The sequence below is a fragment of the Oryctolagus cuniculus genome, chromosome 4, assembly GCF_051225735.1.
Source record: "Oryctolagus cuniculus isolate XC-2025 breed Fujian yellow rabbit chromosome 4, ASM5122573v1, whole genome shotgun sequence".
Taxonomy (NCBI): domain Eukaryota; kingdom Metazoa; phylum Chordata; class Mammalia; order Lagomorpha; family Leporidae; genus Oryctolagus; species Oryctolagus cuniculus.
In genome coordinates, this window is record NC_142870.1 from 44,261,384 (window position 1) to 44,333,472 (window position 72,089).

The following is a 72,089-nucleotide window of genomic DNA, read 5'->3' on the forward strand; positions in this document are numbered from 1 at the left end:
ATATCTTTTCATATATGCATATATTTCATACAGTACATGGAAAGGTTTAATTAAAACCTAACTTCATTTTGGTGAAAATTTTGATGCTTACACATATGGGTCTTTGAAATGTCATGAAAAACAAATTTATTTTTCAATTCAATTTTTCATGAATTTTTGAAAAGTACTCTCATAAATTCACTTCATTTTGTAATTGTATAGAAACTTGGAAATTCTGATGCAGAGGTATATCTATTTAACCATTTTATTATTCTTTCTATTATGATCATATGAAGTAAGAGGAAAAAATGAAGGTGGAAGAGTAGAGGAAACAAAATTAACAAGAATAACCACGGACCTAGAATTTACTGGACACTGTTCCAAAATCATTATCAGCAATATCAAACTTAAATCTATATCTATGCACCATCATTCCTAATCTAGAGATGAGAACACTACGCTCTAGAGAATTTTTTTTTTTTTTTTTTAACTTACATAAAATCCTGCATCTATTAATTGAGGGAGATGGAATGTCTACCCAGGTGTTTCTGTCTCACATTTGGAAATCTTGTATCATCAACTGACTGTACAATATTACACTACACCTCCACAAGACAATATTGATAAGGATTTGGATTGAAAATTAATGACATCCACTGAATTCTGTCATTCCAAATTCAGGCACTGTACCCCTAATCCTCAGTTTAACTGTATCTGCAGAAACAATAAAGCTTAGAGGAGTTAATGAAGATCAAATGAGGTGGAGTCATAATCTGATAGAATTGTTTCTTTTTAACAAGAGATAAGAATTGTTCCATATTTATTTAAAAAAAAAGCAGGGTAGATCCAAAAGTACGATCATAAAGGATGGAGAGGCCTGGACACAGACCCACGGGTAACTAGCAAAGCCTTAGGGAAAGTTAGAGAGCCTCACTGTTATGTTGTTTTAAATGCCATGCTTAGTTTTCCATTCATGTAGCTTGTTTTGACCCATCTACTTACAAACATGGCACATCTACTAGCTTGCCTTGTAAGGCCTTAGTTAAGGGACCCCGTTTATGCACAGGCTGGTGAGCAGTGCTTGTAACTTAGAAATGTTTCATCTTCCCACTGTCTTACTCTCGATCTTGGCTGACTATTTTTACTGTTGTGTGTGAGACAGTTTCACCCCTCATACACACCAATAATGACCAATAAATATACTGCCTCCACTTCTACCTGAAGCTAAATAAATGACGATAAGCTAGAGACAAAACATTGTGAATGCGGCATTGTTGCAATTATCACCCATTAAATGCTCATTAGCTAAAGGTCACTAAATTTATGTATTAAAGCAACTATATAGAAAATATTGCAAATACACAGTGAGAAGGCTGAAGCTGTTCTTTTCTGTCCAGGAAGTTCCTGCACTCCAGGCTTCATTGTATGCTGTCTTTTCAACTTCAAACTTTACTGCTGTTATTACTGCTTCTCCTCCTTTTGATCTTCCTTTTGTTCCCCAGCGCCAGAGCTTCCAGTGCCTTCTCACTCGGCTGCCATTTCAAAGAGTTTCAATGATGCATGCTGAAGCGAAGGTGCTGCCTGCCTAATGTTTGTTCCTGTTTCTCTGTCCTTTGGAGCCTGGAGCTCCATCATTTTGGAAACCTCTTCTTTTAGCTTGTTGTACTCATCATTAGAAAATTGGTCCTTAAATTCTTCCATCTTGATTTCCATGTCATGGCTGATCCCTTCAGCCACATTAACCACTTCAACTCGTTCCTTCTTTCACTGGTCTTTTCTGTATTTTTAAGATTTTCTCATGTCATTGTTGGTAGAGGAAGAGAACTTTCCCTGTATATCTCTCCATAGAGGTGCACATAGAGAGTAATATCTACATGCACACTTATAGTGGCGCGAACATGCGAGGATACAGAGAGGGTATGCCTGTCTATATAACAAGAACACAGCCCTTGTAAGAACTTGACCTGGGCCCATGTCGTGGAGTAGCAGGTTAATACAACTCCTGTGATGCCAGCAACCCACATGGGTGCTAGTTTGTATTCTGGCTGCCCCACTTCTGATCAGGCTCTGTACTAATGAATGAGGAAAAGCAATGGAAGATGGACCAAGTATCTGGGATTCTGCCACTCACATTGGCGACCTGGATGAGTCTCCTGGCTCCTGACTTCAGCCTGGCCTTGCGCTGACTGTTGTGGTCATCTAGAGAGTGAACCAGCAGATAGATGATTCTCTCTCTCTCCCCCTCTTTTTGTAACTCTGACTTTCAAACAAACAAATCTTGAAAAAAATTCCTTAAAAAAAAGAACTTGACATGTTGGCACTCCAGCCTACAGAACTGAGAGAAAAGAAGTTTCTGTTATTTAGATCCCCTAGTCTAGCATTTTTTTATGGCAGCTGATACAGACTAAACAGAACCAAATTCTGCTCATCCTTTTACTATTTGTGAAGGAGAGATAGAAAAAAATGGTTGAAATCAATCTAGCTATCCAGGATTTTCCTGAAGGTTTTACTTCCACACCAGAATTATAAATTTTCCATCTCTGGAAATGCGCCCCTTTCACTTGTGATTCCTCAGCTCCCTTGTGAGAAACATAACTTTGCAAACCCAAGCAAGGGAATCCTTACGTGTTCAGAATGCTTTTTGTCAAAGAACATAAATAGGATAAATACATAGCTTTAAAAACCATCAGTTCATAAAAACATATTTCTAAGGCACACTTAATGCAGTAAATTTAATTTTGGAAACAGATTTTAGTTAGAATATGATAGTTTTTCATGTTAATGGCTTCAGATATGGAGAAAGCACTTAATCACCACTGCCTCTTCCCTTATTGCCCACTTTAACTACTTTGCAGAATTCCCATTGATTAAAAACATGAAAAAGGCATCAAAGATGACATGAATGGGTAGGAAACGTTATATATGAATCTTTAACTTTGAGCCAAAAAGAATTACATATAAATGCACAATCAAAAATATAAATCATGATTAATTTTACTATCATAGAGAAATACACCTCTTTTTTTTTTTCCCTGAAAGGCAGAGAGACAGAGACAGACTACCAATAGAACTCCCCTCTGCTGGTTCACTTCCCAAATACCCACAGCAGCCTGGGATGGCCAGGCAGAAGGTAGAAACTAGGTAACTTGATACTGGGGCTCCCACATGGGACAAAATTTTGAACAAAATTTTTAAGAACACTTTCATAATAATAATCATCTGAGGGCAGTGTAAAAATAAATATTCTTTGGCCAACACTGTGGTGGTGCAATAGGTTAAGCTTCCACTTGCTCGGCTAGAACCACATATGAGCACTGGTTCAAGTCCTGGCTACTCAGATTCTAGCCCAGCTCTCTGCTACTGAGCCTGGAAGGGTGGAGGATGGCTTAAATACTTGGGCCCCTGCCAACCATGTGGGAGATCGGGATGGATTATGGGCTCCTGATTTTGGCTTTGGCCAGCCCTGGCCATTGTGGTCATTTGGAGAGTGAACCAGTGGATGGAAAATAAGATTCATATTCTCAATCTCTCTCTCTCTCTCTCTCTCTCTCTCTCTCTCTCTCCTCTCCCTCTACTCCCCATCTCTCATCTCTGTAACTTTGCCTTTCAAATGAATAAATAAGGATCCTTGAGCTCCAAGGATGAGAATGCTTTCCCCTTTTTAAAACACTTGATGTGTAAGAGAATTCCAAACATATTGAAAATATGAAGCTTAATGGCATGTGTTTAGCCTAGTGCTCTAGACATCTGTGCCCTCTTCCTAGGTTTGATATGGGCCTCTGGCTTCAAGCTACAGCTTCCTGCTAGTGAAGATCTTGGGAATCTGTAGATGACTCAAGAGATTAGGTCCCTGCCCACACGGGGAGTCCTTGACTGTGTTCCTGATGCCTGGATTGGGTCTCCACCCAGCCTACCCATCATGGGCATTTGAGGACTGAGCCAGCAGATAGGAGCATTCTCCCCCCCCCCCATTTTTTTCTTTTTGCCTCTCAAATAAGATACTTCTCTATCTGTGTGTCTCTCTACCTCTCTCTTTCTCTTTCATCTGTCTCTATGGAGGTTACTATAACAACTCACATACACTCAGCTTCAACAATTACCAGCTCATAATGAAACAAGATAGCATTTAATATTCCAGCCTCTCTATTTCCCTATATTATTTCTGGAGCAAATACCAAACATCATTGTCAATACATCCATACATGTTTCAGAATGAATCTCATAAGCAAGATTCCTCTTTTAACATGATCACAATAATAGTATCACACCTAAAAACCTGCCAATAATTACTAAATGTTATTAAAAAGAAAGTAAGTGTTCCAATTTTTTGTTGTTTCATAAACAGTTTTTTTTTTCATTTTTTTGAATCACAGTCTATTTAAAGTTAATTTATTTGTATTTCTTTTAGGTCTTCTAAACTAGGGGTTGTCACTTAAGCTCCCTTTTTCTCATTAAAACATGGTTGTTGAGGATAAATATGTATTCTTATTGAAGCAGATGGGTACCTCAGAGCAGAGGGACTGAGCTCAGAGTACATGGGCACCTACTTTCACTGTACCCAGCGATGTACTCAGCTTCACAATGATCTCACTGTAAACCAGACAAGGCAGTTGACCTTTCTATTATTTGTTGCTCCATGTGTAGAGCAGTGATAATACCTGTTGTCTTTTTCGCAAGGATGCTGTGAAGATTAATGAGCTAATATCGATAAAGCACTCTGAACTTGTGAGATGAAACGCTCGCTTGAAAAGCTTATAAGAACCTTACAGCCCTTGTAATACTCTTCTGTAGGAGACTGCTCAGTTACCTCCAGCAAATGCGCTTTGTCTTATGGGAATTGTGTGCTAATGATGAATTAATGATAAGGACAAGACACTTTCTCTCAAATTAATCCATTGAATTAAAAGAGCATACATATAATGCCCTATCAATACTGTTAAACACAGAAAGAAATAGTTCATATATAGGTTTAACTGTTCCTCTATGTGATTAAATAGAGTTGGTCTTAATTTTTTCTTTGAAATTTAGAAATTCAGCATTCTAAAATTATCTTCCATCAAAAATAATAAAACTAGCTTTAATTCCATTAAAACTTTTAAAAGCAGTTTGCTTTAGAAAACCATTATTGCAAGCAGCATTTAAGTTGGTATAATCACTTTTTACACAATTACCAATTTTTAAAATGTGATAAATGGTGCATAGATCTTTTGTCACCCTATAAGTTCAATTTTGCAATATAAAGGTCAATTCGTTAAACATTAGAAAGACATTGGGACTGAATGTAAAATAAAATGGTTATAAACCTTCTGAAGTAATTAAAATATGTATAGTTTTGAACCTGTCATTTTAACTTACTTTGTTACAATTCAGTTCTTTTCTGGTTCTGAAATTCTATGAGAAAAGTGTTTCTATTAAAAGGAACTCTTTATTATATTTTTACCTGCCCCTGCATTTTTGTTAAACAAACTAACATTAAGACTCCAAAATAATGAGAAATGTGGAGAACAATTTAAAATCAAAATCTCTTTTATCCTGCTATACTTTTGCCTTCTTCTATAGAATTATCCAGCATATAGTGGTTATTTTTGAAATCATAGATTTGGAGGACACACCTGATTAATACCATCTATTTTATAAATGCCAATTATAACAAGAATAGAAGGATATATGGTATTTGAAATTAACTCTCAAATTATAGGAAAACATTTTATTTCGAATTATATAAAAATGTTACTTTAAAGTTGTGGCTTACCTAATAGAATTCATACAGATAAAAATCATACTATGAACTTGGCACTGCATGCATATCTCATAGTTATCCAAATAAGATTTTTCTCTCTCTCTCTCTTTTTTTATTTTGATAGGCAAAGTGGACAGTGAGAGAGACAGAGACAGAGAGAAAGGTCTTCCTTTTCCGTTGGTTCACCCCCCAATGACCGCTGCGGCAGGAGCACTGTGGCCGGCGCACCATGCTGATCCATAGCCAGGAGCCATGTGTTTCCTCCCGGTCTCCCATGCAGGTGCAGGGCCCAAGGACTTGGGCCATCCTGCACTGCACTCCCGGGCCACAGCAGAGAGCTGGACTGGAAGAGGAGCAACTGGGATAGAATCCAGTGCCCCGACCAGGACTAGAACCCAGGGTGCTAGTGCTGCAGGCGGAGGTTTAGCCTATTGAGCCGCGGTGCCGGCCCCAAATAGGATTTTAAAAGATCATATGAATTTTACACAATCTTCTATTTTGAAATATCTGACATCCTTCATATGGACCATCCAATTGTTGCATATTCTCATCTAAATGATGTCTCATGGATATTTACATGTCTAGTTTCCTGTTAAAGGGATAACACACAGAGAGATGATATAAAATAATGTTCAAATAGAATCAGTTGATGCCAGAATGGAGGAGAATTTTATTGTGTGCATATAAAAATACCATTTATGTTTGTAGTTTCAATTTGAAGGGGCAATATGGGTAGCCAACTGGGAAAGAAGGACAATTTGGAACTATGAGTGAGAAATGGAGAGCTACATTAGTTAATAGAGAAAATGGGAACAATTCTAATTAATTAAGTCAGTCAATAATAGATCTGTTTAAGAAATTTCTGGTTTGGTCTTGTCACCAGGAAAGCTTCAATACGTTCATAATGGAGAGTGTCATTTCTTGAATTATGAACCCTTAATTTTATATGCAAGCACTTATGTGAAGGGCTTGATATTAGTCAAAACTAGTAATTTTGTATGGTATCTTTTATCTTGAGATTAAATAACAAAGCAGAAAATTTTACTCCCATTTTGCTAAGGAGAAAACCAAAGTTTGTTTGTTTGTTTGTTTGTTTGTTTGTTTTGACAGGCAGAGTGGACAGGGAGAGAGAGAGAGACAGAGAAAAAGGTCTTCCTTTTTGCCGTTGGTTCACCCTCCAATGGCCTCCGCGGCTGGCGCACCTGTGGCGAGCGCATCGCGCTGATCCGAAGCCAGGAGCCAGGTGCTTCTCCTGGTCTCCCATGCAGGTGCAGGGCCCAGGGACTTGGGCCATCCTCCACTGCACTCCCGGACCACAGCAGAGAGCTGGCCTGGAAGAGGGGCAACCGGGACAGAATCTGGCGCCCCGACCGGGACTAGAACCTGGGGTGACGGCACCACAAGGTGGAGGATTAGCCTAGTGAGCCGCGGCGCCGGCCACCAAAGTTTCTTAAGCCATACATTAAGGGACATCTGCCAGACTATTCTATACATCCAGAGCAATGATTTGGCTGAGCATTCTAACTGTATGCTTTTTTTTTTATTTTTATCTGTAGAATCAAGCTACCTGCTTTTCATCCTTATCACATCACTGGTAAGCAGCAAGTTTTCAAGTCTACAGTACCCCAGGATGTTGTAAAAGGTTGGCAATGAACCCAGAATCAAAACAAATTTGGAGACAACTACTTGAGCTCCTAACTTTTTAGTAGTTCATAAACTCTTTGATCTTGAAGGGTATGTTGTGCATTTTGTTATACAAATATAGCACCTGATTTGTATTGTTTAATAAAAATAAATATGCTTATTATTGAGTGTCTTTGGCCACCATTGTTTGCCAGATGCTAGTACACCTTAAGCTTATTCTTAAGCAGAATGCTACGGCCATTTTCAGTTTCATGTAACACCTCAGAAATGAGTCACTTATTTGTCACTTGCTAGGGGTGTTTCTAGGAGTTCTAACCAATTCCAATTCCAACTCTATTTCTCCTATTCCTTATGGATTTCTTTTTCTTTTCTTTTTTTTTTTTTTTGACAGGCAGAGTGGACAGTGAGAGAGAGAGACAGAGAGAAAGGTCTTCCTTTGCCATTGGTTCACCCTCCAATGGCCGCGGCCAGCGCGCTGTGGCGGGCGCACCGCGCTGGTCCGATGGCAGGAGCCAGGAGCTTATCCTGGTCTCCCATGGGGTGCAGGGCCCAAGCACTTGGGCCATCCTCCACTGCACTCCCGGGCCACAGCAGAGAGCTGGCCTGGAAGAGGGGCAACCGGGACAGAATCTTGCGCCCTGACCGGGACTAGAACCCTGTGTGCCGGCACTGCAAGGCGGAGGATTAGCCTAGTAAGCCGCGGCACTGGCCTATTTCTCCTATTCCTGAAAGCTTATTGATTGATAATGAGATAGACTTTTTATCCATATGCTAAGACTATTTTCACTTGCTAGTTTTCATATTTATTTTTATGTCAGTAATAAATTATTTGTGACTGGCCTCATAGCAGTTGGTAATCCTTCAGCCAAGACCAGTGGTTGAGCACAAGGAAACTGGGAGTTTAAGTTCAATTTCAAGGGAAATGAATTAGCTTCAATAATATTCTGACTTGATCGACATATCCATATGACACAACATTTGGTGCTACTTCACAGTCTTTCTGCAAGTCCTGTTAGAACTTGGAGCTCTATCTTGAAATATTTTTCCTTTCTCCAAATGAATGAGTCTCTGTTACTTATGTCCACAACAGCTGAGCTAACTTCTACAGTAGCTGCTTTCTGCATTATCTCCCTCTCTGTCCCAGGATTGTATATAGCAAGGCCACTGTAACATTTTGAGTCACTCTTTTGTTGGGCTTCACAGATATAGATACAGAGAGCTTCATCTCAAAAATGTATAACTTCATTCTCTAGAAGAGGCAGCCACTTTGAGGGTCTTAACCAATAGCTTTACCTCCCTTCCACATCTTTTACTCTTTTTCTCTCCTCCCCTTGATTGTACTATATAAGATATGATGTGTCACATAAGATTTCATTTTCTACCCTATCTTGGCCTGTTGTTGCTCACATTTTAGGAAAAAGCAACACAAAGTGTAGACTTGACAATCAAAAGATTATTGTGGTGAGCATTGTACATGATTTTTAGGCTGTAGTATAATTGTATATTTCCTAATGTATGCTTTTAACAACATGAAGTTTTAAAAGATAGACAAATATTTTTAGTGTATTTTTTCTTTTTGTGATAGGAAACAAAGAACAAGTACTGTTTTTGCAAAATCACATTCCAGACCACTAATTAAAGATTTATTTATTGTACAAATACACCACCTGCCCTTGAATACTTTATGGGGATGTTTTACATTTTCCAATCCATTATTTTACACACTCATTAATAACACAGAACATGTTCTGTTTGCATTCGGCTGTTTCATAAGTATAAAATATCCAGTTTCTACAGTGTTGTGTCTGTCAACATAGCCACAATATAATTATCAGTACTAACTTCTGCCAAGTATCACAAATATGTGTACATGTGTGTATGCGTGTATATATACATGCATAGATGTCTCTGCATTATGAAGAGGTATGAATTTTTATTTTTTTCATTTATAGTAATAATGTCTATTACTTAATCGTTAAAAGGTTTAAAAATGCTGCTAAATTTTGAAAATCTATTGCCTTCTCTACATGATGCTATGATGAATGTTTATGATGACTTTTTCACAAATCTTAGTTTTATTGATAACTGAAACATAAAATTCCTTTTTAATAACTGCAAAGCGTGACATGTTCTTTATAGTTTAAGATGGTTTTTAACTTAAAAAGTGGCTCTATCATTTCACTGGTAAATATATTTCTTTAAATTATTCCTTGAGCTTTTATTTTAGATAGGTACTTATAAATTAAAAATGGAGAATTACAAATCCAAATGTGTTACTGAATATAAAGTATAGACCATATTAAAATTGGCATAATTCTGTTTCTATTTAAAAATCTGTAATGTTTGAACACAGCAACTCAGAGAGATCCACTCCCCCAATCACTCTTAATTGGTTTTCTGTAAAGAGATGTTTTTAAAAAGAAATTTTTAAAAATAATCACATGTTGAAATCCCAGCTCCCTATAGAAGGCGGCCAGAAAGTTGCAAGAAAACTGTTGGTTTAAGAAAACTTGGTTTAACAAGGTTATGTTGTGACTCTCATTTTCAAGGATTTTCCGAGACTGTAGAGACTTTGGCTCAGAGCAATTTTGACTTTTTATTTACAAGGACTAGGTGATACTCCCAAGTCTGATGTGAAAAACTTCGTTGGTCTGGCCCTTATCAGTGTGATGTGCTCACCTCCTGGCCCTACCACAAAGCTTCCATGAATGAGACTTCTGTTTCATTGTGTCTCCTAGTGTGGCTGATAGTCAACTACTTCTAAGTCTGTGAAGAGATATTTGACATTAGTTCTAGACAGTTTCTGCTGTCAATATTAGTTGGGACATATTAGATGTGCTAAAGTGTCTGATTATATGCCTTTTAAAAATGTTTCCACATTTCCAAATCAGATTTAGATATTATATTAGAACTTTGATAGTAGTTTAATTTTCATAAAAATATCACTAAAATATATTTTTAAAGTTGTATTTGTCTTACATATTTCTCTCTGTTTTAATTTATCTCAAACTACTATATTATTCCCACACCTACCATTTACTCCCCTATACTCCACAGACTTTAGAAAAAGAGTATTGTTCTAATAGCAATTCAAAGAAAAATACATTTCTTTCTTTTTTTAAGGAGTTATTTGTTGATTTGAAAGTCAGAGTTACAGAGGAGGAGCGGCAGAGGCAGAGAGAGAGAGAGAAAGATCTTGCATCTGCTGGTCTACTCCCCAATGGCATGGGTTGGGCCTGGCCAGAGCCAGGAGCCAGGAGCTTCATCTGAGTCTCCCATATGGGTGCAGTGGCCCAAATATTTGGGGCATCTTCTGCTGATTTCCCCGACACAAGAGCAAGGAGCTGGACTGGTGGTAGAGCAGCCAGTATTGAAAATGGAACCTGTATGGGATGCTGGTTCTGCATGCTGTGGCTTTATGTGCTATGCCACAATGCCAGTCTCAAAACACATTTTTATAATTCCTTCAAGTTTTTTCTTCCTTTAAATATAGAACAAAGTATAATGTGTTACCAATTTAATTAAAGTTTTAAAGCAAAGTATGTGTGTGTGTGTGTGTGTGTGTGTGTGTAAGACTTGCTTGGAAAAAAATTCATAAGTCTCTCCTTGTTCATTGGAATCTGCAAATAAAAATTTCACGTTATTCTCTATAGAATATGACATATATACAAAAGGTTTGTAGATTATTTGTGTGTGTGTTTACCAATGGCTTTGTCTCTCTCTCTCACATTCACACACACACACACACACAAGCAGCCACATCATAATTAAATTACTTAAAATCAATGAAATCATGCAAAAATGATTATAATGATCAATGGAAAAATCATGATGGTATTGTGACCTTCAAAAAGTTGTTGAGTTATTAAAAACTTTGGCATTTGTACATGTGTAATGAAATAAAGAAGAAAACTAATAGCAAGGTAGTATGTTTAATTTAATACACTAGAGAATTAATGTGTTCATTTAAAAAAAATTTACTCAAAGTGAGACACACAGCAGACCCATAGAATGGCAGATGTCCTAAACAGCACTCTGGCCTCAGAATCAGCCCTTAAGGCATGCGGATCTGGCTGAAAAGCCCATGAGAGTATTTCAGGCATGGAAAGCCAAGACACTTTGGGGGAAAAAAAGAAACCTAAATGAAAGATCTCTGTGAGTGAGATCCCAGTGGAAAGAATGGGTCATCAAAAAAGGAGGTACCTTTCTCTGAAGGGAGGAGAGAACTTCCACTTTGACCATGGCCTTGTCTAAATATGATCAGAGTCGGTGAACTCAAAAGGCTTCCATAGCCTTGGCAGCTCATGACAAGAGCCTAGGGTGATTACTGATGCCATAAACAAGAGTGCCAATTTGTTAAGTCAACAATAGGAGTCACTGTGCACTTATTCCTCATGCAGGATCTTTGTCCTTAGTTTGCTGTACATTGAGATTTAATGCTATAACTAGTACTCAAACAGTACTTTTCACTTTATGTTTCTGTGTGGGAGCAAACTGTTGAAATCTTTACTTAATGTATGCTAAATTGATCTTCTGTATATAAAGAGAATCGAAAATGAATCTTGATGTGAATGGAAGGGGAGAGGGAGTGGGAAAGGGGAGAGTTGCGGGTGGGAGGGACGTTATGGGGGGGAAGCCATTGTAATCCATAAGCTGTACTTTGGAAATTTATATTCATTAAATAAAAGTTTAAAAAAAATTTACTAGCGGTATGATAGACAGAATGCATTTTCCCCCTAAACCTTGACAAATTGTCATACTGCTCTCTATGCTTGGAGCACTTTCAAATATTTTGTCCTTACTGAGTACAATGTCATAAAATATCCTTATATGAATTGAGTTTTGTGAGTGGCATTTGCTCTAGTAGCTTTTATTTTTTTCTTATCAATATCAATTTCTTAATTTATTTTAAAAACTTTGCTTTCACTTAATTCTTTTTTAATAAATTTTTTTATTATGTAAGATGAGCAAATTTCATATATACAGATTTAGGAGCATAGTGATACTTCCTACCTTACAATCCCTTTGTCCATATTTTTATTTTTATTTTAAATTCTACAATGACCTAATTTCAGCTTATTTTATAATTGTAAGATATACCCTCTACTAAGTAAAGAATTAAATAAAAAGTAAGAAGAAATACCCATTGCTTCACAGTAGTAGAAATAAGGGATGTAAACAATAATCAACTCTCAAAATGCTAATTTTGCTCATATACATTACATTTTTGTACTCTATTTGTTCCCATAGTTCCCATAAGACAAATGATATTTTTTGTGAGGTGGACTGGCTTATTTCACTATGTATAATAGTTCAGTTGTTTCCATTTTGTTGCAAAAATACAGTGTATATTATATATATGTGTGTGTATATATTTATATATATATAAAATGTGTGTGTGTGTATGCTACATTTTCTTTATTTAATCATCTGTTGATGCCATTTGGGTTGATTCCATATCTTAGTTATTGTGAATTGAGCTATAATAAACATAGGAGTACATATGACTCTGTCATATGTTGATTTTATTTCATTTGGTTAAATTCCCAGGGTTGGGATAGCTGGGTCATATGTTATATGAATTTTCAGCTTTCTGAGGAATACACATACTGTCATCCACAATGGCTGTACTATTTTGCATTCCCACCAACATTGGATTAGTAACTTTTTTCCTCACATCCTCACCATAATTTATTGCTTGTTTGATTTCTGTATGAGAGCCATTATAATTGGGGTGAGGCAAAACCTCGTTGTGGTTTTGATTTGAATTTTCTGATGGCTAGTGATCCTGAGTATCTTTTTTAAAAGACTTATTTTGTTTATTTGAAAGATAGAGTCACAAAGAGAGGTCTTCCATCTGTTAGTCCCCTCCCCATATGGCTGCAATGGACAGAGCTGTGCCTATCTGAAACCAGGAGCCAGGGGCCCCCTCCAAGTCTCCCACGCAGGCACAAGGGCCTACGAACTTGGGACATCTTCTACTGCTTTCCCAGGCCATAGTAGAGAGTTCGATTAGAAGAGGAGCAGATGGGACTAGAACTGGTGCACATAGGGGATGCCGGCGCTTCAGGCCAGGACGTTAACCTGCTGCACCACAGTGCCAGCCCTGATCATGAGCATCTTTTCATGTGTCTGTTGCCTTCTGAATTTCCTCTTTTGAAAAATGCCTGTTCAAGTACTTTGCCCACTTCTTAACTGGATTTTTGTTTTGCTATTTTGTTTTGAGTTTCTTGAACTCTCTATATGTTCTGGATATTAATCCTTTATCAGTTGCATAGTTTGCAAATATTTTTACCCATTCTTACAGTTACCTCTTTACTTTGTTAAGTGTTCCCTTTGCAGTGCAGATGTTTCTTATGTGATGTAATCCCATTTGTATATTTTTGTTTTGATTGCCTGTGTCTTCTTGGGTCTTTTCCAAGAAGACTTTGTGCCAATCTTGCAGAGTTTCCCCAATGTTCTCTTCTAGAAATTTCATAGCATCAGTCTTATATTTAGATCCTTCATCAATTTTGAGTTGATTTTTGTATAAGATGTAAGTTGTTTCATACTTCTGCATGTGGAGACTAAATTCTTCTGACTGCAAATCTATAGAGTCCATTGAATAGCAAATCTTATATTCTCACTGAGAACAATTTTTTGGAAGTTCAAATATACTTCATTCAATTTCACTTTCTGTTATATGACTGATTTCCTTTATCAATCTTTTCTTCCTGAAAAATGTCATTGTTTGTAACTAGGAGACAACAAAGCAACACTTTATGGCTGACATTGTGGCTTAGCAAGTTAAACTGTCACTTGAAGCACCAGCATCCCATATGGGCACCAGTTTGATTCTCAGCTGCTCCACTTCTGAACCAACCCTCTGCTGTGCCTGGGAAAGCAGATAATGTTTCAATGCTTGGACCCCAGCCACTAACCTGGGAGACCTGTCTGAAGCTCCTGTCTCCTGGGTTCTGTCTGGCCCAGACCCAGCTGTTGTGGCCATTTGGGGAGTGAGCCAGCTGATGGAAGATCTCTCTCTCTCTTTCTCTTTCTCTCTCTCTTTCTCTTTCTCTTCCTTCTCCTCCTGCGTCTGTAACTCTCTTTTACAAATAAATAATCAATAATAAAGAGAAAGCAACAGAACTATATACATTGCTGTCAGTGTATGAATTAAATAACTGACATACTGTGGTCATCACTGATCATGAAGAACATATTTTTTTTTAGTATATTGTAGACTGAAGAGGTAGGCTTGTACTTTACAGAAATATTCATAGTTAATAAACATTAGAAAATGAAATTTGAAGCATGCTGTTGAGAAATTGGTTTTATTTAAGTATATTATGTTTTTCTAAAAACTGTGTGCATTGAATCACAATAGGAAAGGATTGTCAGTAGCTTTTAGCAATACTTAATTAGTTTTTCCAGAGGTATATATCCTTTTCTCAGCATCTAATGCCTGTGAGACAGAAGTAGAGAGAGAGATAGAGATGACAGAGATAGAGAGAGAGAGATAGAGACAAAGATAGAGATAGCACTCTCATACATTCGTTCACTCCCCAATTGCCCAAAACAACCAAGACTGGAACCAGAGCCAAAGATTGAAGCCAGAAATGCAATCCAAGTTTCTCAGGTGGTTGGCAGGAACCCAACCACTTGATCCATCAGTACTACCTCCCAGTGTCTGCATTAGCAGGCAGCTGGAGCCAGGAGTCAGGAGCCAGAGCCAGCAATCAAACCTGGACATTATATTTTAGTAAATCTTGAATGTATAGAAAGTGTTTTAATAGCTAGATTAAACACTGTCCCCCTAACACCTCTATTTTAGTTCTAGGCTTTTAGAAAGTTAACTGTAGATTATTATATAGTTAGGCCCTTGTCACTTTTCAAAAACATGTTTCTAAGGTAGGTTACTAAGTGATTGACCCATAGATTCTTATCTATTTTTTGTGATGTGTCACCTGCGTGAATAGCAATTCTCAATGGTATTATATGGTAATTAATAACTTCCTTTATATTAACAAGTGTAAATATGATTAGTATTGCTATTTGTAATTAATATAAAAGCTATACTTTTGAATGTATATAAATTTCTACTCTATATGCACATCCATACTGACATAGCTTAGTTCCAGCCATTACATTTAGGAAGTTAACCAAGATATTCTCTCCATCTTTTTTTCTCTCATCTCTATGTCTTTCAAATTAGAAATAATAGTTATGGGTAAATAGGCATACATACAGATATTAAATTTAACCTCAGGGAAATTACTTATAACTATGCCATTGGTGATTTTTCCTGCTAGAACTTGAACAAAGAGAACGAGACGTTACACTGCCTATTTGTCTTCTGTGCAATAGAAGGAGCTTGCTTTCTCTGCCTTAACACAGAAATCTCTAGAGAATAGAATTAGTAGGTGCTGACTACTAATTTCTAGAGTCCACCAATTAAATCATCCATAGGTCTGGAAAAATACAGTTAGTGACTACATGTATTTCAAAACTGAGTAGTCACCTTAAAGTGATATAATGTTCATGTGAACATTGAAAAACTTTGCCCATTTTATTACTAGTGATGAGTCACCTTTGTACATAAATGATGCTATGTTTATCACAGAATTCATTTCAAAACTAGCATTCCTACATTGTCATGATGTTTTTGTCCAAATCAAAACAATGAGAGGAATACAGTTCTTAAAAGCTTGTTTTTATTCATTTAGTCTCTCCTTATAGAATATTCTAGTCCCACCTTTTAGTCCTCTCAGTACCTTATAACTCACATGCATATACATGAATATACATGTACACATAGGCACATATCATTTTCACAATACCTCCTAAAACAAATATGATAATTCTACTCTGCTATTTATTATATTTGACCTTCTTCTGCAATTTCTGGCCCATTTTTAGAAAATTAAGTATTTGTAGTTGTGATACTGTGTTGTAAGTGTAAAAGTATTATCTGTGCTAATAGATTATTATAATATCTGAAATATAATTGAAAATCATTGTTCCTCCTCAAAAACATAGACTATGGATGAAAGAAATAGAAATCTGTAATAAAATGTTAGTATGGAAGTTTATAGAATCAAATCTGGAACATTAAAAATTGATATACCCGCTGGGGCCACAGCTCAATAGACTAATCCTCCACCTGCAGCACTGGCACCCCAGGTTCTAGTCCCGGTTGGGGCGCCAGATTCTGTCCCGGTTGCTCCTCTTCCAGTCCAGCTCTCTGCTGTGGTCCAGAAGTGCAGTGGAGGATGGCCCAGGTCCTTGGGCCCTGCACCCACATGGGAGACCAGGAGGAAGCACCTGGCTCCTGGCTTCAGATCAGCACAGTGCACCAGCCTCAACGCGTTGGCGGTAGTGGCCACTTGGGGGGTGAACCAATGGAAAAAGAAAGACCTTTCTCTCTGTTTATCTCTCACTGTCTCACTCTGCCTGCCAAAAAAAATTAAAAATAAAATAAAATAAAAAAACCAAAAAATTAAAATTGATATACCTAAAATTATCTGAAACAAACATTTTTTTATGATGCCTTATGTGGAACCTCATAGATTTTGTGCTAATTGTAAGACAAACATTGCATTCCTACAATAATATGGTAGAAAGAATGCTTATGAGTATACACAAAGTAATAGATATAATTGTTTCAAGATAAGCTCAATGAGTTAAGAACAGAATATACATCATTTGCCATTTGCTTTCTTTTAAAAAAATTACTTAAAAGGCAGAGTCATAGAGAAAGAGAAAGAGCGAGACCTTCCATACACTGCTTTACTCCCCAGATGGCCCCAGTATAATGGCAGGGGTGGTTCAGGTCAAAGCTGGTAGTTAGGCACTTCATCCTGGTCTCCCACTTGGGTGGCAGAGGCCCAAGAACGTGGGCCATTGTCTGCTGCCTTCCCAGGCAAATTAGCAGAAGGTTGATAGAAGTGGAGTCACTGGGACTTGAACCAGGAGCCATATAGTAGTTTGACTTTGCAGGAGGCAACTTATTCCATAGAACTACAATGCCAGCCCCCGTTTCCATTATTTAAAAATAATATTAGCTTAATAAAAACATCAAGCAGTGATTAACAACGATTTATAGGCAATATTGGGGGAGAGGTGAGGAGGAATAATGCAACCGTTCAAATTACACTTGCTTTTAAATTGTATGTATATATTTGATATTATTTGACCGTTTCTTCACCGAACATGTGTCACTATGATTATCAGAAATATGTAGATATATGAATGAGTACATGTGCATGAACATGAACATATAATTTTAGCTAAAATTACTCCAAGCAATGTGTTCCAGAGAAATACTTTTTAAATTATTCTACTTTTGTTTAATATATTCCTTTTCTGTTGTTTTATAGGGATTATTACACATTTAGTGCTTTAATCTGAGTGTTCATTTTGTCCCTCCTCTCAATTTCATATATATTGAAATCTTAATGCAAAGTGATGGCTTTAAGATGTGTATCCTTGGGAAGTGATTATACCATGAAGGCAGAGATATTGTGAATGGGTTAAGAACCTTACAAAGAGACCCTAGAATGATCCCTGATCCCTTCTCCCAAGTGAGGTTACAAATGAGAAGATGGTAATTTGAGGATGTGAGCCCTCAACAGACATCAGTTGCACTGTTGCCTGGATCTTGGATGTCTCAAGTTCGACTTTGAAGTTCAAGGTTTTTCAGTCAGCTGGCGATTCTTTTAGGTTACAATTATCGAGGTCCCTTTGCTTTCCAAGCTGGCTGGCTGCGGGAAAACAGTCTTAGCTGTGAGAAACCTCTGTTCAGGCCTCACTCACAGAGGAACTTCCTTCTTCTAGAGGCTAGAAGGAGAATTTCTCTGAAACTTCTTCCTTTAAGGGATCATGAGGATAAATTTTCCTTCGATTAATTGGAAGCCAACTGAGTAGTAAGCTGATCATGGTGATGACTTATCCAGTGATTATACTCACATTCAATGGGAAGTTTTGAGGGCCGTTTTAGATTTGTGCCTTCCACATTAAACATCTTAGAAGGAGAGAAAATCTTCAGAGTTCAACTTAGGTTTCCAAATTACCACTTTTTCCTCAGAAACTCTTATGATATATGCAAATAACATGGAAAATTGCAGATGCAGAGCCGTTTTTGTATAACATGGCATGAATTTTCCCTGAGAAGACAAAGAAACAAACAATAAATAAAATCAATAGGTAATAGTCAAAGCACACCAACTCTATTCTCATTATATTTCCAGCCTCCAAAATGAGTGAATACATTTAAATAGGTACCTGAATTTGCATTCCCAAAGCTCACACATATTTCCTTCATGGTATCTCTTAGCTTTTCCATCCACGGACAAATTAATATTTCAGATGAACATGTACAGACACAAGGTCTTAAAATCCTTGTCAATTCTCCTACTTGCATACTGACTTATATAGTATCCTAATTATCTAATGTAATTATGATCATTAATTTGTAAGTATGGGCTGGCATTGTAGTGAAGTAGGTTCAACTGCCCCGTATAATGCTAGAATCCCATATGGGCTCTCTTTAAGTCCCAGTTGCTCCTCTTCAATGCGTCAGGGAAAGGAAAAGAGGATGGCCCAAATGCTTGGGCTCCTTATCCCATTTGGGAGACCCGGAAGAAGCTCCTGGCTCCTGGCATTGGCCAGGTACAGCTCTGGCCATTGTGGCCACTCGGTAAGTGACCTAATGGACAGGTGACCCCTCTCTTTCTGTCTCTACTTCTCTCTGTAATTCTACCTTTTGAATAAATAAAATAACCTAATTTTTTTTTAACTATATGATGATCATGGAAATTTTTCCTTATTAACATGCCTACTCTCAAAAATTTAATTATATATGATATTAGGCAATTTTTAATGATTGTTCTGAATTCTTTACTTTTCACCAGTTTTTAACATTTCTCTTATGTTGTTACTCCTATGCCTTGATGTGGAAAAAAGAAAATCTAATACAGTTGTATGTTTGTGTTCCTAGTTATTGCACACATTTTTTAGCAGTTCTTGTAGCATTACAATTGGGATAATAGTTTAGTTCTACAGTGCTATTTTATGAGGTAATAATCTTATTGCTTATGAGTGAACTCAATTATGGTCTTACACAACTATAGTCAAAATGTTATTACCTTATGGACATTTTTTGTTGATCTTTCATTTATTTTTAAATTATGTCCAGTAAAGACATAGTAGAAGTCAAAGTTCTTTAAGTTCAGTCTAACTGAAAATCAAATTAAAAAGTTATGAAATGAAAATACCTGCTGATCTATGTATTTGGAAACCCCCTAAATTATTTCTCTTCAACTTTTCTTTATTAGGTTGACCTAGAATATAAGTATGCTTTCTTGTTTTTAGTGATATTTTACAAAAACTCTGTAATAAACATACTAATTTTTTTAAAGATTTATTTTATTTATTTGAAAGGCAGAATTACAGAGAGAGAGGAAGAGACACATAGATTGAGATCTTCCATCCAATGATTCACTCCCCAAAGGGCCACAATGGCTGGCGCTGGGCTATACCAAAGTCAGTAGCTAGAAGCTTCTTCAGGGTCTCCCATGTGGATTCAGGTGCCCAAGGACCTGGGCCATTTTCTTCTGCCTTCCTAGGTGGATTAGCAGGGAGCTGTATCAGAGGCAGAGCAGCCAGGACTAGAACTGGTGCCCATATGTCATGCCAGTGTTACAGGGGGCAGCTCAAACTCTCATGCCACAACCACGGCCCTAGAGTACTAAGTTCAAAACAACAGATCATTCATAATTTACTTAATTAATGTTATTAAAGTGATTGATTGCTTTTTATTTTCAACTTCCTATATGGTAATAGGCACTTAAACCGTACGGTAGACAAATCAATGCATTAGCTCTTAATATTCCTTTTCTGTGTTTAACTTATTTCAGTTTGATCTGATTTAAACACACTAATGAAACAAGAAACAAAAACCCTGCAGACTTAGTAAAGATATGTCTTTTGCAAGGAAGAACACATCATTATGTTGTGCCTGAGCGAGTGCAAACAGAGGTGGAGAGCGGGCTCATGCCCTAAAGGACTCTCGACCCTGAAGCTCAAAGCAACAAGATTTATACAGGAAAAGACCCCAAGGCGGGGAGAGGAACACATAGTTGCTAGGGTCGAGGGGATACATGGTTAGCAGGGTCAAGCTGATCTAAATTATATGTGGGATAGAGATAAATTAATCCAGGTGCAGCCTATCTTTTTTTTTTTTTTTTTTTTTTTTTTTTTAGAGATTTCTTTTATTTATTTGAAAGACAGAGTTACAGAGAGAGGTAGAGCCAGAGATTGAGAGAGGTCTTCCATCTGCTGGTTCATTCCCCAAATGGCTGCAACGGCCAGAGCTGAGTTGATCTGAAGCCAGGAGCCAGGACCTTCTTCCCGGTTTCCCGCACAGGTGCAGGGGCACAAGTACTTGGGCCATATTCTACTGCTTTCCCAGGCCACAGCAGAGAGCTGGATCAGAAGTTGGAGAAGCTGGGACTCGAACCACAGGACAAGGTTTTAATTTGCTGTGCCACAGTGCTGGCCCCAGCCTATCTGTTTTAAGCTTGAGCAATCATGCTAGGGAGTTTCTATGTTTTGCCAAACAGGATGAAGTCTACTGATATTGTCTTAGTTTTAGAGCACAGTTAGTTTCAGACCATAGTTTCATGGTGGGGGGTTGCTTTCTCAAGGTGGCATCCTGGGTGCTCTAAAATGGAGTCTGTTGAGGTGTCATTCAGCTACAGGCAGGGCATTGACTGCTGTATAAAATCTTCTCAATCACTTAAGAGTATAGATAGAGTTGATAAGTAGGCAATTGTTGTTTTGTGTTGTTTTGTTTTTCAGTTTTTTTTTTTTTAAATTACTTTTCCTAGATGATGCTAATATGATTATATACGCCAAACTTAAGTGATTCAATTTAGTTCTTTTAGATAATGTTAATACGATTATATACACCAAACATAATTTAGTTTCTTTAGGGGTAAAATGAATGTAAATACTATAGTTTCTCTTTCTAATTTAGGAGATTTAGTATTTGAAAAAATAATTTAAGATACTTCTAGTGTGTTTTAGATGTCTCCTTTCCTTTGATTAAAAAATGCAGCACAGTATTTTAACATAGTTCCAGTAAAATGATTTACTTTACTGATATCAACTTTTACATTTTCATATGCACGTATCACAGATATTTAGACACAAGTTCATGGCTTATTGCATCTTTCCACTTGAGGGTATTCTCTAGCTGTAGCATCATTTTCAAGTGTACTGGGAAGAGAAATGGATGGTCTAAAACAGTTTACAAACTGATGCTCTCAAGCCAATTTCTGTTGACCACCATTTTTTAAAAATAATTTATTTAAGTTATACAAGTTTCATGTATTTTATATATAATGATTTAGGAACATAGTGACACTTTCCCCTCCACTGTCTCTCCTCCTACCATGCTCTGTCTCTTCCTTCTCCCTCTCACATTCCCACTCTTAATTTTTATAAGCTCTATTTTCAGTTTACTTAATGACCATATAGTTAACCCTACACTAAGTAAAAGAGTTCAGCAAAGAGTATGAAGAAAAACAGACAAACACTGTTCCTTGTTACTCAGCAGAAAATACAAAGCCTGTAAACAATCATCAAATCTCAAAATGTCTATTTTACTCTAATACATTACTTTTCAGGTACTCTACTAATTATTTTGGATAAGAGAAAATGTGTGATATCCATCTTTTGGGAACTGGCTTATTTCACTAAGAATAATGGTTTCCAGTTGTGTCGATCTTGTTACAAAAACAGAATTTCATTTTTTTTTATAGCTGAGTAGTATTCCATAGTGTATATTTACCATTATTTCTTTATGCAGTCGACAGTTGATGGGTTGATTCCATATCTTAGGTATTGTGAATTCTGTTGCAATGCACATGGAGTATTGATAACTCTTTCATATACTGATTTGTTTTGATTTGGGTAAATTCCCAGGAGGGGGATGACCGGTTCTTATGGTTGGCCTATATTCATATTTCTGAGTTATCTCTGTACTGTCTTCCACTGTGGGTACACAAATTTACATTCCCACCAACTGTGGACAAGAGTACTTTTTTCCACACATCCTCACCAGTATTTGCCGTTTGTTGATTTCTATATCTCACTGTACAAAAACCTGAGTCTCATTGTAATTGTGGGGAACTCAAAAATTTATACATCTGCTACACAACATTACTTTTTCTTTGTCCTACCCGTAAATAAATTAGTTTAATAAGTAATTATATAACAAGCCTTTATTCAATTCATTCATTTTTCACTGAAAACATATGTGAGATCATAAAATATGGGAAAATTCTGAGTTATCTGAGGGATATATTTGTAACTATTCTCTCCTTTATGCATTTTGGTGCTCATATTCACAAGTAAATTTAATGTATTTGATATCTTTAATGTATCTTTGATATCTTCCTGCTTATCTCTTGGGAGCAATCTACTTATCATGTTTCTTCTGTTTTTCTGACACACAGCAAGCCAATAGTCAACAAACATAAATTAAATCATTGTAGGGCACTATGAGCAATATTGAACAGGAGCAGGAGCTCCTTAACACAAAAGACTGGGGATTCAGAAGCAATGACTTCCTAGTCTTGTTATAAATAATACATCCATGGTTGAAAGAATAAATACATGCTGCTTGATAAAATATGAAACCAGAGACGTCATTATAAATATAACTGGACACCCTCTGCCACAACGTATGCTAAGGATAGAGGACTTCCTTGAGCAAATTTTCCATCTCCTGGGTTTTATAACCATAGTGAAGGCTGAGACTAAACTGTGCTTTTAGGAAGGAGATAAACACACAAAGCTGAAGTAATCTATTCTAGAGAATGTTTGAAGTAATCTATTCTAGAGAATATTAAAAGATAGAGTAATCAATAAATCTGGAATTTTCATTATTTGAGAGTTTAAAACCCGTGTATGTCCAAAAAAAAAAAAAAAAAAAAAAAAAAAGAAAGAGCTAGAGACAGGCTGTTTTGTTGGAGCGGTAAACATTGCAGTTGTGATCTAAGTTGTGGTATCTTTTCACAAGAATAGATCTGCTAGTTTCCAGTTTAATCTTCCCCTTATTCTAATATTCTGAAATAACATTAGCATTGAAGAACCAATCTACAGGGCTTATAGCAGCTGTCCTTCACCTTGTTTTAAGTGACATGATACGAGTTACCACTTTGGGATCCTAATTGACCACAGTGAAGTATCCAGTAACTTTTGAAACATAGCTTGTATCTAACAGGGCGGGTTATGGGATCTTGAGAAGAATGGGCAGTTCTAAAATTCAGACTGATCTTTATCCTTAGCATCTCCATTCCCTGGTAGCATCTAGAAGACTCTACTTTCCACATCAAATCTATAATAATAGATTATAGAAATAACACAGTTTTGACTTTTAAAAAAGATGGTAATTCTCTTTTACAGATATAATTAAAGGTATATATTCTTCCCTCTGATTCAAAGTTGGGAGAATATAGCCAGCGCTGCAGCTCACTAGGCTAATCCTCCGCCTGCAGCGCTGGCACACCGGGTTCTAGTCCCCGTCAGGGCGCAAGATTCTGTCCCGGTTGCCCCTCTTCCAGGCCAGCTCTCTGCTGTGGCCCGGTAGTGCAGTGGAGGATGGCCCAAGTCCTTGGGCCCTGCACCCGTATGGGAGACCAGGATAAGCTCCTGGCTCCTGCCTTAGGATCAGTGCGGTGCGCCGGCTGCAGCGCACTGGCCGCGGTGGCCATTGGAGGGTGAACCAATGGCAAAAAGGAAGACCTTTCTCTCTGTCTCTCTCTCTCTCACTGTCCACTCTGCCTGTCAAAACAAACAAACAAACAAACAAAAAACAAAGTTGGGATAATATAAAGAAATTTCCTTGCTACAGTTCTTGCTGAAGTACCTTTTTATGTTAAAATTATCTTCAATCCTTGCCTTAAAAAGAAAAAAAAATAGCACCCACCCAGTTTATGTCATAAAATATTTTAACTCACTGACATTCTATTCCTGTTAATGTTATCTTTCTTTCCATTGCTGATTTCCTAGTGCAAGTCTCTTTGTTGCTCTTGGCTACTTTAACTGAGTAGATGTTTTAGATTTCATTCTATTTTATCAGATGATATGTCTTAAAAATATCAAACTGGTTAAAAAAACATTTTTTCACATTCTTATTTTAGTTAACATCTTTTTAATAGTAGCCCATTTAATGGAAAGTACTGAAGAATATATTCCACAATTCTTATTCTGAAAAGTAGTACTTTATTTACTTTACTTTACAATCATTATTTTTATCCCATCTATAGTTTTAGTTACTTACTCATAGAATAGTGAAAAAATATAATCTTGCCTACAAGCATTTCTTTGAAAGCTTTTTGTAGATGCTTATTATGTTAAATTTTATAAATTTATGCATTTCCCAAACAAGGAAATGCTTTGAATGAGATTAAAAAAAAAACTTTCCAGATGTATTTCACATCATGCTCAAATGTTAAATTTAGGGCCATGTCTTACACAATGTTATCATTTGCTTAGTCTATTTATAACATCATAATTTTTTAAATATCCTGATTATTAGGAGCTATGTTGTTTCATTTTAACTTGATTTTCATCCATGTTATACTTATTCCTCTTTTTAAACTTTTATTTAATAAATATAAATTTCCAAAGCACAACTTTTTAATTATAGAGGCTTTTCCTCCCCCAAAACCTCCCTCTGACCCACAACCATCCCATCTCCCACTCTCTATACCATCCCATTCTTCATCATGATTCATTTTCAATTATCTTCATATACAGAATATCAACTTAATATATACTAAGTAAAGATTTCAACAGACTCACCCACAAACATACACAAAGTATAAAGTACTGTTTGAGAAGTAGTTTTACCATTAATTTGCATAGTACAACACATTAAGAACAGAGGTTCCACATGGGGAGCAGGTGCACAGTGACTTCCCTTGTTGATTTTAACAATTGACACTCTTATTTATGATGTCAGTAATCACCTGAGGCTCTTGTCATGAGATGCCAATGTTATGGATGGCTCTTGAGTTTACCAACTCTGATCTTGTTTAGACAAGGGCATATTCAAAGTGGAAGTTCTCTCCTCCCTTCAGAGAAAGGTACTGCCTTCTTTGATGGCCAATTCTTTCTGCTGGGATCTCACTCACAGAGATCTCTCATTTAGGTCATTTTTTTTTTTTTTTTTGCCACTGTGTCTTGGCTTTCCGTGTCTGTGAAACTCTCATGGGTTTTTTAGCCAGATGCAAATACCTTAAGGGCTGATTCTGAGGCCAGAGTGCTATTTAGGGCATTTGCCATTCTATGAGTCTGCTACGTATCTTGTTTCCCATGTAGGATAATTCTCTCCTTTTTAATTTTATCAATTATTATTTGCAGACACTTGTCTTATTTGTGTAATCCCTTTGACACTTAATCCTATCTTTTTAATCAATTATCAACTTAAACTGATCACTTTAATTGGTAAGATGGCATTGGTACATGCCACCTTGATGGGATTGACTTGGAATCCTCTGGCATATTTCTATCTCTGCCATTAGGGGTAAGTCCGATTGAGCATGTGCCAAACTGTACATCTCCTCCCTCTCTTATTTCCATTCTTATATTTAACAGGGATCACTTTTCAGTTACATTTAAACACCTAAGAATAATTGTGTGTTAATTACAGAGTTCAAACAATGGTATTAAGTAGAAAAAAAAAAGTACTGAAAGGAATAAAATAGTAAGTTATTCCTCTACAGTGAGGACAAGGGCTGATCAAAACATTGTTTCTCATAGTGTCCATTTCATTTCAACAGGTTTCCTTTTAAGTGCTCAGTTAGTTGTCACTGATCAGGGAGAACATATGATATTTGTCCCTTTGGGAATGACTTAATTCACTCAGCATGATGTTTTCCAGATTCCTCCATCTTGTTGCAAATGACCAGATTTCATTGTCTTTTACTGCTGTGTAGTATTCTATAGATTACACATCCCATAATTTCTTTATCCAGTCTTCTGTTGATGGGCATTTAGGTTGATTCCATGTCTTAGCTATTGGGAGTTGAGCTGCAATAAACACTGAGGTGCAGACAGCTCTTCTATTTGCCAATTTAATTTCCTTTGGGTAAATTCCAAGGAGTGGGATGGCTGGGTTGTATGGTAGGGTTATATTCAGGTTTCTGAGGAATCTCCAAACTGACTTCCATAGTGGCTTTACCAGTTTGCATTCTCACCAACAGTGGATTAGTGTACCTTCTTCCCCACATCCTCGGCAGTATTTGTTGTTAGTTGGTTTCTGTATTTGAGCCATTGTAACCAGGGTGAGGTGAAACCTCATTGTGGTTTTGATTTGCATTTTCTTTCTTTAAAGATTTTTTTTGACAGGCAGAGTGAACAGTGAGAGAGAGAGAGAGAGAAAGGTCTTCCTTTTCCGTTGGTTCACCCCCCAAATGGCTGCTGCTGATCTGAAGCCAGGAGCCAGGTGTTTCTCCTGGTCTCCCATGCAGGTGCAGGGCCCAAGGACTTGGGCCATCTTCCACTGCACTCCCGGGCAACAGCAGAGAGCTAGACTGGAAGAGGAGCAACCGGGACAGATTCTGGCTCCCTCACTGGGACTAGAACCCCGTGTGCTGGCGCCACAGGTGGAGGATTAGCCTAGTGCGCCGTGGCGCTGGCCAGATTTTTTTTTAATGTATTTGAAAGGCAGAATTATGAGGGGCCAAGAGTGAGAGTGATCTTCCACTCTCTGGTTCACTCTCCAAATTCCTGCAATGTCAGGGGGTGGTCTAGGTAAAGCCAGGAGCCTGTAACTCCATCTGTATCTCCCACATGGATAGCAGGGGCCCAAGTACTTGGCTGTTCTCTGATGCTTTTTCTAGGCACATTAGCAGATAGCTGGACTGGAAGTAGAGCAGTTGAGATTAGAACTGGAATTCTGATATGGGATGCCATCATTCTGGGTTGTAGCTTAGTTCACTGTATCACCATACATGTTCCTATATTTATACATCTTGCAAAGATATAAAACTAAAATACATAGAAGTTGGGGCCAGTGCCATGGCACAGTAGGTTAATCCTCCACCTGTGGCACTGGCATCCCATTAGTCCCCGTGCTCCTCTTTGAATCCAGCTCCCTGCTGTGGCCTGGGAAAGCAATAGAAGATGGCCCAAATGCTTGGGCCCCTGCACCCAAATGGAAGACTGGGAAGAGGCATCTGGCTCCTGGCTTCAGATTGGCATAGCTCTGGCCATTGTGGTCATTTAGGGAGTGAACCAATGGAAGAAAGACCTTTCTCTGTCTCTCCCTCTGTCTGTAACTCTACCTCTCAAACAAATAAATAAAGTATTTAAAAAATACATGAGAGTTAATTTATGCAATAATTCAGTGGAACAGTGATTTGTATGAAATTTATTGTTTGTCCATGAAATCTACAAGATAACAGTGACCTTTTCCCAGGCTGGTCTTACAAGTATTTTTGTGTACGAGTTTTTTTTTCCTGGCTCTGACTTCAATCTTTTCACTCCCACCCACACATGAGAAAAAAACCCCACACAATAATTATGTGAGATGATGGATTTGTTGGCTAGCCTGATTTCATCATATCGCATAAAAATATAAAAACATCACCATAATACATTAATATTTATTGTGTTCCTGTCAAAAACACAAATTGAAAGTTTAAAAATAAAATTTCAGAATAAAATTAAAAGAGTAGACTATATAACTGAGTGAGGAGGCTTTGATTAAGTTATGACCTATGTGCAGTCAGTCTCCCCTCCTCTAGAGCAGCAAATTGCAGATTCAAAAATTCCCACATCTCCATCCCAACCAACACCAGGTTAACTTCTAATTAAAACTGTCTTTTTATTTTTTGATTTCTTTGGCTATTATTGATTTATCTGAAGAGGCACCTAAAGTGACCCAAACCTTGGCATGTTAAGCTAGAAATGAATAGACCCTCTCATTAATAGAAAAAGTTTTGAGATTCAGGAATTATTGTAGCCCTTGTGCCCTATCGGATGGAGAAAAGAAGAGACAGAAAGAATGATTTTATTTTTCATATAGAAAGAAGCAAAAATGTGTTAAGCAGAGAGACAGAGAGAGAGAGAGAGAGAGAGAGAGGGAGGGAGAGGGAGAGGGAGAAAAAGAGGGAGAGGGAGAGAGAGAGGGAGAGGACAGATGTTTTATAACTCTTTTTCTGAGGATCCTGGTTATTAAGACTAAGTTTTTCCCTTGACAGAATTGTGGCCTTTCTCTGTGTAGTTAGCACAGAACTCTTTAAGCTTCCCTTTTCCAAATAAACAAGATGCAAGAGTGTTTCCAATGATATGTTGTGACTTACAGTTGGGATGATAGTCTGAGGTTCTACCCTTTCTTTCTGCTTTAGTTAATGGCATCTTTAGTAATGATATATCTTGCAAACCATAATCAAAATTTGTTAATCCAGGAACTCTGAATGAAGCTTCTGCCCAAACAAGTTTTTTAAAGGTCCATGCTGTCCTTAGAACACATCTTCTTTTGCTGACTTGTTAATAATACTTGCAGAGTGGCTGTTTTCCTGTTTTCTTAGAACTTTAGAGACCCATTGTTACTTGCCAGTGAGAAGAATACAGAAAAGAAGAAGGGTAGCTAAAGATCTGAGTTTGACACATGGTCAGGATCAAACGCAGGGAAAATCAGCGCAGACACATAGGGCAGTGTTTAAGTTCCAGTCTGCTGGGAGTTATTTGGTACAAAGCTTAAGTATTAGAAACCTGGGTACAGCAGCTATGTGCCAATTTACCCCCAGAAGGCACCCAGAAAGAGACAGTAGATCTACCCAGTAGGATTTTTTTTTATGTTTTATGTTTGTAATAAAACTGGTACACATGTATTTTTTGTGTCATAAAGAGGCTTTTCATGAACAGCAGAACTGAAAATTTGGTCCACATTCTCATGGAAAATCAATGCATCTGCCACAGAGAAAACACTTAGGAAAGAACACACTGTCCTTAGCAGTAAAGGATAAAGGGGGAAAGAAGTTAATGGAAAAACTGAATAGGGCTACATCATTCTAAGTACTTCTATAAACTCCCATTGTATTCCTTAAATCTTCACGTTTGGCTCACATATGTAGAATAAGTTTATATTGGATTCATCTTATTTTATCTTTTATGTCTGTAAAGATAGACATCTTTGTCTCTGGCTGCAATGAGTTCTGTGAGAACAATTTGGAACTGGAACTAAAAAGGGAAGATTGATGGTGTTCTTTGGTGGAAGTGTGGACTTACGTACTTTTACACCATTTGTCTTGTGAGCCTAAGTAGAACTTTGATATTATTATGATACCACTGCGGAGTTATTTGTCTACATTTGGACAAACTCATATATAAGCTAGTTATTTTGTGGAAGGTATCACCAACAATTAAGTATGGATGGAAATTTACTATAACATTACTTGAGATTACTTACATGAAGAAAATGATTCTAAAATGGTGTGATACAGTATTTTTCTTCACAGTGTTTCATATTTAATGAGAAACAAATTTTAAATATTATTAATGTATATTTTCCATTTTTTATGGAAAAAGTGTATACTGTAGAAAATGATCTAGTTTCACATATTCATGGTAGAATGAAAAGAAATAAATTTGATGGGACTAATTGCTCTAAGCTCAGGCAGATCTTTTCTGTACCCATGGTGCTGGCATTTCCCATGACTGTGTAAATGGTTACAGCTAAGCAGAATTATGATCTCATTTGAACACATCTAACTCTGCCATTTTTGTGTGGACATGGCCTTGGCCAATAGTGATTTGATTTCAGATGGAGTCTGACAAAAGGCAGAATGCGAAGAAGGTGAAATACAAGTAGACTCACAACGAATTAGAGGTATCACATTTCTTTTCCTGTCAGGCCTGTGGTTGTGACCTGCTTGAAAAGGCAGAAAACTAAAATGGAAGAAAGGTCGGAGAACTCAGAAGTCTTGGTGAGAAAATGCCACAGCTAAAAGATAAATGACCTTTACAGATTTTGCTCTTCATGTTTTGTGAACTGTTTTAGGAGTTAAATTTTGAGAAGAATAGCCTGAGTGTTTTATCTGTAGCGTTGTTAAAGGGCATTTTTGTTAAATTATTTTAGTGCTAAGGTTAATTAAGGAAGATGGTACAAGAAAATCCATCTGTGTTGCTATGACTGAACTGTTAAGTCCTAAAGGACACACCAAAATAGAGGAAAATGCTTATATTTTTCTTGTTTTTTGCTTTTCTGGCTATTGCTTCCTTTAAAATTTTTGTGTCTCAGTCTCTACTGAATTATTCCATTATATCCTGTTTCTTATTGTCTAGTTCAACAAGAAATGCTATTCTCTCAGAAAGCATTTAATGAAACAAAAAAGAGTTATGTCTGAAAAACCAGAAGACCTATCTCTTTTACTCTAATCTTGTGGATTTCATTTGATAATATGTGATGTATTGTTTTAAAAAGTACATAATGATTTTTAACAAATTATTCCAAACTTCAATATCAGGTCCTACTTCATCTTTCTTCTAAAAGTCTTTTCCTGTCTTTCATAAAAGTTCTTTTTTTATCTCTGTGAAGATTTCTTCTCTGAATGCCTTTGGGTAAGAACATTTCATCTTAACAGGAGAAATATATTTTTGTTTTAATTAATTTATTATTATTTTTTTTTACTTTATTGGAAAGACAGAGAGACAGAGACAGAGAGACAGAGACAGTGGAAAGTGAGAGATTTCCATCCACTGCATCATTTCCATAACCGTGGCTGGCTCAGGTCAATGCAAAGGGCCAGGAACGGCAACTGCTTCTCCCAAATGAGTGGCAGTGACCCAAGTTCTTGAATCATCATCTGCTGCCTCCCTGAAGGTGCCTTAGTCCACAGCTGCATCAGAGACAGAGGAGCCAGAAATCAAATCAGACGTTTTGACAAGGGATGTGGTCATTCCGAGCAGCAACTTCACTGCTGTGCCAAATGCATAACCCTTTATTATTAATGTCTTAATTGTCCCAAGTCTGTCTTTTTCTTCCGTTCCCCTAACCTCTTGAAGATCAAAGTCCATTTATTATATAGGGGATGATTACACACGTTCAGAGATTCTCACCAAAGGCACCTTAAGTTATTGACATACTTTTAATATGTTTAATCTCACAGATGAGAAATATTTCTTCTCCTGAAGGTAGTTGCTTTGATTGAAATATGGAGATCAGTTCTGTTAGTTACTTAAATCTGTTGAAGGATAAATTTACTTAAAGTATTTGAAAACACATTTTGGAATAGAAGTTATGTTGATGATTTTATTTTATAAAAATAGGCAAAATACAGTAATTATAAATTTGAACTAAAATGTAGGGTTTATTTCTAATTTTGTTTAGAACTTAATCACATGCAGCTTCCAGTGTTGACATCAGTACATTCAGCTGTGGTATCTTGGCTACTTTATATTTTTTTAAGAAATAGCTTTAAAAATCTAATTGATGAGATAAATGCCAATCAATGTTTCATGATGTCACCATTTCCCATGTAAGCAATTTTTTAAATGAAAAAATTACAAATACGTGTTCTAAAAGTCCTTTCTTTACTTCAGGAAATGGAAGTTGTACATTGAAAAAAATTAATTTTAAGCTTTTAAAAAATCCTTTTTCCCCTAAAGTTAATCCTCTGATTTGGTATTGCCTGTATTTAAGTTGGGTTACAGCAAACTGATGTAAATTATTATAATAATAAACTAAAAGTCTTATAATTATTTAAGAAAGGATATCATTAGAAGTTGATTATGAAAATTTCAATTGAATTTCTAGGGACAGAGCTCAACTATTATTCCTGGGACTTATATAAGATAAAAGTCATTAATTTGTTGTAAGAAATAAGTTATTCTGTAATTCACAGAATTTTATATCTTTAGACTTATCCTCAGCAAAATTTGACTTTCTTTAGACAAGGAAGAGTGTTATCCCAACACAAACTATCTTCACCTTGGTGACTGCTGCTATTCCGAGAAAGGCACTAGTATTACTAAAGGTCATGATCAAACCTTAAATGGACTTAATAACCATGATTACACCGGGGGGTTGCTAATAATTTAGGAAACTAATGCACTATAATATTTATCATCTTTCTATCATTAACCTTTATGCTCTAGCTAGATGATAATAGGATAAGACATTAATTCCAGACAGATTGGTTGTATTGCCATATTTTTAATGTGCTCATTTCCATTTCTTATATAGAGAAAAGAGTCGCAAAGAGCTTTGTAGTGGAGTTGCTTTCCTTTCTCCTTGACCAAGAACACATGAGTGACTGTAAAATACAAGGTGTCTTCAGAAAGTTCATGGAAATGCTCATGGATTTCATTTTTTTTTTTTTTCGCAAGATACTTACTTTTACTTTTTAATTCAATTTCCTGTGAAGTACTCTGGTAAAGTCTTAGGCATCTGGAAAAGCTGCTTCCTCTGCTTCCATGGACATGTTTGCCAGAGATTTTTGCTGTTGTTGTTATCCTATTTTGGTCATCTGAGTATTGAGGGTTTATAGGAATTTGTAGGAGCCCAATAAGCAGCATGTTATAACAAGGTTGACAATATAAGATACACAAATTTATGACAATGTGGAAATGCCCCTATACTTCAATGCTTGATGAATGAACAGGAAGGAAGATATTATAACTATTCTGATATATATTTAACATTTTGTAATTTTCAGATTTTTTTCTGTAAATAATTACATTTGCACATAAAGAGAACATTTAAAAAATTGGGTTTTTGTGTTACCTAAAAAACTATATTAAAATTATATTGAAATGAGTAATTCCTCTTCTCAAGTGATCTATTGTTATATATATGTACTTGATTATATTTCATTTGCCATTTGTGTGAAGATCAAACATTAATTTGAATCAGAAGCTTATTAAATTGCAAGAAATTTTTTCTTCAAAGATAATTTACTTGTATATACTAAAACTAGCAAATGGTGAGTCAGACATAGCTAAGATTATATACTAAAATATTTGATATATTATTAATATAATTAATATTGTAATAAAGTATATATTCATCCCATGTGTGATACCCTTTCAGTGTATATATATTTTTTCTTTTTTTAAAATATTTGTTTATTTATTTATTTGAAAGTCAGAGTTACACAGACGGAAAAGAAGAGGAAGAGAGGAAGAGAGAGGTCTTCCATCCACTAGTTCACTCCACAAATGCTCACAACAATCAGATACCAGATTGTGGCTGGAGTTTGGAATGGGAGCACAACCCAGGTCTTCCACAGGAGTGCTAGGAACCCATTACTACTGCTGCCTAAGGTCTGCCTTGGTAGAAATCTGGAATCAGGTACTCAATCTATAAATGAGATTGGAACCCAGACACTTTGATACAAGATGTATACATCTTGACCCCTAAGTTGAACACCTGCTTCTTAAAACTAATCTTTACTCAAGGGCAAGGAAAAGAAACTTGAGATGGTGAGTTAACACAAAAAATAGTGTTTGTTTCCTCTCTTTGCTATATTGTTTTGGCTTAACACTTTGTGATTGATTTACAAAGTACATGTTGATTTGACATCTTAAGGAGTACATTTACTTTTAAATAGATACAAGATGTTGGATTAATTTTATTAACCACAAGGTTACTTGGCTCCTGAAATTATTCCTGTGGTCCCATCAGATACAGTTAAACTGTTAATTGATTTGGATGCAAATGAAGACTGGAATAACAGAAATTGTTACAGAAAAGAATTATTATCCCATATTGCTACCAAATGGTACAAACCCCTGATTTCTGAATCCAATGAGATTCTTAAATTCTGAAGAACTACAAACTAGCTATATGTGTGACTGGTCAGATCCCTGTATTGTCTCATCAGAGATGTCAAAAATTGCCTCTTTTTCTTTTGCTGTAATATAATGAGTAATAATAAAATCACCCATGCAATCTTACGAAGCTTCCCTTCTGTCTGATATTTATACATTTCATATCTATATGCATCAAAGAGTGTTTACACAATTAAAGAAGACAAAAAGAGTTTATACAATTAATATGAAGACACAGGCGGGCTACTGAGTCCCGAGTCCCAAACATATATGTGTATCTACATGGCAGATACACATTTTCAGATTATTCTGAGTTGAATAATCTAAATATGTATTTCAATAAGGGAATATTTATATATGAAGTATATAGTAAATTGACATGTAATAGAATATATGTACATATATAGAGAAAGATATGGAGGGAGAGATTGATTTAAAGGAGTCTATAAAACTTGGAGTCCTTGTTAAAAATATTTCACTCTTTTTCATTTTTATTTCACAAACCTATGGTCTTAGAGCCTGATCTCATGAGCATAGCAACATGATGGGAACCTTCTGACTTTCCATATTTCAACCCGGAACTAACTACTATGAATAATAATACAGGTTATATTGCTTCAACACCTAATTTGTCTGATAAAATAGAATATTATGCTCCATTCAGTATATTCAGAAGTGACATGGGGAGATTTTAAAGGTCACTGACACTTCATATTTTGAAATTTTTTAAATAAATATTTATTTATTTTAAAAGCAGAGTTACAGAGAGACAGAGGCATAAAGAGAGGTCTTCCATCTGCTGATTCACTCCCTAAATCACCGCAACGGTTGGAGCTGGGATGATCTGAAGCCAGGAACCAGGAGCTTCCTCAGGTTTTCCTGTGAGGGTATAAGGCACAAGGACTTGGGCCATCCCATACTGCTTTCCCAGGCCACAGCAGAGAGCTGGATCAGAAGTGGAATAGCTGGGACTTGAGCAGGAGCCCACACAGGATATCGTACTGCAAATGGTGACTTTACCAACTATGCCACAGCACCAACCTCATGTTTTGAAATTTGAAATGCTGAAGTGTTAGAAAATGCTTTATCCTTTTTTTTAAAAAAACTTTATTTGACAAGTAGAATTATAGACAGAGAGAGAGAGAGAGACAGAGAGAAAGGCCTTCCTTCCATTGGTTCACTCCCCAAATGGCCGCTACTGCCGGCACTATGCCGATCTGAAGCCAGGAGCCAGGTGTGCTTCTTCCTGGTCTCCCGTGTGAGTGCAGGGGCCCAAGCACCTGGGCCATCCTCCACTGCTCTCCTTTTAATATAGAAGTACTAAATCCTGTAGACTACAAGCACTGAAATATTTTCAGATTTCATTTTAATTCTCATCTTTACCATTTGTCTTAGGCTAATAAGTTTTCCCAAAATGTACTTCCATTATTTTTCTTTAAGATTTATGTATTTATTTGAAAATAGAGTCACAGAGCGAGAGAAAGTGAGAGAGAGAGCGAGAGAGGGGTCTTCCATCAAGTGAGTGCAACAACTGGAGCTGTGTTAGGCAGAAGCTAGGAGCCAAGAGTTTCTCCCAGGTCTCCCACTTGAGTGGAGGGGCCCACGCGCTTGGGTCATCCTCCACTGAAGCATCCGGAATTCGAACCACCGCCTATATGGAATGCTGGTGCTGCAGCCTGTGGCTGAACCTGCACCACCACAGCGCTGGCCCCAATGTACTCAGATTTTGCACAGTAAGCAGAAAGCTCCGCCTTTCAGTGTCTCCAGTTGTCCTTGAATCTTTCATTGTCATTAAAATGTTTAAAGATCCTGAGTTTGCACAGGAGAAAAAAATATTCTTCTCAGTAAGTTCCTTGCATCTTTTCCTCAAGTCTCCCAAGCACCCTCTCTCCAACTATTTTAAGAGAGGGAGAAAGTGTGCACAGAGTATTTTCTGTGCTATTTCTACCAGAAACACGCAGAAAGCTTTCTCTACATGTGGGACTGTATTCTATACAACTCAAGTATTTCTTCTAAAACACATACAAGACTTATCACCTGACATAGCCTGCATATGCAGTTCTTTCTTCTTTTCATACCCACTTATGTAGACATGAGAAGCCACAATTGAATCTATGACAAGAGTGCATAGCAGACAGTTGAAATTTCAAGCATTGACATTTTGAAATTAGAGTTCTTAATGAACATCACACTTTACATTCTAGAATACTATTTTAACCTTGGAGCAATCACACATGCTTCTCAAGACCAGTTTCCAGAAATACTGTCAACATTCTCTAGGGGAGACTACATGTGAGTATACATAGAATAAAAACCATCACCTTGACTTTCTGATTACAATTCATTTTGTTTTCCATATTGATACATTTAGTAAAAAGCAACTATTTGTGACATGTAAGGAGAAATGCAAATACAAGGTCCCAATTTGTGAATCTTTCCCCTGCTTTTAGCTGTGTTGCCTTGTCAAGTAAAATGCTTCAGCCTTAATATTTTGTTGGTAAATGGAATATTCGATTTACTTGCAGACAATTTCCATTTCTAATTTCTTATCTCAATTATTCTATTTTAATGATTTTATTGGGATTTTGCTACCCAAGTTGAACCAAAATTTGGCAATCACATATTCAGTATTATTTAAGGCACCTAGGACGGACTCCAGCTCAAAACTCTTTCGCATTTGTTCTCTTGTTGCTGTTAACCATCTGGGTTTAACATATTGAGGATGATGATGAAATCATTATTGAAGATGATAATAGCTTAATAAGAGATAATCAAATTTCTGGAGAAATTTTCTGGTTGGAAGCAATTATATGTAACTTTACTAAGTCCCTTCTTCCTTTCCCCACAGCAGTTATTCTAACAATTCATCACACTTTGTGAAATCTCTGGACCTTGTGATCAGTATGAGTTCATGGAGGAAACTGGAGTCAGATGGGAACTCCCTCACTGTCCCATCGCCTATCTACACAGATGCACCCATCACATCTATTACCTTTTTCTTAACTTTTCACTTCCTCCATTGATTCTCTCCTTACCACAAAAAATTCAAGCCTATGTTCCACAAGACACATAAAACTACCATTATAAAATTGCTAGTAAAACTCACATTATCAAATCATATAAATAATTCTCATTTATTATCCTACTTGTGGCACAGTGGGTTAAGCCTCTGTCTGCAACACCAGCATCCTATATGGGACACAAGTCAAGTCCTGAGTACTCCACTTCCAACCCAGCTCATTGCTAATGCACCTGTGAAAGCAGGGAAAATGGCCTAAGTCCTTGGGACACTGTCCCATGTGAAACATCTGAATGGAGTTCAAGGAACCTGGCTTCAGCCTGGCCCAACCTCAGCTGCTGTGGACATTTGTGGAATAAACCAGTAGATGGAAGATCTCTCTCTCTCTCTCTCTCTCTCTCTCTCTCATCTCTGTGTTTCTCCACACCTTTGTAACTCTGCCTTTCAAACAAACAAATCTTTAAAAAAAATTATTATCCTTCTTAAACTTCTAATTACATTTGGTGCTGTTGGATACTTCCTCTCTTTGGAAACACCTTCTCTTTAAGACTCAATCCTACTGTTTTTTTTTTTTCTTACTTTATAGCTGGTTATTTCTTTTTATTTTATTTTTTTAAACTTTTATTTAATAAATATAAATTTCCAAAGTACAGTTTATGGATTACAGTGGCTTTCCCCCCATAACTTCCCTCCCACCTGTAACCCTCCCATTTCAAACTCCCTCTCCCATTCCACTCACATCAAGATTCATTTTCAATTATCTTTATATACAGAAGATCAATTTAGTATATATTAAGTAAAGATTTCAACAGTTTGCACCCACACAGAAACACAAAGTATAAAATACTGTTTGAGTACTAGTTATAGCATTAAATCACAATGTAAAGCACATTAAAGGCAGAGATCCTACATGAGGAATAAGTACACAGTGACTCCTGTTGTTGACTTAACAATTGACACTCTTGTTTATGGCATCAGTAATCACCCTAGGCTCTTGTCATGAGTTACCACGGCTATGGACGCCTTTTGAATTTGTCGACTCTGATCTTATTTAGACAAGGTTATAGTCAAAGTGGAAGTTCTGTCCTCCCTTCTCCCTTCAGGGAAAGGTACCTCCTTCTTTGATGACCTATTCTTTCTACTGGGATGTCACTCACAGAGATCTTTCATTTAGTTTTTTTTTTTTTTTTTTTTTTTTTTTTTTTTTTTTTTCCAGAGTGTCTTGGCTTTCCATGCCTAAAATACTCTCATGGGCTCTTCAGCCAGATCTGAATGCCTTAAGGGCTGATTCTGAGACCAGAGTGCTATTTAGGACATCTGCCATCCTATGAGTCTGCTGTGTATCCTGCTTCCCATGTTGGATCGTTTTCTCCTTTTTAATTCTATCAGTTAGTATTCCCAGACACTAGTCTTGTTTATGTGATCCCTTTGGTTCTTAGTCCTATCATTATGGTGAATTGTGAACTGAAATTGATCACTTGGACTAGTGAGATGGCATTGGTACATGTCATCTTGATGGGATTGAATTGGAATCCCCTAGCACATTTATAACTCTACCAAATATCATATGTTCTCCCTGATCGGTGACAACTAACCGAGCACCAAAAAGGAAACCTGTTAACCGGTTGAAGTGAAATGGACACTGTGAGAAACAGTGACTTGATCAGCCCTTGTCCAGATTGTTGATGAACAACTTAATACTTTATCCCTTTTAGTATTTTTTTATTCTACTTAATACTATTGGTTGAACTCTGTAATTAATGCACAATTATTCTTAAATGTTTAAATTTAACTGAAAAGTGATCTATGTTAAATATAAGAGTGGGAATAAGAGAGAAGGAGATGTACAATTTGGGACATGCTCAATCGGACTTGCCCCAAATGGTATAGCTGGTTATTTCTAAGTATACGTTGCTGGCTCTTTTTCTTGCTGCCATAGGTACATCCTCACCTTCTTTTGACTCTATTTTTCTTCATTATGTGATCTCATCTCAACTCTACACATCTTTAGTATACATTATAGATAGATAGGTAGATGATAGACACTGTATGCTAAATATTATAGTAAAACATGTAATCAAGTGATATCTTGTAAATATATATACACACATATATATACATACTATATACAGTATATATGACACAGAGATAACATTATTTCTCTATATATTTGCATATATATGTATAAGAATGTATATATTATACGCATGCAATTCAAATTTCTATTACTACCTTAATCTCTTCCCTGTACATCCTACTCCAATATTAGGCTGCCTCATCAGCATCTTTACTTGGACATCAAATAGTAGTAACTAAAACCAACACTCCAACACTTCTCAATTCTGTGTTTTTCCCAACCTTACCTATAAGAGTAAATGACAGCTATATTTACCTGGCTGTTCAATGCAAGTATTCAGAATTCATCTAATCAGTCACATCCTGAGTCGAATCTATCAGTAAAGTCTTTGATCAATATTTTAGGTTTCACTGTAAATTTTATTGATTCTAACCATGTAACTACAACTTAAGTTCAATCTTCTTAACTATTTTATTTGGATGAATTCACTGGCTCATGTACTGGGCATACTGATTCTAATACCCATGCTTTTCCCTTCCTTTTGCTCATGCCTTGGATAATCTACAACTCCTGATCACAAGCAAGAAATTTGAAATTTTAAGTGATATTGTGAGACTGAATGACACTACAATAATTAATATTTAAGATGGTAATAACCTCGTTCTCAAGCAGACACACTGCTTTGATTCTGAGAAAGCAAGATATTATTTTGAGAAAATTTATACAGAAAATTTCTGAAGATAAACTTCAGTCAACATCCCACAAGGAATTGAGGATTGCAAACAACCTTATGGTATAGGAAGCAGGGCATTTCTCAGTGGAACCTCAACTGGGACCACAGCCTGGGGTAAAACCTTAAATGCTATCTTGTAAGACCCTGAAGCAGAGAAGTCAGTTATGCTATTCTCTGGCGAATAACTCGTATGAACCATAAGATAGTAAAAATATGTTGTGTTGATCCACTAAGCTTTGTTGCTTTTTTTTTTTAAATTTCATTTTTGACAGGGAGAGTGGACAGTGAGAGAGAGAGACAGAGAGAAAAGTCTTCCTTTACCGTTGGTTCACCCTCCAATGGCTGCTGCGGCCGGCGCACCGCGCTGATCCGAAGCCAAGAGCCAGGTGCTTCTCCTGGTCTCCCATGCGGGTACAGGGCCCAAGCACTTGGGCCATCCTCCACTGCCTTCCCGGGCCATAGCAGAGAGCTGGCCTGGAAGAGGGGCAACCGAGACAGACTCCGGCGCCCCGACTGGGACTAGAACCCGGTGTGCCGGCGCCGCATGTGGAGGATTAGCCTAGTGAGCCGCGGCGCCGGCCGATCCACTAAGCTTTTTGTAATATTGTTATTCAGCAATGAAAACTAATCCCTCTGTTACTTTTTATAAATATTTTCCCTTTCACTGTCTATTCTCCATGTGGCAGGCAACTGATTTTCTTTTTACTAAATTGTTATCAATTGACTTTAATCAATTACATTTGTTCATTTATTTCTTTATTTACTTACAAATACTTGAGCTCATAATTTTTTACTAATTGTGCTGTGAGACTAAAAGAACAAGTATGAACAGTTATGAAAACTTATATATACTTACATTTCCTTTTTTATTTATATTTCTCACCTCCTTTTCAGTTTTCAAAGTGATAAAATTCATTACTTCATTCAATTGTCTCTTGCATATTAAGCTCCTAAAATTTACTGGAACCAGCTTTTCATCCAAGCAGTCAATGATCTTTCTACTTATCTTTCCCTCTCAAACAGTATTCTATCTGTTCCTAAACATTTACATTTTACCCTATATTTTCTTTGGATTAGTCTCTTTCTTTGATTATAGTAGCATGTTACCAACCCTTTTATTTCTCAGTCATTTTGTTCTTTATTATTACTTCTTAATAATATTCTGCCTATACTTATCTCCTTCTAGATATGTACTTTTCATAAATGATTCCACTAACTAATAATTTAATTATACAAACCTAGGATAAACTTTTATATGATTTCTACATATATATTTCCATATATTGCCATTTGAATGCTCTTAAAACACGTTTATTGTTATAACTGATGAAATACTGTATACCACCGGCGCTGTGGCTCACTAGGCTAATCCTACGCCTTGCAGGCACACCGGGTTCTAGTCCCGGTCAGGGCGCCGGATTCTGTCCCAGTTGCCCCTCTTCCAGGCCAGCTCTCTGCTGTGGCCAGGGAGTGCAGTGGAGGATGGCCCAAGTGCTTGGGCCCTGCACCCCATGGGAGACCAGGAGAAGCACCTGGCTCCTGCCATCGGATCAGCGCGGTGCGCCGGCTGCAGCGGCCATTGGAGGGTGAACCAACGGCAAAAGGAAGACCTCTCTCTCTGTCTCTCTCTCTTTCACTGTCCACTCTGCCTGTCAAAAAAATAAAAAAAAAATTCAAAAAAAAAGAAATACTGTGTACCTTCTTACACATTAGCTACCCCCTGCATCTCCACTTCATCCTGATTGCCACAAATCTTTCCACCAATTAGCCTGATGAAGTCAAATACTTCAGTGACATCCTCAGTTTTTCACTCTCAAAACCACCTGGCTTCCAGGTGCTATCCCCCTCTTCCATATAGTTATACCTTAAAAAGGGTTGTACTAATAAATATTGGGGGGTGTGTTTCCTTCTCCTATTTGCATTGCTTAGTTCTGGTCTTTGTTATTTCAACAGTTTTTAAACTATTTTCTCTGTCTGCCAAGTGCCCCCTTTCTCCTTGATTCCTGCTCATTATCTATACTATCAAATTAAACTTGCAAACATGGAAACCATTCTAATGGCTTCCATTATTCATATACTATGTTATTATAGTGTTCAAATACCTTAATATGCCAAATATGATGCCCAATAATGAAAGTCCTTTCTGGATTTTTGTCTTTTTATTCTTCCATTCATATACTCTTACTGTACTCGTCCTCTTCCCAACGCTTTGCATATAATCTTTCTCCTTCCTGAGAGACATCCTACCTTGTCAGTTGTCACCCCTTCTCTTTCAGAGGGAGAGTACAATCATAAATTTCCTTGTAGATTTTTACTTCATATCCTTTGCTTCCAAGTTGAGACAAGTTTTCCTTCTATGCTTTCAACATACATTTTCACATATACATTAAGGAACCCACTGCACATCATGTTAGACATTTGCTCAGTTTTTATATCTTTAGAATAAGATTGTCAACAACTTGAGAAAATTCTAAATTCTATATTCAGATACAGTTTCTGATAAATAATAGGTTCCAAATAAACATTTTCTGGCTTTAAATTAAATAGCAACACATTAAATTCCTTGTTAGCCATTGAGAACCTATCGTGTAATAGTTACTGCTGAAACTTGCCAGTCACTTAGCAGGAATGAAAGGATATGAGACACAAGGCAGCATAGTCTGAATGAAGAAGAGTCTTGAATGGAAGAACAGGCCAAAATGGGAGAAAAGTACATCAGAAAAGGTTACTGATACAACAGACAGGGATATACAGAAGAGTGAGTGGGGAATCACACAGAGAAGGATGGAGTCATGCTAATAAAACATGCAGTGTGCTTTTTCTACTTTACAATCTCCAAGGCATAACTGAGTGCCCTTCTTCACTTAAATGATAAAAGTCACAGTCAGTAACAGTGATTTACTATTCACTTACTTTTCTAGCTCACTGCCAACCACTAAGTTAAGATTTATCCAAAGTTCAGTGTGGATAAAGGCAAAGGCATCACTTTTAAGGTGGTACTACTTTAAGAATGGAAAGTGATACATCAATTGGTGGATCTTTGGTTGTAATCCAGCTGTCAAGTTACAGGTGCTGATGTGAGAAATAACTTATTGAAACTCTCTGTTATCTGGGCATCCTGGATCACAGGAAGAACAGAGGGGTTAGAATCCAGAGTAGATGAAGTACTTCACTGCAGTGCTCTTCTCTACTCATTGTTCCATGAGTACTGCATGCCACAACAATTAGTATAGTTTCAACATTAAGGATTTGTGATACATCTTTTTATGGATCCATGGGATGTTAGAATGCAAAGGGGCCCCTAGAGATTTTTATTTAGACAGATTGCTTAAACATGGGAAGACTGAGAATGCTGTATTTCTGATTACAGTTTCCCAATTTAATATTCCCATATTAACAGCAAGTTAGGGCCAACAAAATGAGCAGAAGCTCAGTTTTCAATATTTTCATCTCCACATTGCTTTCACTTTTATTTAAATTCACAGCATTGCACAACTTAATTTCATGTCCTACCCACCACGAGCCCATGATGTCACATAATTTGTTGTAACTGCATTCTAATCCTTTGAGACTTTTGAAAGCAATTCTGAAAACAATAACTGGACATCAAGAACAATGCAAACCCTTCATTTTGTAAAGATACTGGCAAACTTTCTCTGAACTTTCAGTCTGTCATTCATTAAAAGAAATACTTTATTTTAATATAAACAGAACTTTTTAAATATCACAACAGTATAACAATAATACAATATACTCCTTCATAAACAGAAAAGATCCCAATCACCAGAAGTATTTATAAGCTTACCATTTGTTAGAGAATATTATACAGGAAATCTCTATACTGGCCAGGACAATTAATCAGATGTGTGTTCTAGGATATGGCATACTTAGAGAAAAATGATCCTCATTTGACGAGTAAAATAGTTTTCTAGCTTCAGAGTGGTAATTCAAACATGAAGAAGTGGTGAAAAGTGAACCCTGCTTACAGGCTCCACAGACCTGCACATTTTTTATCTTCAGAGGATAATCTCAGTGCCAACCACTGTGTGACATAGAGATTATTCCAAAGATTAGGACTATTTATATATAGTCTAGCAGTGAAAACTATATAGCTAGTCTATGTATATAGACTAGCAGTGAAGTCAAAAAAGTCAAAAAATTCTGCTGTTTTTCATATTTGATTTCTCTCATGCACTTGTTTCACTTTTACTTCTGCATACTGATTCTTTCTGCTTCTCTAGGGCATAAAAGAATCCAACAGAGGCTGCACATTACATCTCCTCAATACATTATATACCCTCCTATCCATAACCCCCTAGCCACTTTCCAGGGGAGAAAAATCTGACCGAGCCTCTTCAGTCCAGGCCAATAAACCATGGGCAGAAGTTTAGTCAATAGCATTGGACAACTTAGAACTGCAACTAAATTCAGGGGCTGAGCTGTTGTTCATCATAATTCTTGAAGACACTCCAAACATGTGTGTCTCATCCTAGAAATGGTTTCTTTCCAGAACTCGTGTTTACCCAAGCCCCATACCAGATATTAAATCACAACTTCTAGTGAATATTCTCACAATCGAGATTTTGAACAAAGAATTACAAGTGACTGTGAGGAATATCAATACCCTTTATTGAAAAGCATTTATAAAATATATTTATAAATCAAAAATAGGTTAAATCTAGAACTACTTCTGCTTCCTATCTCAAACACTTGGAATATTGCAGGTGAAATAAGCCATGTCTCTCAGGCATACCTTGGTATAAATCTGTGAGCTGGAGTGATCCTTTAATTTGCATGAATCTCTGACTTGTATCAGTGAAGACATGGAATACATGAGCTGTAATACTAACCTAGTATGCATAAAAGCATATGTTATGCGTCAATAAAATAAATTAGAATGTTTCACTATTTACTACTAAAATATAAAGGCTAAAATGCTCTAGGATCCAATATAAGTCTCCTTGACACCATGTTCACCTTCTTTACTATTTTATTTGTATTGTCTTCTCCGATCCATCAGGACAGGTGCTTCATGACATGGAAATGGTTAGTTTGGCTCTCTGAGGCATTTCTAAACAGCAAGGAACCAGTTACAAGGTTTTTCTTGGAAACATTCTTGTCCTTTCTTAATTATCATGCTAGTGGTTGCAATTTTCAAGTCATTCAGAGACAACTAACTATATTCTATGTATGCATCTCATCATTCCCCCTTTGTACCTGAGCATGGCACCATATGAATGAAACCAAAGCATTAAATTAACAAACAAAAATATATTAGTTTTTGTTTGATTATAAAAGAATATTTTTCCTTGTAATCAGAAAAAAATTGTCTGATAAGAAAGTCCATTTTATCACTCTTTTCCTTTACCATAATTCCTCGAGGGTATTTAAAAGGCATCCACTTTAAAAAGCATATTTAAGCAAATGTGCTTTTAAACATTTTTAGAGTATTCTTTGAAGATTAGAAAAGATATTATGCTTTCCAAGGTTGGTATAGAGCTACACAAGGTCATTACCAATTTGCTCAGAATGGCAAGCATTTAAAATGGCTGTACATAATAATAAACCAAGATCTTTCTGTAAATTATTTGGCAAAAGTATGTGGGTAGTTATTTTGCAATCTATTTCTAAATATAAAATAAGGATCACGTCTTACTCATGTTTGTTTTATTTGAATAGATTATTTTCACATGCTATTCCATTTTTTCCCATAAAAGATAGGCATATTCATTTATCTTGATGACACAGTCGACCTTGATGCTTGCTCCTGCCATGGAATTATTAGCAATGGTGAGAATTCATGTACTATTATTTACTTTAAAAATAAGATAGTAAAGACCCAGAAAACAGTGTTCAATATTGTTATGTTTATAATAACTAAATTTTGTTGTAAAATGTAATTGCCAAAATAAAAGTAAGTATTTCATAAAAGTCACATAAGTTACCCAACTTTGGGTTAAGTTCTATGAATACAACATCAAATTCAGGTTGGAAATCATTTTGAGATCATTTGTTAGTAGTAGGGAAAAGAACAGTTGTACCTATAGCAAGTATCCACTGGCTTCAATTAAATATGGAAGACTGTGATTCTGGGTTGCCAGCAAAGAAGTATTCATTCTATTATCTACTCATGTGCCTGAAATGCTTCATATTTAAAAAAAAATAATTTTTGTATTGATCCTTGAATCCATCAAATATGACAATTTTAGGGTTGAAAATGAGGTTGAACATTAAAATAGATTGAACAGAACCATTTCACAGGTACAACTAAGGAAAGGCTGAAAAATATGGCTTAATTTTCTTTCTCCCTCAAAAAAATTTTTGATGAAATTCCATAGCCACTATCTCTAGGTTTTTAAAAGAAATATCAGAAATAATATTGTAAGGAGTTCCTTAATGTTTTTTTTAATCACTACAGTTATTTGCATTATAAATTAGTTTAAAAAGCAGAATTTAATCCTTGCTAATTTTCTGTTTACATTTATTACTTAGTAAAGCAGAATGAAAATGGTAGCAGATGCCATTTATGAAAATGGCGCAGTTCTTATTAATCATTTATCCTTACAATAACCCTGTGAGCTACATGTTGTTAACCTGGCATTACAGAATAAAAACATGCAGAAATTGATTATTTTTTTCTGATTTATACAGGTTATAGTTATCACCTCTAGCATTCAAACAAAGGTTTATCAGGTTCCAAACTTTTGTTCTTTTTGCATAATCTAAGCCTCTCACCAGTAGTAAAATATCAATAAGATCAAGAATTAACTAGTGAAAGATTTTCTCTGTAGGGCACCATTAGGGATTGGGGGATATTGATCTTGTCCTGTGGTAACTGATTGGAATGGGCTTGTGCAGAGTGAATAAGAAAAAAAAAAAAAGACATCAAGGGGTAGCTCTCTTTTGATTTTATGAGGGAGATGGGACATTAGGAAAAAAAAGGAAAAGTGCCTTTATATCCTGGTACAATTATTATAATGACTCATTCCTATAAATTCTTCTCTTGCAGAAAGAAAATGACGACTTGCTTTTGCTAATTTAGAAGTTTCAAATAGTGCAATTCTGACTTTTAATGATATAAGGATCATTATTACTGCAGTTAATGTTTACTGAGTAGTCACTGTATATTCCACACTATATATATGTACATATATATATATACATAAATATATATACACATAAATATATATATATATCACTTTGGATGAATTATTTCATTAATTGTGAGAACAACTTTATACAGTACATGCTTGTATCATCCCTTAGGAATGAGCAAGCCAGTCATAAAGTGATCTTGTAGGAGTCTGGAAGCCACAAATCTGTTAAGCACAGCGGGGTTTCTAACCACAAGCAGTTCGACTCCAAATCCCTTGCTCTAAATTACTATGACACACTGCCTCCGTTTCTGCAGTCATGTGCACAGATGCAAAGAGAAAGGCTGTACAGAGACAGAGACAGGGATAAGAGTAATGAGAGTCATTCATGCTGCTTTGTATTCACAAATACAGCTAGGGACTATTGTACGGTGTTAAAATATTTGTCCTCCTTGATAACTCTGTTTCCAGAAATCCAGTTTCAATCTGTTAGGTAACGAAAGATCACAAATGAATATTGATTTTGAAAATTATTTTGGATCTTTCAATACTATCGGAAAATTCCAAGTTCTTAGGTAAATAACCCATCTCTCCTTGCCCCCTGTCTCTCTATTTCTCCTTCACCTGTTTATTTCTCCCTTTTTACCTTGTTTTATATGCACAATCCTCTTTATAATTTTTGGAGAGTGTGATTTATTGCCAAAAGCAGAGAGCTTTAAGTTTGTATTTACAGATATTTGCAGATTCATTGAAATTCCTCTCTGTAGCCAAATGAGAATTTAGGTACAATTAAATGCTAGGAAGAGGCTGCTGCCTTATGAGTTTTGCATTGATATGTTAAAATGTTTAGGTCCGTTTTCATGATGATAATTAAAAATATATTTTAAAAATTAAGAAAGTTCAACTGCAATTAACAGTGGCTCAGAGCAGAAGGCAATGAAGGATTTCTTCGTTCTTCTTGTGTAAATGTTGAATAAATGTTGAATTCTCAGGGGAAATAACGAATATCCATTGATTTTACTAGTACAGTAATTAAATGCATTCCCTAAGGAAATATGCTGGAGTGTGTCAGGAATCTGCCAATTGTCTATGCATCTTGGGGCCAGGTATGCGGTTTCCTGTTTGTGAGCCCTGGATTGCTGACTGTCCCTATAGTTGTAACCTGCAGGTGACAACCATACCTTCCTTGGCTGTGAAGTTTATCTACCTTTCCCTAAGCATCTCTTCTGGTACTTGAATATTTTATAATCATTGCAAAAGTCCGGGGAAACACACAAAATATAAAGTTTATTTGGGATTTTATTAGGGTGTAGCACAGAGCTCCTTACTGATATTAATGAATACAATTTAAATAAAATTAAAAATCTAATAATGTTAATTATGTTTCCATAACAAGTGTGTATTTATTCCTCTTTTTCTTTCCTTTGTTGCTTCTTGTCTCTAAAAATTTCCAGTTAAATCCATAATCATTGTTTCTGCACCATTTGAGCCCAGCGAGTGGCCTCTGGGGTATAATAAGCTGAAGTGCACTGCTTTCACAATTCCTCAGCTGCAACTTGAAGATGGAAACACATAAACAAGGCAGGGTGGGAAGATCCATTCCTTCCTCCATTGGTTTTATAATCTATTGTCTTCTACCCATGAATTTTCCCACTTCTCTGGAGTAGGTAGCAGTTTGACAGCTACTTGTATTTGACTTAACATTCAAGACTTCTTGGGTTCTAGTTTGAACTAGTGTCTCTTTCTTGATATCATGCCTCATGTTTAAACCATCTGTATTTTACAACATAGTAAACCTTTAATATAGACGTGATTGTCAAACGCTGCAGGAAGATGGAACTCTGAATTGCCTTGGCCAGCCCAGCTCTTTCTCCTAGCATTTGCAGTAATCAGGAAAACTGTTAAGTGTGTTGAGAATACAGGGTCTTGAGGTGGGAGGATCTTCCTAGAACAATTGAAGCTTTGTCTGTAGCCCTCTTAGAACAGGATATCTTGCAAGACTTTAGCTCAGTGAGTGGATCTTGGAATATAAAATTCCCAAAGTGACTGCTTCAGAGTGCCTCAGCCACTATGGAAGGATCACATAGCCAAAGAAGACACTATATGCCCTGGCAGATTTTCTGAGCCATGGGAGACTAGCTCTGTTCTTTCTCGCTGTCTATCTATAAGTAATAAAGTTGCTTAGCAGGACTTGTTCTGTCCCACCACACTCATACTCTAGCAGCTGTTATTGTGCACAGCCTCTTGCCAGATCTAGGAACCTTAGCAGAAATTGACCAGATGTTTAGAGTCCTCCTCTGGGAGTTACAATGATGCAAGGTGTTGGGCAGATATTTGAAGTTCTCTTTTAGAGTGGAATTCTGCTTAACAAATGGCTATCATGGGTGATAGGCATTGTCAGTGCAGCAAGCTGCTTTCTTCACGGGTTTTTCAATTTTGAACCAGGTATGGATTGAGGAACCGGAAATCATGATAGTGAAATCAGTGCCATGAGAGAAGAATATGAGGAATCACATAATGAGACCAGATTCCTCCTTCTCTTTTTGGAGTGAGAGATGGAATTTTTGAGGAAGTTTTGTGAAGGATAAAAAGTGTTTCATTTAAGCTTAGCCACTGTGGGCATTTGGGGAGTGACTCATTAAATGAGAGCTGTCTCTGTCTGTCTCTCCGTGTGTGTGCATGTGTGTGTGTGTGTGTGTGTTTCTTTCTTTCTACCTATCAAATGCAAGTTTTTATTTTATTTTCAAAATATTCATATATTTTAAAGTCAGAGTGACACAGAGAGAGGGAAAGACAGAGATACTCCATTTACTAGCTCACTGCCCAAATAGCCAAAATGTCCAAGGTTGGGCCAAGCCAAAGCCAAGAGCCTAGAACTCCATCTGGGTCTCCTATGTGGGTGGCAAGAACGTGAGTAGCAAGCTGGATGAGAAGCAGAGATGCTGATTCTAGGGTCCCAAATGGCGGCTGCAACCACAATTCCAACCCCAAATACAAATTGTTGAAAAGTAACCTGGGAGAATTAGGGAGAATGATCATTGCATTTGAATATCACAATAGTATTTTTCAAGCAAGAATAACATTAATAGACAAAATTTTAAGGAGCATGAGTGTGTTAGCATAGATTCAAAGTATTTCTCTCAAGATATATATTCATTATCAATGAAAAATAGTCACTTTATATTTGAAAAATCCTAAACATGGTAGTCAAAGTTACTAATGAAGCATGTTAGCTTCATGAACACTTCTTGTGATGTACTGAAAAGAACACCTCTTTGCAGTAACAGTCTTTGTTTTAAACTTAAAAAATATTTATTTGAAAGGCAGAGTTACAGAGAGAGAGAGAGGGAGGGAGAGGGAGAGAGATCTTCCATCTCCTGGTTCACTCTCAAAATGGCTGCAATGGCCAGAGCTAAGCCAGGCCAAAGCCAGAAGTCTGGAACTCCATATGGGTTTCCCACATGTGTGACAGGGGCCCAAGAATTTGGATCATCTTCCACTGCTTTCCCAGGAGCATTAGCAGGGAGCAGGGATTTTAACCACTTATATGGGACACCAGTGTCCCAGACAGCAGCTTAATCTGATGTACTGCAACACCAGTACCTCTTCTTGTCAAAAAAAAAAAAAAAAAAAAAAAACATAACCTCAATCTTATCATGACATATACCGAAGACCTAAATTGATGGAAATTACACAAAGGAATTGGCAAATACTCACCACCAATATTATCAAGTTAAAAGATGCAGGAAGAAATCAGCTAAGGAAACAAGACCTTTAAATGCAATGTAAAAATCTAGACCAGATCCTCAAGAGAGAAGGGAGGAGAGGACAGGAGAGGGAAGGGGAGTGGAGGGGAGTGGAGCAGAGGGGAGGGGAGGGGAAAGGGAAGAGAAGACAAGGGAAGGGGAGGGGAGGGGAGGAGAGGGGGGGAGGGAAGGGAAGAGGAGGAGGAAGAGACAGAGGTAAAAACCAGTGAAAAGAACATTATGATTGTAGCTTCCCTAATAGTATCATTCCAAAGTTAATTTATAGTTTTAATGATTGTGTGGAGGTTGTGCAAGTTATTAACATTAGGAGGAGCTGAGTGAATAATTTACAACTGTAATGCTCAGATAAGTGGATCCCCAAAAAGTTATCAGTGACCCGATCACACCGAAATGCAAAAGCAAGGTTTACTTGGAAAGCACAAGCCGCGGCAGGGACCTCACCTGACCAGAGGACACAGAATAGATCAGAGGAAGGCCTTGGTCTTTGTTTGGGAGCACTTCTAAAGGAAAAAACAACAAGGTTACATCATCAGGGGCTTACAGTATGGAGTTTTCGGTGATTGGATAAGGCTGCTCCGGGTTGCTCTTAGACAAACGGGGAGAAGGGGGGGGGTCTCCGTTTGGCTTGGGCTCAGGGAGTTACCGCATTTGGTAACCTCTACTGAGCTGCCCTTGGTCTGCTGAGCTGTCCTTGGTAAGCTTGGATATCTCTGGAATGCCTGAACTCGGGTCTGCTATGGGAAACGGAGGCTGCTTTGTTTCAAAATAGAGTCACTTTGGCTCTTCAACAACTATTCTGAAAATCTTAAATAGTTTTTGTATACATGAATGAGCCAAAATCCATAGACAAGAGCACAAGGATACAATGAAAGATCTGTGAAGTTTGCCATATTTGGATTATAAATTTGAGCTGGAAAGTGGGAACAATGAATGCAGATGGCCAACCAGAGTCTAGATTATACAAAAATACACTATTCATTCAGAAATGAGGAAATGTTCAAGTGTTTCCAGAGAATCACCTTGCAAGATGTGCATTTTTACCCTTGGAGAAATTTAGGTCACCGTTGGAAAGATCCAAGCATGACCAAGCAGAAACAAATCAGAAGAAAGGTCTTGTGAAACAATATTTTGAGAATGAAAATAGAATCGTTCGTAAGGGAATTTAGGAGGTGCAATAGAGAAGTTGATAAGAGAGAAAAGATGAGTGCAGGATTCTAAGACTTCACCACATATTTCCACTAGAGAACATCAGGCATTTTGACATGAACTGAAAATAATTCTTTAATGATATGCTCTAAAGACTGCCAATCAATATCATCACATATTGCCTTCCTGTCTCAAGAAAAGATATTTATGTCCCCTCAGATACTCGTCTCTTTCTGATGGCTACGCCCTGTTTCTTAGGTGGGAACATGAGGTATGACTAACAGTGGCAAGAAGCATATTAGGGTGGGAACTATCTGCAACACAAAATCACACCTGAGCAGGAATACGGTTTAGTGTGTTTAAGAGTTTTGATTCTGTTACTAAACTGAGCTCTGATTCTGTCTCTTCTCTCTACTGTACTAAGTTCCTCTTCTTCATATGTTTCATTTTCATATCCACAAAATAGTATTACTCACTGCAACACAGGTTTTAGTGTCTTTAGTGATAAACACATGTAAAGGCCTTAGATTAGTGCTTGAAGCATTGCAAACATTCAGTAAATGTTATTTATTAATATAGGGGTTGTTTTGATTGTTGCCTTTGTTCTGGTTATCACATTCCTTGTTTTAAAAGTGGCCAATATGCTTGCTGAGTAAGTTCTCTTTTCCTGATACTTTACATACGTCTTGAATCAATTTTTCTACGGGAACATTTAGGGGACAGTATTAGAGATCTTGGGTGATTATTTAATCACTATCACAGAATGCACAAGAATCACACATTACATTAATGACAGTTATATTAGTCATGTCAATACATACTATAGAGCAGTTATAATCAAAACAATCCGGTACTAGCACAGAAATAAACATGTAGACCAATGGAACAGAATGAAAACCCCAGAAATTAATCCACACACCTACAATCAATTAATCTTCAACAAACAAGCTAAAATCAGTCCTTGGAGAAAGGACAGTCTCCTTAACAAATGGTTTTGGAAAAATTAGATCTATGAATACAAAAGTAGAAAACAAGACCCCCACTTTATACGTTATACAAAAATCAACTCAAAATGGGTCAAGGATCTAAATCTATGACTTGACATCATAAAATTAAAACATCAGGGAAACTCTGCAAGACACTGGCATAGGCAAAGACTTCTGGGAAAAGACCTCAGAAGCACAGGCAATAAAATCAAAAACAGACAAATGGGATTCCATCAAGCTATGAAAATTCTGTACGAAAAAATGAACACTCAATAAAGTGAAGAGTCAACCAACAGAGTGGGAGAAAATATTTGCAAACTATGCAACTGAGAAGGATTAATATTGAGCCTCAATAGAGAGCTCAAGAAACTCAACAACAACAAAGCAAACAATGCAGCTAAGACATGGTCAGAAGACATGAACAGACATTTTTCAAAGGATGAAATTCAAACGGCCAAAAGAGACATGAAAAAATGCTCAGGATAATTAGCCATCAGGAAAAGGCAAATCAAAATCACAATGAGTTTATAACTTGCCACAGTTAGAATGGTATCATGTAAACATAAAAAAAAAATCCTGGTGAATGAGGGGAAGAAAGGTAACCTTGTACATTGTTTGTGGGAATGTTAGCTAGTACAATAATTAAGGAAGACAGTAGGAAGATTCCTCAGAAATCTGAAAATAAATCTAACATATGACCCAGCCATCCCACTCCTGGGAATTTACCCAAAGGAAAGGAAATCAGCATAAGAAAGATTTATTTGTACCCCCCATGCTTATTGCAGCTCAATTCACAATAGCTAAGATAAGGAATAAACCCCAATGTCTACCAACTGATGACTCGATAAAGAAAATGTGGTACTTATATACCATGGGATACTACTCATCCATAAAAAAGAATGAAATCCTGCTTTTACAACAAGATAGATGCAACTGGAAACCATTATGATAGTGAAATAAACCAGTCTCAAAATGATAAATATCATACATTTTCTCTGATATGTGCAGTTATTATAGAATAAAAAAAAGTGTATAGGAATGAAATGGGCATCTTGTGATATGATTGTCATTTTTAGCCCTTATTTATACCCCTGTGAAGCTATTATCTTTCTTTATTTTTAAAGATTTATTTTATTTATTTGAAAGACAGAGTTACAGAGAGAGGTAGAGACAGAGAGAGGTCTTCCATCCACTGGTTTACTCCCCAGATGGCCACAATGGCTGGAGCTGCACCGATCTGAATCCAGGAGCGAGGAGTTTATCCCGAGTCTACCATGTGGGTGTAGGGACCCAAGGACTTAGGTCATTTTCTACTGCTAACCCAGGTTATAGCAGAGAGCTGGATTGGAAGAGGAGTAGCCAGGGCTAGAAATGGTGCCCATATAGGATGCCAGCGTCTCAGGCCAGTACTTTAACCTACTGCGCTGCAGTACTGTCCCCAAAGCTATTGTCTTTCTACTTTTCACTTGTTGAATACTATGGTTAGTGGTGAATGAAGCTGTGATTATGGAGTAGATTAAAATTATATCATTGCAAAAATTAATGAAGAGAAAGGATGGAAGGAGGAGGGCTGGGGGAAGGAAAGAAAGAGGAGGGAAGTATGATTAAAATAGTATGAACCTATGATGTACATGATATCTGTTCTCTTTATATTAATAAAAATATAAAATTAAAAAACTATGGCTGGCAATTTTTCCTAACAGTACTTTTAAAAAATAATATATGAAATAATACATTCTACCAAACTTAAAACAACACAGATAGTAGGAAATGAAAGTCTATAAAAATTCAATTGTGGACAAATCTGGGTGACAGTTGAATAAGCAAGCTTAAGGTTTGGCAGAATAAATGGATTCAGAGAAATAGACTTGGAATGAATGATACATAGAAAAAGCACCATAGAAAATATAGAGTGAATGCTATTACTCTAGGAGAGATGCATACAATAAGTAAAAATAAGGGCTTATAATAAAATATTTAAGACTTTACTAGTTGAACATGAAAATAATGATTCATAGAAAGGCATATTGAAAGGTGAATTATAGCAAGATTCCTACATTTTAAAATAAATTTCAATTAGATATTCAATCAGGAATAAATTTAGGGAATGTAGTGGCAGTTTTTGCTCTATATTGATAGTTTCTTTTTGAAATTGCAGAGTCAATAAAATTTATGTAGTCATTGAACATTAATTTAAATAAATAGCTCAAAATCTTACTAACCTAGGAAGCATTTTTATTTCTCTCCCCAAATTTCACTATTTTGATTTAGTAATTTTATCAGTCTACTTTTCACCTCCCTATAGTGTCTAAGAATATACTTACGAACATATATATCATGTATAATTGGTTATTATATGTGTTACTATATAGATTAATAAGCAGGCACTGTTCTACACATAGAAGGTCATTTGTTTCAGTTTCCTCGACTTTAACTTCTTCAACTCAATATTAATATTTTGCTCAAGTGCTGTACAGTAGGATCTTGGCTCTTGGCAAGTATATATCATTTAACTTATATTTTAGATTTATTGAGCAAACATTTCATAATATCTTTTTCTTATCAAGCCTTCACTTTCTCACTTGGCATTATCAGGACAGATAGAGCCTGAAAAGTTTTATAAAGCAACCAATCAGATGAGTAAGACTCAAGGAGATCAGAAATCTGAAAAAAAAAAAAAAGTTTGGGATAAGACTATTACCACTTGATCTGGAGAATGTAAGTCTAAATTGAGTGCTGCAACATTGAGCTATAGGTAAGACAACCTATTTGATTATTCATGATATCAGAAGTTATAAAATTTTCTATTACTGGGAAAAAATGAACACTTTTTAAGGTTTAATAACAAAGCTTCTGAAATATAAAAAAATTCTAGGAGTTTTACTAAAGCTTATGGAAAGAAAACTCTAGACAAGGACTTTTTTTTTGTCTGCTGTCTAAAAAATACTAGAGCATAAAAAATAGTTTGCTGAAATATTACCAAATGTTATACTTAACAGTCTTTGAACAAAATTATTCAAAATGTTGATGGAAATTAACATAAGATTCATTGCTCACTATTTTATAGCACATAGTCAAACAACAGTCCCATGATCTGACGTCAAATTTAATTATGCCACAAATTATATCACCAATTGTAGTTTAGAAGCTATGGTTCTTGCCTTCCATAATCCCCATGGTGTTTTATTGGTTCGAGTTTCTTGATGTGCTTTATTCACTTGCATCCTATAAATAAATGGTATCAGAGCCAGAACCATATCATTAAATCTCCATGGAGCACTGAGAGATCAAAGTTTAGACAGCCCTGATCTTATCAAATTTGCCAGCAACAGGAACTGCCACAGATTGTGCCCTCCGAGCCTTGCTCTCTAAGAGTTTCACACTGATATTTTTGAAAAGCAAATCTGATCATATCACACCTTATTTAAAATCTTGCAATTCTCCCTATAACCTTCAGAATAAAGTCTAAACTCTTAATCTGACCCAACTAGAAGATATTTAACAATTTGGCTCCTGCTTACCCATTTTCTCATCTTTCTCCCTCCAATTCTATCTTCCAGACATGCTGAAATATTTTTAGGTCACTGTACATACCATGTTATCCTCTTTTTGAAGTTTGGACTCTTGCATTTGATGTTTGCTTTGCCTGTATCATTTCACCCCCTCTCTTGCCTGGGGACATGCTATTTCCACATTACAGACCTTGTCAGCCCCTGTTAAAGCACCTGTTTGTAAGTCTGTACCCCATATTGGAAATCAGGAGCAATATCCTTTCAGAACTGGTGCAAACAGTGTCTGTCAAATATTTAGAAAGCTATCGAAAGACAGTTGTTGGATGAATTAATCAATGTGAATAAATTAGTGAAGTGATTGCCTTCTATGCATAAATCTAGACCATCTCAGCCCATGCCAGAAAGCCACTGATGGCATTACTATCTGCCCAACACTAAACTCTTGCTGACTGCTTCTTAAATGAGGTACATTATTATTCCACTCCTGGGATAAGTGAAATAAATAAAAGATTTCTTTATCTCACTATGAGAAGCCTCATACTCTAAGTTCAGCTCCACTTCTGACTTTCTGGAAATTTCAGGTCATGTTGTGGTGCAGATTCTATGCTTCACTCGTTACTTAGGTTTCTGCTTATTTCAATAGGGAAAGAAAAGTGGTTTTATTTCCTTAGAAAGCTATTACTTCAGATGAATTCTCAGGAAAACAAACTTCAAGAAGGAGAACTGCATGTAGGAAGTTTCATAAGGAGTGCTTTTGATAAATAATACCCGGAGGAATAAGATATAAGAGTGGATGGAGAGGATTAAATACAATGATGTTTTCACAGACATTTCAAATGACCTCCACATAGTTCTGAAGTTGCAATTATCTTTCATCAGGATCCCAAGTTGAGGATATGGTTCTGAGTCTGTGTCCCTTATTATCCAGCATGCTTTAAAACTTCCTATGATTAGGGTGCTGACTATAAGTAAGCAGCACTCTTCTTTTAAGGGCAATCCCTAGAAAACATATCAACAGCAAGGCATCTGCAGTTGACACTCCTAAGCAGAATCCTAGATTTATTTAGAGGGAGAAAAAAACACATGAAGGAAGTATACCTGACAGCCACAGGGTGGACTCTAGAAGACTTTGGGATGTACAGCCCACTTTCCCTTTGAAGAGTGAAACATTACCCTTCCAGGAGCTGTAAGCCACAGCATATTGGGCATAAACACTTTAGGTAGGGTGGGTAATTGTTTTATCCATGCTTTTAGCACAATATCAGCACCAACTAATGAATCTCTGTCAAGAGGCTGTATTCTATATCACTGCATTTGTTTCCTATTGCTACTGTAACAAATTCCAAAACAAAAAGGAACAATACAAATTTATCATGATATATTTATAGAAGATCAAAGTCTGAAACTGATCTTGTTGAGCTGAAATCCAGGAGTATCCAGGGATGAATTACTTCTGGATTCTATACAGTAGCACTCGTTATTGTGGATGTGGATTTTTGAATTTTGTTTTGATCTTTGGTGTCTTCAGCTTCTAAAGGGTGTACCAAATCTTTGGCTTCCGGCCTCTCTTCTGTCTTCAAAATGAGCATGGTAAAAGGAATTTGTGTCACAGGGCATCACTGATATCACAGTGGCATCTCCTTTTCTAACTCCATTCTTCCTATCTACCCTTTCCAACATTAAGAACATTTATAATTACATTGGAACAATACATATAAATCAGGAAATTTTTTTATATTAAAGTTTGGTAATTTTTAAAATTGTACTTTTATTTATTTGAAATACAAAGTGACTGAAGGAGGGGAAGATAGAAGACAGAGACAGTGAGAGAGAAAGAGATCTTTTACTTGCTGGTTCACTCCTCAAATGCCTGTAACAACCAAGGATGGGCCAGACTAAAGCCAGGAGACTGGAACTCCATCTTGGTCTCCCAAAAGGGTGACAGGGATCCAAGTCCCTGAGCCACCATCTGCTGTCTCCCAGGTGCATTAACAGGGAGCTGGATCAGAATCAGAGTAGCGAGGATTTAAAGCAGCACTTACATATGTGAAATGCTGGCATCCAAAGCAGCAATTTAATCTGAAGCATCACAATGCCCACTACTGGCAACCTAAATTCTGCTTTCTATTGTAAAATAAAATATTGCAGAGATTAGTAAAAGGACATCTTTAAGGTATAAAGCAATATGCCAAATACAACTGTTAACATATATTTAAAATAATAACATAAAATAAATTGAAATATACCTTTCTCTTTGCCCATCTTTAATCCAGTTCCTCAGATCAATATGTCTTTCTTGCTCCTACCAGTTACTTTTGGCTATCGCCTACACATTGTTTTTGTGTGTATTCTTTTTTCTTTCTTTGTAATCCTTGTCCTCCCCCAGTTGGGTTATGATGTGAGTGGACCAGAGTTGAAGAAAAATTATATGCAAAGAGACTGCATCATCTTCAAGTGAGGGTGAAGCAGGGGGTCACTTATGAAAGCCCACTGTTCAAAGGACATGGAAATGTAAGATTTTTAAATGCATCAATCCAGTTATTATCTTCCCAGGAAACTCCATTAGGGCCTTAACCTTAGCATAAGAATTGAGTTGCAAACTTCAAGCTTCTGAAACTCTTAGAATTAAATTATGAACCCCGTGCATAGCTGTTTTTGCCCTTCAGAGAGGAAAATAGCTTAATGCTGATTAGAAGGTCACCTGATTTTCACACTTAACCTAAACTGAGTATCAGTCATCTCTGGTCTTTATTTTCATTCCCCAGTGCATTGGTGATATCCAAGAAAAGTCAACTAATTCCAGAATCCAAGAAATACTTCTTTCTCTGAACTATCAAATGCCTAGAATATTGCATCATCCAGTGAGTTCTTTTGTACCATTATTCTATTGTACCTTGACAACAGTAAGTTTTTATGGTTTTGCTGCTACAGCATGCTAGGGGTTATCAGTACTCTTCCTGTACTGATTGTGGTTCTCATTGTCAGTCAGGCATGCAGTAACAGCATCTAAAACTCTCATATCAATATGTGCTTTCTTGGGTTATTTCTTGTATAAGCTGTCATAGAGGAATTCCTCCAATGAAACAGTCTCTGAGATATATAAATATGTGTGGGAAATTTATTGGGGAGTAATCCTAGGAACAATAACTCAAAAAAGTGAGGGCAACAGAATTAGCTAGAGAGAAAGAAGGTGAGTATTAACACTGTTGCAACAGAGGCCATTGGCAATTTCAAGGAAAGCTCTTTAGCCAGAATATTCCTTAAGAATAGTTCCAAATCAAGCAAGGGTTGAATTTTTATCCCTGTATTGATCAATCAGTCATTGGATGTCAGCTACCCGTAGGGAGGAAGAATAAACTTGGGTAAGCCCTCTATGTTCTTCTGAGGACAATTCTGCAAAAAGAACTCAACTAGGAACTATGAGCAGCCAACATTTCCTATGGCTTGGAGAAAGAATTCCCCAGCCCTGAGGACAGACTCAGCTCGGCTCACCACAGCAACCTGTATTATTTTTTATTTTTGTTTGAACCTCCTTTCCTGGATGTCCCTAGCTTCCTTACTTGCCAACATGTACTCCTAATATGCCTATTCTGATAACACTTCAGTTTGCTATAGCTTTAAAATTTCATGCCACATTGTAATTAATGATTCTCTGTGTGTCATTCATTACATATTTAATTAAATATTGTGGATAGGAATCTTCTGAACTCTTGTAAAATATCCAGTTAATGTTATACTATGGATCAAACAGACAATACTAATAGCTACTAGTCTTTGCCAGGCACAGTAATCTGTGGAATGTCTACTATATAGCAGGCATCATTCTAGGCATTTGGATTACTTTCTTAAAACATAGATACAGATTGTTGCCTTCTTGGGGTCCAAATAGAATGGATCTGATAACTAATAAAAACTGATAACATTTATAATATTTTTTTAACTTTTATTTAATGCATATAAATTTCCAAAGTACGGCTTATGGATTACAATGGCTTCCCCCCATAACGTCCCTCCCACCCGCAACCCTCCCCTTTCCCACTCCCTCTCCCCTTCCATTCACATGAGGATTCATTTTCAATTCTCTTTATCTACAGAAGATCAATTTAGCATACATTAAGTAAAGATTTCAACAGTTTGCTCCCACACAGAAACATAAAGTGAAAAATAATAGATGATTTTTTAAAATGATGATGAAATCAGATCAGACCTATTGTCATGTTTAATCCCAGTGAGAGTCAAGTTGGGAATTGATAATTTCTTCTTCTTTTTTTTTTTTTTTACAGAAGATCAGTTTAGTATACATTAAGTAAAGATTTCAACAGTTTGCACCCCCATAGAAACGAAAGTGAAATATACTGTTTGAGTACTCGTTATAGCATTAAGTCTCAATGTACAGCACATTAAGGACAGAGATCCTACATGAGGAGTAAGTGCACAGTGACTCCTGTTGTTGACTTTACATTTTTAAAATTATACAACAACCTAGAAAATGATAAGTGTATTTTTTAAAAATTAAAAAATAAATGGAGATTGATGAAGCAGATTATAATTTTAAACATATGGTTGTTTTAAGTTACACATCAATAGAAATGTAGCCTTTAATCAAAGATTTGGAAGCGTTGAAGTTAACCATATCTATGTCTTGGGGAAGAGGTTCTTAGGCAGAGAAAAGACCTTATGCACAGGCCCTATGGCAAGAATATACCTGTTAGGTTATAGCAAGAATAAAAAGTCCAGAATGGTGGAAAAAGAATGAAAAATCAAGAGTAGTAAAAATGAGATAAAAAGCTAATTGGAACCATATCATATTGGACTTTATAGGCCATTATGATGTCTTGTCTATGAAGTCTGAATGAAATTGGATTTTATGACCGAACTTTAAGCAGAGAATCATATTATACGATAAGATTTTCCAAAATGATGTAACTCTTCCTTCAGAGATTATCCTGGGAAGAAGCAAGAGTGAAAACAGTGAGACCTGTACAAAAGACAAAATTATACACCTGTTTCAAATGTCTACTAGGACCAGGCTGACGGCAGATGTGATCAGATTCTAGAAACACAAAATGTCCTGAATAAAGGGATATGTGCTGTGGTAAAATGAGCCGAGTTGAGACCTGAGTGACTAGAAGGACGAAGTTGAAAACAGCTGAGGTGGTTAAGGTTACCTTGCAGATGGAGCAGGATTTAAGGTAACAGCATGCAAATCACATTAAATATGTCGCTTTTTGGATTTCCAGCAAACATCTCAGATATTGAGTAGGCAGCTAGGTATACACCTGTACTTTGTGAAGGTAGCTAGAGCTAAAGATAAAATCTGAGTCTTCAACATATAAATGCCATTTAACATTAAGAGACTGGATAAGATTACCAAAGGAGTGAGTGTAAATTTAGAATAATACTGGGAATCTATATCTGGAGAAGAACAATAATAATTGATGGGGAAGAAATTAGGAGCTAGCAAAGAAAGAAGTAGGCAAGAGTTAGGGAAAATTTTAAAAAAGAAGAAGCATGTAGGGTTCTGTAACCCAAAGAATAAAATTAACATAAGGGGAGTGATTACATGTGATGATGCTGGGTAATTGTATTGGAAAATTGGCTCATAGATTCAACAACATACCTTTCTAATAGACAACAAAAGAACACATATTTATAATACTATTTAAGAACTATTATATTTACTTTAAAAATATCAACTGAGTTTTATAACAGGGGTGTAGTGAGCTATAATGCTGGATTTTGCACATTACAAAGCACAATAATGTCACTGAAATATGTACAATTTAGTAGTTTTATGAAAAATATAATAATATTTCTGCATGGTAACATTGGGAGCCCGAGGTAGAGATTATCAGGGCTTGCCAGCTTTTTGTTATTTTATGACCTATACAATTGCCATTTTCTAGTGTTTCCAGTCCTCAGATTTATATACTTAGCAATTGGTTTTGCCGTATTCTGAAGTTAATTGTTCTATCAAGGATCAATATGTTGAATTAATGCAAAATGAATATTAGAAGCCACAAATATTAGGTATTTATAACAAAGATGATCAGACTTCACTTTTTTGCTCTAATTTGTAATTGGCATATTTGTCCTGATTTAGATGATATAATATTATGATTTGATACATGTATACAATGGATGTTGATCAAATCAGAAAAATTAACATTTCTATTTCCTCAAATATTATCTTTTCCATTTGTTGGAAAGTTTTAGACTTTAGTTATTTCTTATAGACTATGGTTATCTTACTGTGTTACAGAACATTTCAATGACTGCCTCCCTCTAACCTTATTGTGAGATCTATTATCTATCCTGGCTTCATCTTCTCTCCCGTCCTACTTCTGTCAAAGATTTGTTTGACACTAAACAGTAGGGTCCCGTTTTCATATCAAATACATAAGTTGAGTGTGTAAAATGGATTACTCTCCTTATTAGAAACTACTTTAAAATATTATCTAGAGAAAAGGTTAATTTCAAGCCAAGCAGACTAATACTAGAGAATAAAAACAAACATTCCATTAAGAATTTTATGAAGCTTTAATATTGTATAATGAAAAATGAAATACTTTTATTGCCATAACATTTTCTATAATTATGTGTTTATCTTAGTTGTGCAAGTAGTAGCATGAAAATTTTAATTTATTTCATGCTAAACAAACATGGTATTTTTTTTACAAAAATAAATTCTTACTTTAGTCAGCTGTCCAAAGTTCCATAGCATTCTGTGTCCCCTTCAGCATTCTGAGTATGTTTCCTTCCATCTTCATGCTAGGTTACAAATGACAGCTGCCACTCTAGGCATATCCATATTTAAAGCAAGACGTGCTTGATGGAGGTAAGAAAGGGAAGGGAGTAAGTGGAACTGACAATTTTCTTTTACTTTCCTCCCTTTTTAGTACTTTAGACTTTTGCTTAAGTCTCATTGGCTAGAATTAAGCTTGCTGGACTATTTCTTGTTAAGAATGAAGCCAAGCAAATAGAAGTCAAATCCTCAGAGAAGAATTTGAGTGCTAGTACTTCATTTCTGAGCTGATTTCTAGAAATGGTGGCAGGGGACTGTGAAAGAGAAAGACCTTAAAAAATGGAAACTGACGCTGTGATCAGTTAAAGCCCAATCTTACTAGGGATCTATGGGGACAGTGTGAGGCACATGTCAAAGGGATGCTAACAAAATCACACACACGCAAAAATGCTGCATTTATTCACCGCTGATTGAGAACGCGTCTCAGGAGCATTTCTCCATGGAGCAATGCCCATGCTCTGCACTTGGGAATTAGCACATTCACAGGGTACAGAAAAGCTGCTGTCTCAGGAGATGACAGCGAGTAACCTGTAAAGGTGGTACTAATGATGGGATTGTCCCCTTGATAAAAACTATATATCTCTTAAATTTGGTAAGAAGAAAATATGGATGGATATTGAACAAAAATTTGATAAATTAAGGCGTACTACATAAATGCTATCAGAGAATGCTGCCTGCAGTCAGTGGGAAGATGGTCAAAGCTTCCGAATCTGACTACCAGGTGGACTTGGGGTGCAGACAATGTCTGTGCAAAGGCCACTGCTTCATTCCAGGTGCATCACACAGGATATTTTGATTTGAAATATATTAAAACATTGTGTACAAATCTGGAGACAATTGTTTGCCTTTTTGGAATCAGTGAATAATGGCATAAGCTTTTAAAAATCTGAGTTCTTTTAGACCCAGAACCATTTCTAGAATTCAATTTGTGTTTATTAAATAGAATATCCAGAATGCTTACAGCCCAAAGATTGTCTATCACTTCAGCTATTTCCACAAGTGTAGTGGTTGCAATTTAGCTGAGCATCAAGGAAAATAAGCAAGCATTTCACACAAACACTAAAATTCCATTCTGTTGTAATTTTAGTATTGTTCTCATAAGTCTAGGAAAGAGTCTCTTGAGATAGCTACATCTCATTTAATGTATGTGCAACAGGTTTAGGGAAATTTGACTCCCTGAAATGTTTGAATGCAACTTTGTAATTTCAAGAGTTTTAATATGTGATAGTATATTTGCCTTTCTAAATGAAGCTAGTTCATTGAAATGGCATCAATTTTGTGGAATGCATACTTAAATCTCCCTCAACTATCACTTTATTGTATTTGATTTGTATTGGATGCTATTAATCCTGCTGCGATATATTTCATTGTGCTTCAGTCCACTTCACTGAGGTAATCAATGAATGCTTGTAATGAAAGAAAAGAAATAACTGATATTTGCTTTTAACTTTCAGTTTTCCAATGGAAGAACATACAAAACATTTTTCCCATATAATATGCATTTGTAGAAAAGGTGAAGAACAGGCCGATATAACTAAAATCTGATTTTTGTCACATAGTGGAAATGCCAAGGACATACTTCTAACCTTATTCAAAAAACACACTTCAACATTGAGCAAAGGAAAAATATAAAGATAAATCCATTGAATCTGAAATTTTAAGTGCTAGACTATTCATTATTGTTGATTTTATATAGTAAGTGCTACCAAAGTAAAAAATTTCCCAAAAAATTAAACAAAAAAGAAAACTGCATTCAAGGACATTTCAAAAAGACAGAGAGGCCAGAACTCAGTATGAGTTAAATTCCATTGAAACAAAGTATTTGAAGCTTTTTTTTTTTTTTTTTTTTTTTTTAACAGGCAGAGTTAGACAGTGAGAGAGAGAGAGAGAGAGAAAGGTCTTCCTTCCATTGGTTCACCCCCCAAATAGCAGCTAAGGCTGGCGCGCTACAGCCGGCACACTGTGTCGATCTGAAGGGGCCAGGTGCTTCCCCCTGGTCTCCCATGTGGGTGCAGGGCCCAAGCCCTTGGGTCATCCTCCACTGCCTTCCCGGGCCACAGCAGAGAGCTGAACTGGAAGAGGAGCAACTGGGACAGAATCTGGCGCCCCGACCGGGACTAGAACCCAGGTTGCTGGCGCTGCAGGTGGAGGGTTAGCCTAGTGAGCGGTGGCAGCCTTGGTCTTTGAAGTTTTTAAGGTCCCAGGCCTGAGCAATAGGGATTGGAGGTCATAATGTAAACTAATTGACCTCAGTAAAAGAAAAAGTAAGCTTTCTCTCATGTTCTTGACAAGAAGTAGTTTTACAACTAGAAGCAAAAACCTAACAGACTTGGGCTTCCCCCTCTCAGAGAGAATGTAGATAGAGGCACTATCTTCCATGAAAATTACATTTCAAAGGGGTGGCTCCCAGGGTCTCAAGAAAGATAATTCTGGGTTATGAAACTGGCAAGAAATAGGGAGAAGATTTACATCACAAAGAAGCAGAAAAAAAATTCAGCTGCAAGATTTCTACAGGAAATGCTCTGTAGAAAGGGAGGTCAATCCCAGTGGAAAGAATGCGGCCATCAAAGAAGGAGGTACCTTTCTCTGAAGGGAGGAGAGAACTTCTACTTTGACTATGACCCTGTTGGAATAAGATCGAAGTTGGCGAACTCAAAATGCTTCCATAGCCTAGGCAACTCATGACTAGAGCCTAGGGAGATTACTGATGCCATAAACAAGAGTGTCAAATTGTTAAGTCAACAACAGGAGTCACTGTGTACTTACTCCTCATGTGGGATCTGTCCTTAGTGTGTTGAAGTAATGCTATAACTAGTACTGAAACAGTATTTTACACTTTGTGTTTCTGTGTAGGTGCAAGCTGATGAAATCTTTACTTAATGTATGCTAAACTGATCTTCTGTATATAAAGAGAATCAAAAATGAATCTTGATGTGAATGAAAGGGGAGAGGGAGTGGGAAAGTGGAGGTGGGTGGGAGGGATGTTATGGGGGGGAAGCCATTGTAATCCATAAGCTGTACTTTGGAAACTTATATTCATTAAATAAAAGTTAAAAATAAAAAAAAAGAAATGAAAGAAAAGTACAAAGGAAATCCAAAGTAAAAAATATGAATATTTATAGAAAAATTGCTAGGCCAAATTATTTATCAATGGTCACCTTGAATATAAATGGCCTCAACTGTCCAGTTAAAAGACACAGACTGGCTGAATGGATTAAAAAACAAAACCCATCTATTTGCTTCCTGCATGAAACACATCTCTCCAAGAAAGATGATGCAGACTAAAAGTTAAAGGATGGAAAAGATATTCCATGCTAACAGAAACCAAAAAAGAGCTGGTGTACCATCATAATATCAGACATAATAGACTTTAAAACAAAAACTGTTAACAGAGACAAAGAAGAGCACTATGTGACAATTACGGGATCAATTCAACAGGAGTATATAATTGTTATCAACATATATGCACCTAATTACAGGGCACCCGGCTATTTTAAAGAAATGTTAAGGCATATAAAGGGAGACATAGACTCCGGTACAATAGTCATGGGGGATTTCAATACCCCTCTCTCAGAAATGAACAGATCAACCAGACAGAAAATCAGCATGGAAACAGCACAGTTAACTGACACTACAGACCAAATGGACTTAACACATATCCATAGAACTTTTCATACTACAGTTGCAAAATACACATTCTTCTTACCAGTGCATGGGACTTTCTCTAGGACTGACCACATGCTAGGCCATAAAGCAAATCACAGAAAATTCAAAAAATTTGAAATCACACCACACATCTTCTCAGATCACAATGCAATGAAGCTGAAAATCAACAACTCAGGAATCTCTAGAACATATGCAAACACTTGGAGACTGAACAACATGCTCCTGAATGAACAGTGGGTCATAGAAGAAATCAAAATAGAAATATAAAATTCATGGAAACAAATCAAGTTTACAATACAACGTACAAAAATTTATGGGATATAGCAAAAGCAGTGCTAAGAGGAAAATTTATATTAATTTTTTTTAACTTTTATTTAATGAATATAAATTTCCAAAGTACAGCTTATGGATTACAATGCTTCCCCCCCAAACGTCCCTCTCACCCGCAACCCTCCCCTTTCCCACTCCCTCTCCCCTTCCATTCACATCAACATTCATTTTCGATTCTCTTTATATACAGAAGAACAGTTTAGCATACATTAAGTAAAGATTTCAACAGTTTTCTCCCACACAGAAACATAAAGTGAAAAATACTGTTTGAGTACTAGTTATAGCATTAAATCTCAATGCACAGCACACTAAGGACAGAGATCCTACATGAGGAGTAAGTGCACAGTGACACCTGTTGTTGGCTTAACAAATTGACACTCTTGTTTATGGCCTCAGTAATCACCCTAGGCTCTTGTCATGAGCTGCCAAGGCTATGGAAGCCTTTTGAGTTCACCGACTCTGATCATATTTAGACAAGGCCATGGTCAAAGTGGAAGTTCTCTCCTCCCTTCAGAGAAAGGTACCTCCTTTGATGACCCGTTCTTTCCACTGGGATCTCACTAGCAGAGATCTTTCATTTAGGTTTTTCTTTTCCCCCAGAGTGTCTTGGCTTTCCATGCCTGAAATACTCTCATGGGCTTTTCAGCTGGATCCGCATGCCTTAAGGGCTGATTCTGAGGCCAGAGTGCTGTTTAGGACATCTGCCATTCTATGAGTCTGCTGTGTATCTCGCATCCTATGTTGGATCGTTCTCTCCCTTTTTTATTCTATCAGCTAGTATTTGCAGACACTATTCTTGTTTATGTGATCCCTTTGGTTCTTAGTCCTATCATTATGATCAATTGTGAACAGAAATTGATCACTGGGACTAGTGAGATGGCATTGGTACTTGCCACCTTGATGGGAATGAATTGGAATCCCCTGGTATGTTTCTAACTCTACCGTTTGAGGTAAGTCAGTTTGAGCATGTCCCAAATTGCACATCTCTTCCCTCTCTTATTCCCACAATTATATTTAACAGCGATCACTTTTCAGTTAAGTTTCAGCACTTAAGAGTAATTTGTATTGATTACAGTATTCAACCAAAAGTATTAAGTAGAACAAACAAAAAAATAATAAGAGAGATAACATATTAAGTTGTTCATCAACAGAAAATGTATATTAATTTGTACGTACATCAAGAAATTGAAAAGTCACCAAATAAATGAGTTATCTCTGCACCTCAAAGATCTAGAAAAATAATAGCAAGCATGACCAAAAACTAATAAGAGAAGAGAAGTAATTAAAATTAGAGAAGTAATCAGAAAAATTGAAACAAAAAAAAATAAACGTTTAGCAAAATGAAGAGCTGGTTTGTTGAAAAACTTAACAAAATTGACAGACCATTGGCCCATCTAATCAAAAAAAAAATGAGAAGACTTAAATCCATAAAATTGGAGATGAAAAAGGAAATGTAACAACAGATACCAAAGAAATAAAAAGAATCATCAAAAATTGCTGAAAGGAACTGTATGCCAAAAAGCTGGGAAAAATAGAATGGATAGATTCCTGGACACAAATAACCTATCTAAATTTGCCATTAAGACATAGAAAACATAAACAGACCAATAACCATGATAGCAATTTAATCAGTAATAAAGACTCTCCCAACAAAGGAAAGCTCAGGACCGGATTGCTTCACTGCTGAATTCTACCCATATTGAAAGAACTAATTCCAATTATTTCCAAGTTATCAAAATAAATGAAAGGAAGGGAATCCTATAGCATTCTATGAAAGCAGCATCACCTTAATTCTTAAACCGAGAAAACACACACTAGAGAAAAGAAACTATCGACCAACTTCTCTGATGAACCTAGATGCAAAAATCCTCAACAAAATTCAAGCCAAATAAGTCCAACAAATGATCAGAGAGATCACTCACCCTTACCAAGTGGGATTTATCCCTTCTATGCAGAGGTGGTTCAACATTTGCAAATCAATGTGATACATTACATTAACAAATTGAAGAGCAAAAACCATATGATTACCTCAATAGATGCAAACAAAGCAGTTGCTAAATACAACAAACTTACATGATATTCTAAGTAAATTTGGTATAGAAGGAACATTCTTCAACACAATCAAGACAATTTATGACAAGCTCATCGCTAGCATCATATAGAATGGAGAAAAGTTGGAAGCAAGCCAACTGAGATCTTCAATCAGAAAAGAATGTTTCTCTCGCCATTGGTATTCAATATAGTCCTGGAAGTTTTACCAGAGCCATTTAGCTAGAGAAAGAAATCAAAGGGATTTAAATTGGGAAAGTGGAAGTAAAGAAAAAACCTATTTGCAGATGACATGATTCTATAGATAGGGAATTCAAAAGACTCCACCAAGAGACTACTGGAATTCATAGAAGAGTTTGGTAAAGTAGCAGGCTATAAAATAAGTACACAAAAATCAAACAGCCTTTGCATACACAGGCAATGCCATGGCTGAGAAAGAACTTCTAACATCAATCTCACTCACAATAGCTGCAAAAAAATTAAATACTTGGAATAAATTTAACCAAGGATGTCAAAAAAATTTCTATGATGAGAATTACAAAACATTAAAGAAAGAAATAGAAGAAGAAACAAAAAATGGAAAAATCTTCCATGTTCATGCATTGGAAGAGTCAATATCATCAAAATGCCCATTATTCCAAAAACAATTTACAATTTCAGTGTGACACCAATGAAAATACCAAAGATATTTTTTTCAGATCTAGAAAAAATATTGCTGAAATTTATATGGAAACACAGGAGACCTCAAATAGGTAAAGCAATTTTATACAACAAAAGCAAAGCCACAGGCATAACAATATCAGACTTTGAGACATACTACAAGGCAGTTATAATCAAAACAACCTAGTGGTACAAAAACAGATGAATAGACCACAGTAACATAATAGAAATGCCAGAAATCAATCCAGGTATCTACAACCAACTTATATTTGACAAAGGAGGTAATACCAATCCCTGGAGCAAGGACAGTCTCTTCAACAAAATGGTGCTGGGAAAACTGGATTTCCATATGTAAGAATATGAAGCAGGACCACTACCTTGACCTTACATAAAAATCCATTAAAATGGATTAAAGACCTAAATCTATGACCTGATACCATCCAATTATTAGAGAACATTGAGAGAACCTGCAAGACACTGGCACAAGCAAAGAGTTCTTGGAGAAGACCCCTGAGGCAGAGGCAATGAAAGCCAAAATTCACAAGTGGGATTATACGAACTTGAAAAGCTTCTGTACTGTAAATGAAACACTCAGGAAAGTGAAAAAGCAACTGATAGAATGGGAGAAAGTATTTGCAGACTTTGCAACTGATAAGTAATTAATAGCCAGAATATATAAAGAAATCAAGAAAATCCACAATAACAAAACAAACAACCCAGTTAAGAGATGCACAAAAGACTTAAACAGACATTTTTCTTTTTTCTTTTCTTTTTTTTTTTTTTTACAGGCAGAGTGGACAGTGAGAGAGAGAGACAGAGAGAAAGGTCATCCTTTGCCGTTGGTTCACCCTCCAATGGCCGCCGCGGCTGGCGCACTGCGGCTGGCGCATTGCGCTGATCCTATGGCAGGAGCCAGGTGCTTCTCCTGGTCTCCCATGGGGTACAGGGCCCAAGGACTTGGGCCATCCTCCACTGCACTCCCTGGCCACAGCAGAGAGCTGGCCTGGAAGAGGGGCAACCGAGACAGAATCCAAGGCCCCGACCGGGACTAGAACCTAGTGTGCCGGCGCCACAAGGCGGATGATTAGCTTAGTGAGCCGCAGCGCCGGCCTAAACAGACATTTTTCAAAAGAGGAAATCCAAATGGCCAACAGACACATGAAAAAATGCTCAGGATCACTAACCATCAGGGAAATGCAAATCAAAACCACAATGAGGTTTCACCTGTCACTAGTTAGAAAGCTTTCAAGCATAAATCAACAAACAACAATTGCTGACAAGGATGTAGGTAAAAAGGTACCTACACAGATATACATGGACAGTCGGAATGTAAACTAGTAAAATCACGATGGAAGACAGTATGGAGATACCTCAGAAATCTGAATATGAACCTAACATATGATCCAGCCCTTCTACTCCTGGAAATTTACCCAAGGGAAATGAAATAAGCAAATAAGTTATTTGCACCCCCTCCATGTTTATTGCAGCTCAATTCACAATAGCTAAGACATGGAATCAACCTAAACACCTTTTAACTGAAGATTGGATAAAGAAATTATGGGATATGTACACTATAAAGTACTACACAGTGGTAAATAGAAATGAAATCTGGTCATTTGCAACAAAATGGCAGAATCTGGAAAACATCATACTTAATGAAATAAGCCAGTCCCAAAGGGACAAATAGCATATGTTCTTCCTGACCTGTGATAACTAATAGAGCACCTAAAAGGCAACCTATAGATGTGAAATTGACACTTTGGGAAGCAGTGACTTGAACAGCCCTTGTCTTGACTGTCGAGGAACAAGTTTTTTTTTTCTCTTCTTCATACTATTTGTTGAATTCCTTACTTAACATGGAGTCAATTATATGTATATAAATTCAATTGAAAATAGATCTCAGTAAAAATTAAAAGTGGAAATAATGAAAAAGAAACAAAAAAAGAAGAGGTAGAACAATCTGTGGACTATGTGAAATGCTGGGCTAGAAGTGGCTGTTATCATCACTACCCATGTAATTGGCTATACAAGTCACTCACATAGTACATGACCT